We start from the raw sequence: 72,089 nt of genomic DNA, 5'->3' as shown, positions 1-72,089 counted from the left end.
ATTTAGGAAAGACAACAATCTGTTTTTAAGATAGAGACAAATCTCATTCTGCTTTAGTCACGTTGTTCATTTTGACCGTTGCAATGTACTGTCAAAAGATGGCTCTCTGGCGAGGAATATCTAACTGATTAAAAGATTCATATCAAAATCGTTTTACTGTGGATTTTTCAAGGTGATTCATGTTTTTCTGCTACATTAAACAATCCAGTTTCTAGGGTGTTGACAAAATAACCTGTCAATACAATGTTTTCATTGAGATTCTCTATATAACTTTAAATTACAGCAGTGCTTGAAGTGGAATGAAATAAATGTGGGTACTTATTTTAGCTGCAGATACCCATTTTACAGTACGGGTGTTCATATTTTAGAGCCAGTATTCTTTAACAGATGAGTACTGGCTCAACTCATGCACTAAATAGCAGCAGTTTGAATTTAAATTGCTCTCAGGCCTACACAAATATTGGCAAAAGAACAGATACACTGCTAAGTAGAACCATATAGTTTTTTTTGGTTTGTTCCCATAGGGAAACTTTTGAGGGCTAGGTCTTTGTATATGTAAGGTTCTTCATAGAACCTCCTGTACATGGTTCTACCTACAACCATTGTCCTCACTAAAGTGTGCGCGGTTGTGCAGTAACCTGAGACTGCCTTGCAGCTCCCCAGGACAGCAGTGCAGAATAAATATCAGCCCACAGAGAGAAGCACAATATTGAACTTCACTCAACTTTCTAGAGCAGTGGTCAACAACCGGTCGATCACATTCCTAGTCGACATTTCTGTAAAAAACCCAACGATAAAGCCTTTTTTTTGTTATTCGTCTTGGTGGTACAGTAGGTGCACCCGATTCAGCTGCCGTTTTGAACCGTTTCATGTGTCTGAAGGTACAAACTCTGGAGAGTGCACAATAGCCCTACCACTGGCCAAAGCTACGGCAAAATGTATACTTTTTGTAACATGTGCGCTGGGAAGCAAGTTCAGGGAGTGAATCATATAATAAATAAATGAAAACATACTACAAAACAAGAACAACACACAGACAACAAACAGAAACAATAACGCCCGGGGAAAGAACCAAAGCGAGTGACATAAATAAGGCAGGTAATCAAGGAGGTGATGGAGTCCAGGTGAGTGTCATTATGCGCTGATGCATGTAACGATGGTGGCAGGTGTGCGCCATAACGAGCAGCCTGCTGAGCTAGAGGCCGGAGAGGGAGCACGAGTGACACTTTTTAAAACCATGACTAGAGAGAAACTGTCAACGAGTGAGTTCATGTTCTTACTCAGCACTGTCAACACTTTGTATTCAATGCTTTTATAAGCCATAACGTTTTTCCTATTTCCACTCAGCGCTACAACAAGCACTGCAGCAGTAATGAATGAGTAGGATAGTATATCGATAGGCTTGCGATGTTATTATTAGCGGCATATGTCTTTTTTAATATCGAGGAATATTTACATTCTCTGTTCATATTAGTAACAACATGAATTTGTGCATGAGGCAGAAATTGCGGTGTGACAAGAGTTTCACCATCAACTGGAAGACGGTGTCCCTTTTTGTTCAGTGTCAGTGAAGGAAATGGAGAACAGAGGGATGTTGAGAGGCGGACCCTCAGTCTGCTGCTCTCTCCCTCCGCTGAAACTGACCATCAGACACAGCCACCATCATCACAGGAAAATAAAAAGCAAATGATTTAAATGTATGCTCACTCAGCTGTGACTCATAAGTAATACAACAACGGATCTATTACTGGTGTGATCAAATAGCCTAACTCAAATGTTGAAATATAATTTCAAAAAATTGCCCAAACAACAATTAATTGGCAGGGCAATTCAAGCAAAGCCAATATGTGGTGATAATGTATTGGGACTATAGCTTACTGCACAAACCTCATTGCAACAGTACTACTTTTAATTGGTTAATTTTGCAAAGGCTTATGTTTTTAAGTTGTAAAAAGAGTCTGGGTAGATCTCGGCATTTTGACTCAGAAAATGATCTTCACTCAGAAAAGGCTGGTGATCACTGATCTAGGGTTTTCCGTTAACACTTTACTGAGGCAATTGTGATCGAATCAACGCAATATTAGCCACTTTCAATGCAACATACCGAAGCCAAACTAACTATGCAAGACATTTTGTTGTATGCTGAAAACATCAGAGTAGGATTCTATTGCATTGACACGCACAACTCAGCCCAAACGCTACACAGACCAGTGCGGCGTAAACAATCAGAGCTGTGTGTTGTATACTGAGACAGGCTTGATAAGCTAAGTAGCCAATAGGCAGAAGGTAGAAGGTAGCATCATTTGTCTGATTCTCTGTAATAATGGTATGGGAATAATTTATGCATTTTATTTTGTGAAGTGGTTTCTTGTATCAAACAACACAACATTTTCAGTCATCTTGTCTGAAGTACATCTTCCGATGGCATTGAGTACACTACATCAGTCACTGGCTTTATCAATAAGTGCATCGAGGACGTTGGTCCCACAGTTACTGTATGTACATACCCCAACCAGAAGCCATAGATTACAGACAACATTCGCACTGAGCAAAAGGGTAGAGCTGCCACTTTCAAGGAGCGGGACTCTAAACCGGAAGTTTCTAAGAAATAGCGGGATTTATAATAAACGGGCCACCCCCAGATGGTAAGGGTAGGTAACAACACATCCGCCACGCTGATCCTCCACACAGGGGCCCCTCAGGGGTGTGTGCTCAGCCCCATCCTGTACTCCCTGTTCACTCATGACTGCATGGCCAGGCACAACTCCAATACCATCATTAAGTTTACTGATGACACAACAGTGGAAGGCCTGATCACCGACAACGATGAGACAACCTATAGGGAAGAGGTCAGAGACCTGACCGTGTGATGTAAGGACAACAACCTCTCCCTTAACATGATAAAGACAAAGGAGATGACTGTGGACTACAGGAAAAGAAGGACCGAGCACGCCACCGTTCTCATCGACGGGGCTGTAGTGGAGCAGGTCGAGAGCTTCAAGTTCCTTTGTGTCCACATCAGCAACAAACTAACATGGTCCAAGCACACCAAGACAGTCGTGAAGAGGGCATGACAAAACCTATTCCCCCTCAGGAGACTGAAAAGATTTGGCATGGGTCCTCGGATCCTCAAAAGGTTTTACAGCTGCACCATCGAGAGCATCCTGACAGGTTGCATCACTGCCTGGTATGGCAACTGCTCGGCCTCCGACCGCAAGGCACTACAGAGGGTAATGCGTACGGTCCAGTACATCACTGGGGCCAAGCTTCCTGCCATCCAGGACCTCTATACCAGGCGGTTTCAGAGGAAGGCTCTAAAAATTGTCGAAGACTCCAGTCACCCTAGTAATAGACTGTTCTCTCTGCTATCGCACGGCAAGCGTTACCGGAGCGCCAAGTCTAGGTCCAAGAGGCTCCTGAATAGCTTCTACCCCCAAGCCATAAGACTCCTGAACAGCTAATCTGTCTACCCAGACTATTTGCATTAGGTGCCATTCGCACATTGACATTGACTCTGTACCGGTACCCCCTGTACCGGTACCCCCTGTATATAGCCCCACTATTGTTATTTACTGCTGCTCTTTAATTATTTGTTAAACTGCATTATTAGTTAATGGTAAGCATTTCACTGTTAGGTCTACACCTGTTGTATTCTGCGCATGTGACAAATATAATTTGATTCGATGTAGATAAACAGGTTATTGTCAAGCCCTGCATGTTTTTTTTTAAATTCTCATGGAATGTTGGCCTACATTGAACATCACACATTGACTGCTACTGTAGGCTGAATGACAGAACAGCTACATTATGCCTACATTATGATCAAATAGCCGCAGTAGTGAAAGGGGGATACCTAGTCAGTTGTACAACTGAATGCATTCAACTGAAATGTGTCTTCTGCATTTAACCCAACCCCGCTGAATCAGTCCATACACCCCTCCCTGCCCTCAGGACAGCCTTCAGTTAATCGGGGTATGGGCTCTACAAGGTGTCGAAAACGTTCCACAAGGATGCTGGGCCCTCTTGATTCCAATGCTTCCCAAAGTTTGGCCTAGTTGGCTGGATGTCTTTTGAGTGGTGGACCATTCTTGAGACACACAGGAAACTGTTGAGTGTGAAAAACCCAGCAGCATTGCAGTTCTTGACACAAACCGCTCTCAATGTCTCAATTGTCTCAAAGCTTAAAAATCTTTATTTGATCTGTCTCCTCCCCTTCATCTACACTGATTGAAGTGGATTTAACAAGTGACATCAATAAGGGAGCATAGCTTTCATCTGGATTCACCTGGTCAGTCTATGTTATGGAAAGAGCAGGTGTCCTTAATGCTTTGTTCACTCAGTGTATAAGAAAGCTAAGGAAAACAAAACTACCTCCATACTTCCATACATTTTTTAAACCAGTACTGGTTATATTCAGATGAGTATTGTGACACTTGTGGGGGTCGGAAAATACCATTGTGTCCGTGAGAGTCTCACCTTTCCATAGAGTGGTCATGTTAGTTCGTAGGAAAAACCGTTTGACACCCTCAGACATTTTCGTGAGAAAACCCATTTTCGGGATGTCTCATTGTCTGACAAACACCGCTGTACCTCGGCCACCTTCCACCACAGATGCAGAAGGCTGACATAGGTGGATGCAGTGGATTGAGACACAGCCTATGTATGATACTGTATCTCTAGCTTAAACTCACAGATTTTGATGGGAAAATTGCTTCTGTTTCAGTCACAAAAACACAACACATAAAAATTGTCTGACTTATGCCAACAACCATGTGAGCTAAGGTCATGAAGTTTCGGCTGCGGTCGACTTAAACTTTCTGCAGTTTCTCCTCATGAGCTGCAACTCGCATCTGTTGACTGCATTGTGGGAGGCACTATTTGTTAACCAATCAGGTTGGTTACAATGCAGTCAACAGATGCGAGTTGCAGCTCATGAGGAGAAACTGCAGAAAGTTTAAGTCGACCGCAGCCGAAACTTCATGACCTTAGCTCACATGGTTGTTGGCATAAGTCAGACAATTTTTATCCCCATAATGCAACACACTTTGAATGTCGGTGACCAACGATGGTCACCGAAATGACAAAACATAATCGCTCATTGGTTTCGGGAGATGACAAAAAGGCAATGCTTCAGGAAGCTTAATTTCCCCATCACTAAGGGAAAGTGTTTACACATTACAGCATATGAATTAATATTTGGTGTTTTATATCATTTGCACTTCTAGAGGCCTTAAAGGGTAGGAATCATCTGTTTTACTCACCAAAGTAACAACACAGTATGGTCAAATACTTAATTAATTAGTAGTCATGATCTACCTATAATTACAAACATAGTTATGTTTTGGTGTTTTTACATATTCACCTATTTCCAGATATCTTTGGAACTACCCGCAATGTACTATTTCTCAACGTCATATGGAGGATCTACTCTGTGCTAATGAGTTTGTTTGCTTGCTCAGTAGCGAGCTCAAGCTGCCTAACGTTAGCCACACCTCATGCGCTTCAGAAACTTTTGTGGCTGTGTTATCTACTGGGAACCCTTTAGCACTGCAGGCTCTGGTGCCTTCTTACCATGGTACCTCGTCTGTTCTCCTTTTTGTTTTGTCAATGTTTCGGAATGTTCTCTGAAGTAGGCTATGGGAGTTTTGTACCTTTTTCCACCTTGGCTTAGAGCTAGTGCTTTAGCTGACGGACATCTGGAATCTATCTATTTTGGACTTTTCTCGCTATATTTATTGGATTTTCCCTGACCCTTACCATTGGATGGGCCGCAGCCGTCAATCTGTAAGTCTCTGCTCCTTTGATCTGCGGTTATGTTTTAGTTATGTTGTGTTAGTTGTGTTCTAACTGATCTCCAGTAGTTGGGCTCTAGCATGTCGACCGTATTCATACTGGTAGGCTGGGCTTGCTAGGCTAATAGCTAACATTATTTGGCTAAATAATTAACGTTAGCTGGCTGGCTAGCTTGCTGGCTAAGATAACTGCATAAAGCTAACATTCTTCGATATTTAGTTAGATGGCAAATACGTTGATTTAGTTTAATGTAGCTGTAAGCTAAGTATTGATAGCAGCTGACTCATTCAGTGCTAATGTAACGTTAGCAGGCTAATTGGCAGGAAACCTTGCAAGTTGATTTGTAACAATCAATTCATAAAGTATTTGCTTATAAGTTGGCTGAAAATTCAATTGAAACTATTGGTCACGAGTCCAAACGATTTGGTTTAATATGAAGTTATAAATTTAAAATTATTTCTATTTGAGTTTACATTATAGGTTATTATAGGCTGTCTTGTTGGGTCCTCCATATTACATTCCACTCCGTAAAAACATTTTCCAACATGATTTCGGCATTCTTCAGAATTCTGATCAGTTTTATGTACTAACTACAAAAATAGAAAAGTGAGGTGTAACTTTGCACTGGGAGTTTTGATGTGTATATTAATGCAAATCCATATGTTACATGTCATTATGTTTATGCTACCTACCCTTTAAGTACCAGAGAAGTAGACAAAGATTTTGGTCTAACTTGTTGAAATGGCACACATTTTGAAGTGTTTTTTGGGTTTGTCTCTTAAAAGGTGTGAATGGCAGTGTTTTCAAAAATATCATATTTTGGTCACCATAGACCTCCATGTTAAAATTAGTATTTTTTTCAAGTTAGACCTCTCTGCAGGTTATAAAGTGAAAATTGTATGTTTTGCATAAATACTATGGGAGGAGTAGAGGTGGGAATAATAATAAGTAATTGAAGTATGACGAATAACAGTAATGTGTTGCTTCACAATCACACGAATAAGTCAGAAGTATGTTAAAAAGGTAAAGTGAGGATTTGAAATGCTTCGCAAGCCCCACTAATAAGAAAAATGTATAATATTTAAAGTGGGAACTCTTGCATAAAATGTTATGTTTCCTGTAAATACAACCCTTTTTTTTAAAATCTTGCTCCAAGTTTATTTTTCACTTTAGAACTTCCTATCCAAATTACTTCAACTGGGTTACAAGCAATTACATCAATTCCATGTCAATCAAAATAATAGGTTAAATGCAATATAATATTTCCTGTAAATACAACCCATTCTTATCTTGCGCCAAGTAGATGTTTAACTTTGGAATTACCTAGAATTTACAGTGCTTCAATGACATGAAACATTCACTCCAAACTGATTTTCACTTAACGTTTTCACATTTATAGGTCACAATAAAGCCAAATGGTGATTTCTCAATGGCAGCCTTGACCTGGTTTCTAAGTAACACATGCACTTATGCTAGTGATGGGTCGTTCGAGAACGAGTCGGCTCTAAGAGCCGGCTCTTGTAGGTGAACGTTGGGAGCCGGCTTGCATATCAGAAGAGCCGAATCTATTTATAAAAATATAAACAAATTAAGATATGAATATAATTAACTAATTCAAAGAATGAAAAAAAAGAATAAGAATATAGGCCTAAATGCTCAAGCGCACACACATTTGTTCTGACTGTCTGCTCAGACTAACAGCCTCGCCTGTTGTTCCTGTCAATCAGACACACAGTGTCAACCAATGAACCAAAGATGCGTGAGGGAGGGCCGAGCCAACTCACAGTTACACACTTAGCAGCCGAGGAGAGAGAGGAAGGGCAGCTGTGAGAACAACAGCTGGAAAATTAGTCGGAAGCACAGTAGCATTTGGATGCATTTTAATAATGTAGACAATGTTAGAGCACAGTGTAGAATTTGCCAAACAAAATCTCATATAAAGCCGGTTCTACGCACAACCTACACCAGCATATGCGAACTATGCACCCAACTGTGAAGCTAGCTGTAGCGAAGATTCGAGAAACTAGCGGGCCTGTTAGTGATAGTGGTGGAGCCAGCACCTCCACACGTGGAGATGTATCCACTCAGTTAAGTAGGCCTACTCCGCGACCCACAGCAACGCAGTCTTCTATGGACCAGTTTATGCCAAAGTCTATGTCTGTAGAAAAACTAGGCCAAATTGATATTGCATTGGCTAAAATGATTGTCACCGATTTCCAGACATTTTCGATCGTGGAGGACAGAGGTTTTAGAAATCATAGCAATAGTCTAAATCCAATGTACACAATTCCAGGCAGGAAAACCCTTTCAAAATCACTTATTCCACAACTGTACGAGAGCACACAGGTTTCAGTGCGGGAAGAGTCCAAAAAGCTACTGCAGTTTGCCTTACCACTGACTGCTGGACATCAAGGGTAACCACTTCTTCCATGTCGGTTACATGTCACTTAATTGAAGATTTTTCGATGTCTAGCTGTCTTCTGGACTGCTTTGAGTTCAGCGACAGACACACCTCAGAAAACTTGGCAGAGTAACAGTTGAGAGTGGCCAGAGAATGGCAAGTAGATGGAAAAGTGGTCTGTTGTGTTAGCGACAATACAGCATGAAAATGTTAAAATGGACCCATCATCCATGTCTTGCCCACACAATCAACCTGATTGTAAACGATGCTCTGAAGGTGATGAAGCCCACTGTGGACAAAGTGAAAGCAGCTGTGGAATACTTCCACAGGAGCACAATAGGTGCTGAAAAACTAAAGTCTACACAACGCCAGATAGGGATGCCTGAGCTAAGGCCTAAACAAGACTGCACTACAAGGTGGAATTCAAAATGTTATATGTTGAAGCGGTTTCTTGAGTCAAAGGATGCCATCATCTCTACCCTGGCCATTGTCAATGCACCTGTTGATGCTCTGACCCAAGAGGAATGGGAGGTGGTGGAGGAGGTGTGCAGAGTCCTGGAACCCTTTGAGCAGGTCACTGTGGAGATCAGTGGAGAGAGGTACAGTAAGCAGTTATTACTACATCATTATTTAATCCAGTATTATATATGTATATGAGCAGTAGATGAGAAAGTAGTATCAGTAGACAAAACATGAACCTGGACTAATAAGTTACTGTTCTCTCTTTTCAGCTATGTGACAGCCTCAAATTATACTCCTGTGTAAGGGTCTGCAGCAAATCACAGCCAGCCGCCAGAGAAAAGCAAATGTAACCACAGGACATGTGACAGAGTTGATGGACACCCTATGTTCATCAATGGACAGAAAGTTCCACAGAATGGAATATAATCACGTGCAATCAGAAACCGCTGCACTTGATCCCAGGTTTAAGAAGTTAGCCTTCAGTGATGCCAGAGCGATTGATGAGGCTCTTCAAAGAATAACCTCAGCAGCAGGGAGGGACAGCCCCAGCAGTCAGCTGGCTCAGGCACCAGGGCAACAGGAAGAAGAGGGATCAGATGGAACAGAAGCACCAGCAGGACTGCCACAAACGTCTGCTGTTAGGATGCTGTTTGTCGAGAGAGCAACTGGGGATGCAGCACGAAGGAATACCTCAGCAGATGCCATAACGGAGGTCCGATCCTATTTGGAGGAGTCCCTCTTCCAAAGATCTGCAGATCCTCTGAGCTGGTGGAAGAATAAGGCCTCTGTCTACCCATGGCTTACTAAAGTCATGACAGGGAGACTCTGCATAGTGGCCACATTTACTCTCTGAGAGGGTCTTCTCAAAAACGGGACAAATAATTACTGAGAGAAGAAACCGCATCAGCCCCTCGAAAGTGAGGCAGCTTGCATTTCTGAATGCAAATCTCTCATAAAAGCAAAATATGGTTAGCATTGCTGTGCGCTGCTGGTTATAACATGGCAATTAAGAAGAGAGAGAAAAGAGGGACCAGTTTAATGTTTTAAGTGGGATGCTGCAGTTTTGCACATTGTTATTTATTTAACTTTGGTATGGTGCAATATTCTATTATTATGTTGTTTAGATTGTATTCGTTTTGAATTGTTACCTTTATATGCACTTTGTTTACATACATTAAAAAAGTTATACTTTAAATGCACATGTGTAATAGCATCCTGCTTTTTTACATTTATTTCAATTTGTGGGATGCTGCAGTTTTGCAATTTGTTGTTAATTTTTCTTTATGGTGCAATATTCTATTATGCTGTTCAGATTGTATTTGATTTGAATGGTTAGATTTATATGCACTTTGTTTATATACATAAAACATTTTTAAAGTTAAAGTTAAATGCAAATGTTTAATAGCATTATTTTTCATAACAAACCAATGCATTTTTAAATACATCGTGGTTAAGGTAGAGTATGATTTCATTTAATAATTTAATTAGAATTGTTTTAACACCAATCATAGTCAAACTATCGCAAACTGTTTAATTTGATTATTATTTTTTATTTTTTTTAAAGAGCCGTTTTAGAGCCAAAAGAGCCGGCTTTTTTTGGTGAGCTGAGGCTCACTGAAAAGAGCCGGAATGCCCATCACTAGCTTATGCAAGTATCATTAGAGATTCAGTGTGTGTAGTATACAAGTAAGAGTCTATGACAAGAATACCACAGAACAGATTCATTTGAATGACATTCACTCTGATTGGGTGACTAAAAATAACAAGCCCAAATAAGCCACACCTCCTTTTCTGATAGGCTGCCGGTGCTACACTGCCCTCACCACTATGCAATGCGCATTTACTTGAGGTGTTGAAAGCAATTTAGAAACTTCAATTCAGTTAAAAAACACATTGATCTATCAACTTAGAATAGGTTGAACAAACCAAAGCCTCTACAAGTCAGTAAAAACACTTCAGATGAAGAACAGTGCCAACGCGCATTTACACTTTGTCACATATGTTTATGCAAGTATTGAGCAAGTGCAGATACTGGCGGTGTATAAGGTTACGTTTAAATGTTGACAACAATAGAACAAATGAACTAGAATGACGTTCAGTCTGTCGAGTGGGCAAAAAAACAACAACCTGGAAGCCACGTCCCCAATAAGCCACGCCTCCAACTCTTATGATAGGCTGCCGCCGCTACATCGCACCCACTGATATTGCGTATGCGCATGAGGTGTCTAAAGCAATTTAGAAGTTTTAATTAAATTTTAAAACTGACATTGATCTGTCTAATTTGTCATTTGATTTCAGACAAATTAACTAGAAAAGGTTTAACCGACCAAAGCGTACTTTTCAATCATTCCAATCAGTAAAATCACTTCAGATGAACAACAGCGTCATCCCACTTTTTACAGTGTAATACAGGTCCTCTTTTCCAATAACCCTTATTTTTCAACCACAGTGTCACGATAGGTTCCCCTTTCCTGCACTTTTGGATCAGCAGAAGAAGCCACTGGCAACCTTTCTAATGGTCTTTCTAATGGTTTGTGAAGTGAGCATGCGACAGTAGTATTTACCAGAAACCAGCATAGCACTTCCTTTCAAGATTCAAGCCATGTCGCACTGCATCATCTAAATGTATAATATTGGTAAGCACAGCCTGGGCCACACACACAAACGCAAAAGCATCATTATGAAAGCAAAATTCTGTCTCTGCAAAAATAGGTCATACATCACTGTATCTCAAAGAATGTACCTCTGTATGTATAGTCATAATGACACTGTTTGTGTGTGCTTGCGCGTGCGTTACCACTAAATTCTGATGTTACGCCAGTTTTGCTTTTTACCTAGAGTAAAGGTCAATTTAGGGGCCAGGGCGAACTGGTTCTAGGCCTGCGCTTACCCAACCCCAAACATCCAACTTAATATATTTAGGTGACATCTCAGTTTGGATAACACACCCACAACAGCAAACCACTGCCAGCCGGTGTGGAGACAAAACCAATGCCTCTCACAGAGCAAGATGAGAGAAAAACAGTCTTACCGGCAGATCACAGAATAAACTAATCTGCTCTTTGTTATTTCTCCTATATTTATACTGACAGTTCAGAACATTTAGCATAATTGGCTGATAGGAAATAAGCCTTTGAGAGTTAACTTTGATGGTGTTAATGCTCAGTTAGCCTCAGACGCCGGTACTCTGGAAACACCTGTTGTCAGCAATATGAAAATGCACTCTTAGAAAAAAGGGTTCCAAAAAGGTTATTTGCAGAGGGGTAGGGTTCTACCAAGAAGCATTTTCTTCTAAGAACCGTTTTTGAAAGAAAGGGTTCTTAGATTATTCTTTGGAAGGCAAGAAGGATTCTTTCGAAGGCAAGAAGGAATCTGGATAAATATTTTTCTTTTAAATAGTGCCTTGAGCATTAGTGTTTACCTCAGTGTTTAAAATTTAGCGCGCACACACACGCATGAAGATGTCATGCTCAGTTTAAAAAGATAGGTATGAGAATATTTTAACTGTACCTGTATGATACTATTTGTACCCAGCAAATTGTCCAGTGTTACCTAGTGTTGGTTTTTCAGTGTAACAAAGAGGTAAATTAACACTCAGCTGGTCAGGTGTTCAGCAGGCGTTTAAGACACTGGGTACTAGCTAGCTAAGACTCCTCTACACCGCAGGCGAGCTAGGTAGCTATGTAGCTAACGATAGCTAGGATACCGGTAGACAGTCTGGCACTGTTTTCCCTCAGTTCTCTTAACGACGGCGAGGGCAGGTGTTCGGCAGGCGTTTAGGACACTGGGTGCTAGCTAGCTAAGGCTTTGGTACATAGCAGGCGGGCTAGGTAGCTAGCTAGCTAACAATAGCTAGGACACCGGTAGACAGTGTACTTCACCCCTGCCTGTCGGGCACTGCTTTCCCACAGTTCTCTTAACGACAGCGACGGCAGGCAGGAGCGAAGGACACTGTGTGCTAGCTAGCTAGGAGGACTCTACCAGTACACAGCAGGCGGGAGGTGGAGGAGTCAATACTTCGGAAAGTATTCAGACCCCTTGACTTTTTCCACATTTTATTACATTACAGTCTTATTCTAAAATGTATTAAATCGTTTTTCCCCCCTCATCAATCTACACACAATACCCCATAATGACAAGGCAAAAACAGTGATTTGGAAAATTGTGCTAAAAAATCCCAACAACAACTGAAATATAAAATTTACATAAGAATTCAGACGGTTTACTCAGTTCTTTGTTGAAGCACCTTTGGCAACGATTACAGCCGCGAGTCTTCTTGGGTATGATGATACAAGCTTGGCACAACTGTATTTGGGGAGTTTTTCCCATTCTTCTCTGCAGGTCCTGTCAAGCTCTGTCAGGTTAAATAGGGAGGGTAGCTGCACAGCTGTTTTCAGGTCTCTCCAGAGATGTTTGATTGGGTTCAAGTCCGGGGTCTGGCTGGGCCACTCAAGGACATTCAGAGACTTGTCCCGAAGCCACTCCTGTGTTGTCTTGGCTGTGTACTTAGGGTTGTTGTCTTTTTGGAAGGTAAACCTTCGCCTCAGTCTGAGGTCCTGAGTGCTCTGGAGCAGGTTTTCATCAAGGATCTCTCTGTACTTTGATCCGTTCATCTTTCCCTCGATCCTGACTAGTCTCCCAGTCGCTGCCTCTGAAAAACATCCCCAGAGCATGAGGCTGTCACCACCATGCTTCACCGTAAAAATGGTGCCAGGTTTTCTCCAGATGTGACACTTGGCATTCAAGCCAGTTTCATCTTGGTTTCATCAGATCAGGGAATCGTGTGTCTCATGGTCTGAGAGTCTTTAGGTGCCTTTTGGCAAACTCCAAGCGGGCTGTCATGTGCCTTTTACTGAGGAGTGGCTTCCGTCTGGCCACTCTACCATAAAGGCCTGATAAAGGCCCTGACCTGTTCACCGGACGTGCTACCTGTCCCAGACCTGCTGTTTTCAACTCTCTAGAGACAGCAGGAGCGGTAGAGATACTCTGAATGATCGGCTATGAAAAGCCAACTGACATGTACTCCTGAGGTGCTGACCTGTTGCACCCTCGACAACTACTGTGATTATTAATATTTGACCCTGCTGGTCATCTATAAACATGTGAACATCTTGGCCATGTTCTGTTATAATCTCCACCCGTCACAGTCAGAAGAGGACTGGCCACCCCTCATAGCCTGGTTCCTCTCTAGGTTTCTTCCTAGGTTCTGGCCTTTCTAGGGAGTTTTTCCTAGCCACCGTGCTTCTACACCTGCATTGCTTGCTGTTTGGAGTTTTAGGCTGGGTTTCTGTACAGCACTTTGAGATATCAGCTGATGTAAGAAGGGCTATATAAATACATTTGATTTGATTTGATTGGTGGAGTGCTGCAGAGATGGTTGTCCTTCTGGAAGATTCTCCCATTTCCACACAGGAACTGTGGAGCTCTGTCAGAGTGACCATTGCATTCTTGATCACCTCCCTGACCAAGGCCCTTCTCCCCCGATTGCTCAGTTTGGCCGGACGGACAGCTCTAGGAATAGTCTTCGGGTTTCCAAACTTCTTCATTTAAGAATGATGGAGGCCACTGTGTTCTTGGGGACCTTCAATGCTGCAGAAATGTTTTGGTACCCTTCCCCATATCTGTGCCTTGACACAATCCTGTTTCGGCGCTCTACGGACAATTCCTTTGACCTCATGACTTGGTTTTTGCTCTGACATACACTGTCAACTGTGCAACCTTATATAGACAGATGTGTGCCTTTCCAAATCATGTCCATTCTATTGAATTTACCACAGGTAGACTCCAATCAAGTTGTAGAAACATCTGAAGGATGATCAATGGAAACAGGATGCACCTGAGCTCAATTTTGAGTCTCATAGCAAAGGGTCTGACTACTTATGTAAATAAGGTATTTCTGTTTTTTATTTTTAGTTAATTTGCTAAAATCTCCTAAAATCTATTGTGTGTAGATTGATGTGGGGAAATAAATATTTTATCAATTTTAGAATAAGGCTTTAACTTCTTTGGGACTGGGGGGCAGTATTGAGTAGCTTGGATAAAAAGGTGCCCAGAGTAAACTGCCTGCTACTCAGTCCTAAAAGCTAGAATATGCATATAATTAGATTTGAATAGAAAACACTCTGAAGTTTCTAAAACTGTTTGAATAACAGAACTCATATGGCAGGCAAAAACCTGAGAAAAAATCCAACCCGGAAGTGGGAAATCTGAGGTTTGTAGTTTTTCAAGTCATTGCCTATCGAATATACAGTGTCTATGGGGTCATATTGCACTTCCTAAGGCTTCCACTAGATGTCAACAGTCTTTAGAACCTTGGTTGATGCTTCTACTGTGAAGGAGGGGGGAATGAGAGCTGTTTGAGTCAGGGGTCTGGCAGAGTGCCACGAGCTCAGTCTCGCGGGCTCCCGTGAGAGTTAGCTGCGTTCCATTGCATTTCTACAGACAAAGGAATTCTCTGGTTGAAACAGTATTGAAGATTTATGATAAAAACATCCTAAAGATTGATTCTATACTTCGTTTGACATGTTTCTACGAACTGTAATATGACTTTTCTTCTGAACTTTCGCCTGGACTTGCCCGCGCCTCCTGAGTTTGGATTTGTGTACTGAACGTGCGAACAAAAATGTGGTATTTGGACATAAATTATGGACTTTATCGAACAAAACAAACATTTATTGTGGAACTGGGATTACTGGGAGTGCATTCTGATGAAGATCATCAAAGTTAAGTGAATATTTATAATGCTATTTCTGACTTCTGTTGACTTCGCAACATAGCGGGTATCTGTATGGCTTGTTTTTGTGTCTGAGCTCCGTACTCAGATTATTGCATGGTGTGCTTTTTCTGAAAAGTTTTTTTGAAATCTGACACAGCGGTTGCATTAAGGAGAAGTGGATCTATAATTCCATGCATAACAATTGTATCTTTTAGCAATGTTTATTATGAGTATTTCTGTAAATTGATGTGGCTCTCTGCAAAATCACCGGATGTTTTGGAACTACTGAAATTAACGTGCCAATGTAAACTGAGATTTTTGGATATAAATATGAACTTTATCGAACAAAACATACATGTATTGTGTAACATGAAGTCCTATGAATGTCATCTGATGAAGATCATCAAAGGTTAGTGATTAATTTTATCTCTATTTCTGCTTTTTGTGACTCCTCTCTTTGGCTGGAAAAATGGCTGTGTTTTTCTGTGACTAGGTGCTGACCTAACATAATCGTTTGGTGTGCTTTCGTCGTAAAGCCTTTTTGAAATCGGACACTGTGGCTGGATTTACAACAAGTGTATCTTTAAAATGGTGTAAAATACTTGCATGTTTGAGGAATTTTAATTATGGGATTTCTGTTGTTTTGAATTTGGCGCCCTGCAATGTCACTGGCTGTTGGCGAGGTGGGACGCTACCGTCCCGAATATCCCAGAGAGGTTAACGTAACTGTCACGATCGTTGTAAGGAGTAGACCAAGATGCAGCGTGGTATGTTTCCATCCTTTATTTTGGAATAGAAAACTAAAAAGAACAAAAGAACAAAACGAACAAATGAAACGTGAAGCTAAATAATAATGCTCACAGGCAAATATACATAGACAAGATCCCACAAAGCACAAAGGGGAAATGGCTACCTAAATATGATCCCCAATCAGAGACAACGATAAACAGCTGCCTCTGATTGGGAACCATACTTGGCCAACATAGAAATATAATACACCTAGATGACCCACCCTTAATCACACCCCGACCTAACCAACATAGAGAATAATAGCTCTCTATAGTCAGGGCGTGACAGTAACAAAATGTGGAAAAAGTCAAGGGGTTTGAATACTTTCAAAATTCACTGTCATATACAGCATTGCTTTAAAAAGTAAGGTAAAACGTGTTAAACTTCTTCCACTACCACAAAAATATTTTTAAAGACCTAAAGTAAGCCCCACAACTTCATGTAAAGTTACCATCTAGTTCAACTTAATATTTCGATTTACATGTAATTGATGTAATTGCTTGTAACCCAGTTGAGGTCATTTGGATAGGTATTTTCAAAGTAAAAAATATAATTGGAGCAAGGGAAAAAAAAGTTGTGTTCTCAGGAAATATTTGTTTGTATTTGTTAATCATTAGAAAGGAAAATTAAGTTAATAAGTGTTGGGAGAAATCGGTTGCACCAACTGGAAATAATATTATAGGTTCTGTAATAATCCAATAAAACAGCTGGCATTGAGTCCTATGTTTGGTTTCAACAAATGTAGTATTTTCCCTTGAGAAAACCTAACTAATTTACTTGTAACCAGATGTAATTATAGGTTGATCCAAAGACACATTTTTACAGTGTAGGGTATATTTCATAATATGCCAAAAAGGGTTCAAAGGCTGGCTTAAGGCTCCCATATTGTTCTCAAAAACCCTGATATGTTTAACGACCGTGTGATGCAATAATGACAACGTTTTGTGTTGTGATAACACGTATTTCTCATGACTGCTCTGAGGATGCGGGAGAAATGGAATGAGCTATTTAAATGAGGCCGGGCCAGAGAGAAGGGGGAGAAAAGTGTCACAAAAATCAGGGGGACGACTACACAACCCCCATGGCGCATTATGGCAGCAGTCAAGTGAAGGTGAAAACAAGAGAACGCTTTGCCGACTATTGTTAATGCTGCATTCAAGCAGTGGAAGATCTGTGTCTCTGTATTACCCACGCTCTATTTCCCTCCATACCTTGAGTTCTGCTGCCTCCACTCTAGAGAGAGAGAGAGACTGGAATATGCCGGATGCATCATCTCAAGTGGAAAGTCAAGCTATAGGACAGGGGTAGGCAACCCTGGTCCTGGAGTGCCACAGGCAGGGGTGCAACTATGGTTTTAGAAGTAGGGGACATAATTATTATTGTTATATATATTTTATTTTATCCAGTCAGATAAACACTCCAAACAGCCTATCCAACTGCTCGGAGGCGTCCGCATGGTCTTAAAGCACACCGTTGCCTCGTTTGTTTCACATTCCAATGATAAAACTGGGGGTAACAGAGGGCCCCCTGAGCGGCGCTGCGGTCTAAGGCACTGCATCACAGTGCTAGAGGCGTCACTACAGACCTGGGTTCAGTCCCAGGCTGTATCACAACCGGCCGTGATTGGGAGTCCCATAGGGCGGTCCATAATTGGCCCAGCAATGTCCGGGTTAGAGGAGGGTTTGGCCGGGGGGGACTTTACTTGGCTCATCGCACTCTAGCGACTCCTTGTGGTAGGACAGGCGCCTGCAGGCGGACCTCGGTCGTCAGTTGAACAATGTTTCCTCTGACACATTGGTGCGGCTGGCTTCCAGGTTAAGAAGCGGGGGTTAAGAAGCATAGTTTGGCAGGTCGTGTTTTGGAGGATGCATGACCTTCGACCTTCGCCTCCAGAGCCCATTGGGGAGTTGGCGCAATGAGACAAGATTGAAAAAGGGGGTAAAAAAATGCTACTTCAGAATGTGGGGGGATATGCCCCCCATGTCCCCAGTGAAAGTTGTGCCTCTGGCTGCAGGCACTTCAACTGGAAGAGCAGTTGTGTTGAATTTAGGCAATCAGTTGGAACAAAATCCTGCAGAACCTGCGCTACTCCAGGAACAGGGTTCTCTGCCCCAGCCATAGGATATCAAATCTGCCTGAAATTTAAAAAAATAACAACAAAGAAAAGAGGATAGCATAAATCAATACAGTATTGTGCTGCAGCATATGAGGTTTGTATCCAAAACATTACATATACATTTTCAGAAATGTTGTAAAGTAGCTTTTATTGTTTAAATAACTTATGAAAGAGATTGTGTTTGTTCACTATGAAATCAAGGCATGTGGTTATTCAATGACAGACATGTACGGTATTTCTTTTGCACCGTCAAAAATATATTTTTACCCCCCTTTTTCGTGAGATCCAATTGCAATCGATTACGATCTTGTCTCATCGCTGCAACTTCCCAACAGGCTTGGGAGAGGCGAAAGTCGAGTCATGCGTCCTCCGAAACATGACATGCAAAACCGTACCTCTTATTAACCCGGAATCCAGCCCCACCAATGTGTCGGAGGAAACGCTGTTTAACTGACAACGGAAGTCAGCCTGCAGGCGCCACAATGAGTCGCTAGAGCACGATGAGCCAAGTAAAGGACCCCCTGCCAAACCCTTCCCTAAACCAGACGACGCTGGGCCAATTGTGCCCCGCCCTATGGGACTCCCAGTCATGGACGGTTGTGACACAGCCTGGAGTCGAACCCAGGTCTGTGGTGACACCAAAAGGACTGTGATGCAGTGCCTTAGACCACTGCACCACTCAGGAGGCCAAGTTGAACACTTTAAGAGTTGAATGGGGAACATTGAAATAGAGTAAAATCTTTAACACTTAAGTGTTATTTTAACACCAGTTCAGTGGGACTCATATGTTCACTGGAAATAGTGTACATTTAACACTTTCTAAATTAAATTTACACCATTAATTTTGCTGTGCTGTAACAAACATAGAAGCTACACTTTAGTTTAAACAATATCGAATAAAAAAACAGTAGCATTTTATGGTAAGCTATAACAGTGTTAAACACTGTTAAGGGTAAATCGATTAATAATTGTATAGTCTAATTTTCACATGTCAGATTAACTATTAATAATTATAATGCAAAATTCCACACAGCAAATTCTCCAGTGTTGAATCCAAACTGACCGTTTTAAATTGAACACTGGTCCAGTGTCTATATTGGCAGGGTTTTACCCTAATACAGTGGCCTAAAACTCACAGGCCACATTAGGCCTGCCAGTCACATTATGCTGGCTTGCGAAGTGATGTGTAATTGCTATTGGAATCTAGCTAGAGTTAAAGGTCCTGAACAGTCATTCTGTAAGGTACTTTTTCTCTCATGGCTAACTACCAGGAAGTTTGAAAAGAGCCTGAGTGGGCGGGGAGCTTATATTCATGAGCTCGCCTTGACTGACAGCTCTTTGAGACGCCCATGTCAAGCAACTTGGATGCAGTGAGGAGAAAAATCATCTGAGGCAAATGTGGTGATACATCAAGCAAATTAAACATTGGAATTGTATCAATGATATAATTTGGTATGTCTCTTGCAATGCAGATCACAGCAGCACTGACATGTGCTGACTTTACAACTGCGTCAGAGTTTTGAACGACCCCCCCCCAAAAAAAATAGACATGAAAAACAATCCTTCAAAAATCGACCTGCAGTAGAGCATGCTGGGAAATATTTTAATGATGGGCATGGTTTGATGGGAATGTTTTACTCTCCACAGAGTAAAACGGACAATCACTCTCACGCTCAACACTGGTTGTTAACACCAACAGTGGGGTTCTTTAACACCACTGCGTGTTAATATCACTCTTAAAGCGCTTACGCACGGGCTGCGGTAAACAGCAACTGAACAGCAAGAGAATCTGTTTACCGTGTGTAGAGACCAGCGGTCCTGGTTATTGTCAGCTAATTTCATATTTTGCTGCTTTGAATGCTGAAGCTGCTCACAGGAGCGAACACCCAGAACTGCGGGACTTGCAAAACTGTTCGCGTTTTGCTGCCTGCCACCCTACTCCCATTTAAGTCTATGAGACCTTTGCAGCTTATCTGTCTGTAAGTGCCTTTACATAGTTAATTTAACTCCTGAATCAACACTAGAATTGTTATACTGAACAAAATCTCTACTAGGTAACACTGGCCAATTTGAGGTGTACATTTGTGTTGGCCTATTTAATCTATCGTGCTTTTGTCTTTCTCTGAGATGACTTGTTTCTCAAAATTAATAGTAGCATAATATTGGACTGCTATTTGTCATTCCATTATTTCAGCAATGTGTTACTTTTCCTCTGCTGGAAATTGTGAACACTGCACACATTAAGTGCTATTCGGGGACGTCTCTTCCCTAAACCCTTGCCTTAACTCCTACCCTTACACTAACCATAACCCTTACCTTTAAACCATTTAAAAGTCAATGGGAGTATGTATGTCCCAAGGATACCAGATAGCAGATACCCACTGCACAATGCACACACATTCTTGCACACAGACCAACCTCGTGCAGGAGGCGCCTCTCAGTTCTCGTGTTAGTCCAATGGAACAAAGACCAGCCTTATCAATTTATGCTTGCCTAGCCAATAGCGCGAGTCCTCATAGCTCACATGATGGCTTTCTCTCATGCCTTTCCACACAGTGTACAATCGCGGGATTGTGGCATCACTGAAGATCTGAAACTGGCCGGGTAGGACGTCAACAACAGCCAGCAAATTATTAGAAATTAAGACAATTTGTAAAATGAAGTTTTTCAGGTTCCTGGACCACATATATGCTGATGTATTTTCGAGCGGACTTTCTCTGACTGTTGACCGCGGAAATCCGTGAACGGTAGGTGACTATGCATCATCTTAAAATACTAAAGTGAACCGTAAATATTGTTGTTACTTAATTCAGATGGATTTTTTTTTTTAATCAGATGCGCGTTTATCAATGGTGGTCTTTTTTTTCTCTCCACACCTTGCATCACACGTCCTGTATTTGCACGCTGTGAGTTAAAATGTCTTTATCAAATGTTATTATTGAGGCTTGTACTTGTGAGTTTCACGCATATAGGCGTAGGTCTACCTCCCCTTGGATTTGTTATCAACTGTTGGTAAAAGGTAGCCAATATTCTGTTTTTGATTGGATATAGCGTATGTGATGTGCAGGGCATGACATACAGCCTAAATAAAGGCACTGCAAACTCGCTGACCCTAAGTGTGTGCAGACACGGCTGGGTGAGGGCAGTTAACCCAACAAGAGGGCTGGAACACTTGAGGTGCAAACCTCTGCAACATGGATGGGGGGGGGGGGGGGGTGGATCATCCATCCTCCCATCTCATTTATTTCATTTCCATGCAAAACGTGTCTCAATTATAAGAAAATACGACTGAAGTCAGCAATAGGCTAGCCTACAAGAAAGTCTCTCACCTCCCAATTAATTTGACAGACACTGTATGAGGTCATGTCATTCTATCCACCCTATATTGATTACCACAATCATTTTTTTTGCGTCACATTAAAAGGGCCGCTTTTCTTGATTTTAAGCGGCAATCAGAAAATAACTGGTCCCGGCTGATTGACGTTTTGAAAGGCTGCACATGGTTTTAATTAGGACCTATAAAAATCTTTCTGTCCATTTCTCTGGAAGAAAAAAAAAAGAAAATGGGGGGGGAGAGCAAAAACAAAAAACAACCCAACACAGAAAGTCTTTTTTTATTACCCCCATTTTTTTTCTCCCTGTTTGATTCCGGTGGTGTGCTCTTTTTTTTCTTTGTCTGACTCCTCTGTTATCTAAACCTCCCCCAACTGGCGCTGGCTGCCGCCCTAGACACCTGAAGGCTAGACATAATGATCAACAGAGTTCCAGTCAGTTTGGAGCACAGCCCGTTGCTTTGTTGTATTCTCCCCCTGCTTCTACCTGCCTGCCTGCCTCTCCTTCCTCCATCCACAATCAAGGAGCCAGCATGCTATGTTTGCATGGGGCCAGTTCCGCTGCCGCTATGTATAGATATGGAGTCTGACACACACACACACACACACACACACACACACACACACACACACACACACACACACACACACACACACACACACACACACACACACACACACACACACACACACACACACACACAGGAGGAAGGAAACATGAAAGACAACACTGTTCCTGTCGAGTGCGTGCAGGTTTGTGTGTGTGTGTGTTTTCTGCCATGCTATTTTAGCAAGGCTCTGAAAAATTGTTAAATAGCACCTAGTGTTTTTCGTCCAAACAGAGCGAGTGCTTATTCACACACGGTATGGCTCATTTTGAAAGCCAGAAGTTTTTTGTTGGACTTGGATTATTAGCCTGCACATTCGCTTTTATTTATTCTACAGCACCAAAGTCTGGCATTATTTACCTTTCCGCCTCATGCGGTTGCCTCGGTGAATTGATCATGTTGTTTTAATCGGAACCTGCCCCTGTTTCAGCACTACATTGGTGGTAATGTTCGGGCCTTTGAAGATTGTCTACCCCGTTTCGCCACATACTGCTATAGTGAATGTCTATCACCTTGGGCTGAAAGCTAGAGCGTGCAGGTTTCTAATGCGAGACATGAACAAAAACGCTGACTTACCCAGGTCTCATTAGGACTAGCGAGTTAATGAAAACGCTTCAATAATAAAGATTGTCTTTGGGTGAAAGCAGCTTTTGTGGAGCGAGCCTCAAATACAGAATTTTCTTACAAATTCAATTCATCCTGGTTTAATGTGATAATAACAAGCCTTTATCTATAATATAACATATTTTTTCCCCTCATGGTCAAGTCTTCCTTCTTGGGTCTCCTCAATGCCTTTATTGAGCTGTTTGCAAATTGTTCCTTATAAAATGAGGTATGTGAGGTACAATCTTTAGAATTTTTTTTATTTAACCTTTATGTAACTAGGCAAGGCATTTTAAGAACAAATTCTTATTTACAATGATGGCCTACCCCGGCCAAACCCTTACACGGACGACACTGGGCCAATTGTACGCCAATTGTACGGACTCCCAATCACAGCCGGTTGTGATACAGCCTGGAGTCGAACCAGGGTCTGTAGTGACGCCTCTAGCACTGAGATGCAGTGCCTTAGACTGCTGCGCCACTTGGGAGCCCCTTACATTGATCAAATTGACACTTTATATGATTTATTCATAATACAACCAAGTTCCATATTCAAACATTTAGCTGATGTATAATTTACATGTGAATTATGTTGATGTGTGTTCATCAAATTGTCAAATTAATGAACATGTCTGATGCATGTAAAATGTGAAGGCAGCTCTTGATGAAAACAACTTGTTAGTTATTTCAGAGCCTACTTTGAGTATCATGATATTTAAGGACACACCTAGATCTTTCCTTGGATGCTTCCCAAATGACACCCTAGCCCCCATATATTGCACTACTTTTGACCAGATTCCTATGGGCCCTGGTCAAAAGCAGTGCACTATATAGGGAATAGGGTGCAATTTGAGATGTAATCATCCTTTGAATGTGGCCATAAAATACTGAATGGAAGCCACAAGCTGTTTTTTCCCTCCTGCACTTTGAAGCATTCTACCTGGAGATGAATAGGAGGCCCTCTAAAAAGAAGGAGAGAGAAAAGCATTTATTGAAGGCTAAAGAGGGGGATGCTACATGGCGTATAGTCATATTATACTCACAGACTAGATAGTTTTGGTGCAACCAGTAGGCAATGTACCATGTGTGGTAGGTAAGCTATTGAGCTATCGTTCTGTTTGCGCTTACTGTCGAGGACAAAACATTGATTTGCTGTATTAGATGATCAGTTTATTTGAATTACCTCGGTTGAATTTAGCAAAATGGCAATGAGTAGTGATTTTAATTTTTTTTTTTTTTACAAATGTATGTTGCACTGGATTTATTTGCCTCACCTTTTTCATTTAGCATTCGTCTTAACACAAAATTGCATTAGGGTTAAGTTGTAAAATGTTACATTAATATTTTTGCCTATAGTTATTTCGGAATTATATGAAACGTTTTTTATGTCTATCAATAGTCCATAAATCTGTACTGAAATAAATTGCTATCTTAATTGCACGATAATATAAAACACATGCTGCAAATGTCATTGGACAATCACAGAGCAACAGTTTAGGATTTTTTGTAGCAAGATTTATGTGGACTGAAGTCACGGTCAGGAATGTAAATGTAGGATTCGTTCAGTTACCAATGTGTTATTTCCTGGGAAAACTCTGCGGCCATGAAGAGGTTAATTGTTTTAGAATTTCCATCCAGGGGGAGAAAATGTGCGAAGGGGAGGATAATTGAGCTGCCGGTTGTTGAGTGCGTTATGGATTACTGCGCTTCTCCAAAGGAGAAAAGAAGAAGGAAGGGGGGATCAAGCGAGAGAAAAAAAAGCCCATGTATGCAATGCCGCCACAGGGGTTTTCTGGCCTTCTCAGGAGAGTGAGCAAGTCCTTTTTTAGCCCCCTGACCTCTTGCATGCTCCTCCCTGCTCCAGGTGCAAGCCCTCTCCGCCGGAGCTCACACACACCATTTAGTCTTCACACAGACTGGAGAACCTGGGGGAAACGCTGTGTGAAAACACGGATCCTTTTCACATTGCTTTTCTCCCCTTTGTGCCGTTGTTTTGTCTTGGGGTAAAGATTCAAAGCAGAGAGGGGGGAAGCAAAACTCAGATGGTATGACATGGTGTAATAATCACGAGCATAAAATAAAAGGCTTGTCATGTATAATTATTACACTGTTTGGTAATGCCAGGGCAAATCAGCCCTGGGCCATATTGAAGGCTTCCTGATGCTATTAATGTGCTTTATCATAGAACACTAAAGCCCTGATGGACTGAACCATCTACAGTGCACCGCCAAGTGGTTGTGCTGTAAGGTTAATGATTCAATTTACATACATTCTACTTACATCTGGATGGAGGGGCTAGACAGATCCTCTGCACTATTTCATCGAATTCCGGGAGTTGACAGGGAGGGAGTTGATCATGTAGATCAATCAGACTTTTGGCTTCGTTAAGGTGAAATGTTTTCGATAAATGAACTTTTGAAATCAACCGTCTTGCAGTTGTCGCTCGCTAGGCGTTGATCTACCGTAGGTCATTTTGAACCGTCAAACCCATCGTTGCTGGGATTTAAATTGCAAGTCAATGGCATGTGCCATTGTTCTTTGTGAAGGCACCACTTAAGTGTGGATTACGCCAAAACCTTTCCAAACGGAGGGGTCTGCTTACCCTTGGGCTATCTGAAACTCAACAGAACCAATGCATCAAAGAAATTCACCACAGAGAGAGAAAAATAAGAATTAGTGTCCAGTCCACTTATGTGTCGACCCTCATCTTGGAGCTCACGTTACAAATAGATCATTCCCCGTGTTCCTAGTGCGAGGATAGACAAAGTGAAGCCTGCCGGCGATCAATAAGGGGAGCGCAGAGCAGAGGGGTGTGCTTTAAGAATCAAAGAGGGTGGGCTATTGGCATGGCCAGTATTTATCCCCGTCTGCTGGAATCAGATAACGCAGCCGGGGCCTTGCAGAAAGGTCCTCCGTGGCCTCGGGCAGCACTATCAGACGGATATCCTTCCGACCGGCAGTATTAGAAGATTGGATCTGCGAGATGGGCAACCCAACACGTGTTGGGGTTCGGGGGCCCTACTGTGCTCTGTTTTAGACGTGGCAGACCTGAACGAGTCTTGATACAGGCGGATGGATGGAGGGGTAGATGGAAGGATCGGGGAGTGAAGGTGGGGTAATCAATGGTGATAGGCCTACAGAAAAAAGCCCCACTGTGTGCATCGAGAGGATGCGTGGGGTTCGATATCCCACCCTCCCTATGAGGGCCCTGTTCCCTCGCTCTCCTCTTTTACTTGCTAAAAAAAAAATCGCCCTGTTTTGAACTTGACACCGTTTCAGTTGGCACGAGTGTTTGTCTCAGATTAGCTCCCTGTGCTGTGAAGAGAGGGGGGTAAGAAAATGCAACAGTGCCACCACGATCTGAGATGAAAGAAAATGATTTGCACAATTTTATATGAAAGTGGTATTTGTCCTGTTGGGTGGCTCTATCAAAGCAGAACAGCTACCGAGGTACATGATTTAAATGCCGGTTAATTCTTAACTGAACGCTTTCCAGGTAAATGCTGATCATGGCCACTCGACTTCCTCTCTTTTCAAACAAGTGTAATTTCTACAAACGTCTCCGGTCTATAACCCCATCTGCTAAAGTTACTTTTCTCCAAATGCAGCGTGTATCACCTTAAGTGGCAAAGATTAAAGTTGTGTGGCTGTTACTGTAGTTGAGTGTTGTTCAAATTCAACCTTGAAAGACAGAAAAGGAACCATGGATTTGTTCTTCGTTTGGCCTCTCCGACACAGTCATTGACAGATGACTTTGACCTCCTGCAGCGAAAAGAGAGATGATTTTTGTCACATTGTGTCACATTTCCCGTAGTGCTGGGCGATACCTACACTAGACCCATGTTCAACTTTTCACGCCTTGTCAAAAGAGACACAGCAGAGTTTGTGAAGGAAAACACTGCCACACCACAGAAGAAAGGAAAGGTGGAGAGGCGAAGAGGAAGTTGGGAAAAGTATGGATTGGTGAAGACATGAGAAAATTCAAGGAAGAGGTGCCCGGGTGAGTTCCACACCTGCTGATTTACAGCCCAAAATGGGTAATACATTCCACATCACACCCATGGGGGAAGACATTCCACACAGTGTACCGCTTAGACATAATTTTATCACCTGAAATCTAACACTTTTTCACTTTCACCCCTCCCTTCCTCAAACCCTCACTGTTTGCACGTGTTACAGTGGCAATGTAATAAAACGGTTGTGTCTTCTATCAAGCATTGAGAAGAGCCATTGCGTGTAATGAAGTCGGGATTCTCAGTGGGACTTCGCCAGACTCGTGATTAGAAACGTTTGTCTCGGCATCTCGCCTTAGCTGCCTAACTCTCTTAATTGCAAATCGTATAATGGGACGATGGAGCCGTTTCGGGCCGTTCCATGCTGCTTTATGGTACTTGGTGACGCAGTATAACGTAACGTGCCCCGTCTATTACGGCGAAGAGATCAGCACGGCCTCTTGTGTGAGTACGGCTGCTTGTTCAATTTTGAGGAGAGGACGGACAATTAAACTACAGCTCCCAGGAGGCCGTTCATTTGGTTAGTGGCCCCCTCTTAAGCGCCCCTGGATGTGTCGAGTTGGCTAGGGAGGGAGGGATCTCTGAAGAGTTGTGTGGGCTGATTAGAAGTGTTGAGAGGGGGGAACGGGGCGCGTGGGGGGGGACTCCCTCGGTGCTCGCCCCAGTCACCTCTCTAATGCGTTCTGAATAAGTCCCCCTCCAAATACATTTGTTCTCGAAGATTACATCTGGCCTCGTTTAAGTTGCGTTTGTCATTTATCCCCCCGGAAACCCATGCCGCCCCCTTTGTCTTTGTCTGAGCCGTATGGGTTTGTAGCATGTCAGCACAATGTGCCCATGCAATCAGGGCATCTCGGCTCGGGAATTTACATATCTATTAACTTCTTGAGATTTGAGGGGTATACTACAATTTGAAGCTAGATTTATTCAGGATTTTCTAAAGCTAGCCAGCTTCAGTTAACTTCACATTCCAGCTCAGGCCTCATCCGTACTCTGACGGTGGATATTGCTCGTCTGCCTGCCGCTAACTCTAGCAGGCTTGTAACTGCACGTGCGTGTCGCTTGTGGCTAGTCGAACACCAAACTCTTCATTGAGACAATGCTAAACCATCAATCAATGGGCGAGTCAATGCCACATTTTCATTTGTGCCGAAATCAAAATGAAAGAAAAGAAAATGGGAAATTCAGCAGGCTATGGTGTGAAATAGGCTTGTTGATGTGCCGTCTTTATTTTATTACTTTTCGTTAATATGCCATCTTTGGTGTGCTTATCAATGCACAAGCACCTTTTTCCCCCACTTCTATCGATAAAATAATTGTATTAAGTCATGCAAGTTTTACTGTGCATGAAGATTCAAATGCATTCTGTTATTGCTAAATGTGTAATGTGATAGGTATTTTAACATTTATATATATATATATATATATATATATATATATATATATATATATATTCATTAATAAAATATTTAATCAGTCCTCTTCCTCAAATGAAGGGGATGATGATGCAATCTTTGCAAGAGGGAGGGAATCTGATTTCATTCATCGGTCCTCAACCCGGCGGCTCAGACACTTCATTCAGGATAAATGGTGTTTAACGTTGCATTAGCCTGCGTGGGAGCAGGTTAGTTCTGAAGGATTCATTGCCATAAATATGTACCTGGCTCAAAGGTGAGCCACTTTCGAGTTAAGTTGGCCAAAGTTACCTAACTAAATCCTCAAACCCTGTAGGTAGTATAGGGCTCTGGTGACGCAAACACTATAGAACGTCTATGTTGGGTTGTTTATTCTCACCTCTGAACATTTCTGAACTGGCAATATCGTTTGTAAATATGATGGTGATGATTGGCTCGTTCACTGGACACACAGTCATGTGAAGTCATGTTTAGTAGAAGACTAGGGACCCTCAAGTTTGAAAGAAAGATACTTTTCCATTGCATGATATTACGAACAAAAATAACATTAAGCACATTGATAAATGTTACCAACTAAATTATGCACTTTTTAAACACGCATATAGAAATGAGTAGTCCCCAACTCGGATGTATACGAGTTCTAAAAGGTGACTACTGAATATTTGGCCTCTGTGCTGTTGCATCGATTCATGTGGAAGTTGGAATACCAGGAAGTGACATACATTCTGTTTGAAATTACAATAAAATCAAATTCAAGCTGTGGTAGCGAGATCAGTCATAGGAGATAAGGGAGCGCACTGTTTCTGCTGCTGAGAAAATCCTTTCAAAAAAAATATTAACTGGAAATGAAATTGAGACAGCCATTATGAGACAGCCATTATGAGACAGCAATTTTTTCAAACAACACACTGTAGTCGACCTACTGGAATGAATGGTCCTGCACATCTCAACGAAATGCTAATAAAACTATTTCTACAAGAAAAAGTATAATGTTATAAATAACTTGTGTCTAGAATAGATATTACTCAAGTTTTTCAGATAGTTTAAGTCATTTTAAAGATACACATCAGTAATGTTTTCAAGCTCACATTTCACAATATAATGCTTGGTTACGCCAAGCTCCCTAAGGGGATTACCTTCTGCATACACAGATGAGCAAATATGACAGTCAGATGAGTAATTGTTTTGATGAATCACTTCCGGACGCTTCTTTGTTCTCGGAACAACGTGGCAGTTGAGTCAGGAGAACCCAATACTCCTCCCCCTTCACACAACGACTCCCTGTTCTGAGATTGACAGTTTGAGGAATCTCAGGCGTTCATGGGGGACGCCTCCGAATCACCTGTGTACACATTGGCTCGGGTCCTGATCACTAGTCTCTGTCAGAGATGTGGTGTGAGCCTATAAAGAGTAACATGTTACCGACTGAGCAGTCTTAATTTGCTCTCTACCCCTTCCCTGCCCCAGTGGCGATTTTAGCATGTAAAACTTGCACTATAATGGTGACAAACAGTGCCCACAAACTGTTAGGGTCCACATAAAGCTGCCCCAACAGCAGAGTCCCAACAGCAGTCTCAACACCTTACCACTGCTCCACCTGGCTATCAGCGGAGCCATGTCTGGCAGCGAAACAGCTAATTCAGCCTCATTTACTGCCTTTAAAAAAAACATAGCTGATATGTACCATATCATATGATATGATCCGTACCTTCAGGCTCTGATCAGGCCCTACACCCAAACAAGGGCACTGCGTTCATCCACCTCTGGCCTGCTCGCCTCCCTACCTCTGAGGAAGTACAGTTCCCGCTCAGCCCAGTCAAAACTGTTCGCTGCTCTGGCACCCCAATGGTGGAACAAACTCCCTCACGACGCCAGGTCAGCGGAGTCAATCACCACCTTCCGGAGACACCTGAAACCCCACCTCTTTAAGGAATACCTAGGATAGGATAAAGTAATCCTTCTAACCCCCCCCCTTAAAAGAGTTAGATGCACTATTGTAAAGTGGTTGTTCCACTGGATATCATAAGGTGAATGCACCAATTTGTAAGTCGCTCTGGATAAGAGCGTCTGCTAAATGACTTAAATGTAAATGTAAATATGTCTGACTTGTTTATTAAACAAATGTGGTTTCTACTGAGATGTACAAACTATGGCATAAGGGAAAGACGAGCAGATAAGGGGCAATACGTAATTTCGATTAAGACATTAATGAGCGATCTAGGACAGACGATGTCAATATAATTATTTGTTCTGCACTTTTGAAATTCAGAACATGGGCCGTTCTTACAGTATTCTCCCTGTACACCAAGTCAGAACCTTAGGATAAATAATGAGGCCATATAAGCAGACAATGACAGCTCTTACAATATTTGATGATTACATTTCTCTAAAACAGGCTATAGGCTACATGTGCACCACCAAGTCAGAACAGTAGGCAAAAGAGGGGGAAAGGGACCAAATTATTTGTGTGAGGCACATGGGTTACTATCAGCTTACTACACAACATACACTTAGTATTACTTTCTTAGCTGCAGTATACATATCTCCCTGGCATATTACATCATTTATGCAGCAGCATACAGTACATTTTTGGACTCACCTTGTTCGTGCTGTGCTCACTTCCTTCCAAACCACTCATTGTTGAATTTGTGATTTCCAACTTGTTGTGTAATTTTTATGGCCGATGAGCAGTTGTTTCAGAGTCCCGCAATAAGAGCTAAGACGCTAATGTTCTCTGAATGTCACTGAGTAGACTGATAGCATGATCTATTCAATTATGGCATAATTCTACTGTTTGTATTCATTAGCATCACTGTCAATTACATTCTTTCATTTTGAAGGCTAACCGCAAAGTCCACTATTGTGGCTAATCCTTATTGTGGCTAGTTTCACAGATTCACATTCACATAGACCACCATTAATCAAATAAGAATTACCTTATAAATTAGGGCTATTTTAGATGATGGCACCAAGCTATATAGTTAGCTAGCCAACTTTAGCTACTGGAACAGATTGTCGTTTTGCTATGTTTTTGGGGAAGACCATTGTTTGCATCCATGAGCTGGCTAGCTTTTTTTATGACCAGCACTGTAGGTGCGCACAACAACTTTACCAGCATCATAGCATACGTATCGATGAATCGTTCTGACATATGAATTACGAGTGATAGTGTAATAACTACATTAAAAAAAATATGATTGTGTTAAATTATTATGTGACGTGCAGTCATATTCAGATCCTGATTGCTTATTTGACACGCAAAGACCGAAACGGCGTTCCATAGAAATCCTGGTCTAGAATGAAATGACTGAACAACGAAACAGCACAGCAAGTAAGTGAAAGGAATAGATTTTGATTATGTTTTAATGGTAACGGGGACATACGTAAATGCCAAACGAAGTAACTTTTTGGTCAGTGTGTGTGTGTAACCTTTATTTAACTAGGCAAGTCAGTTATAAACAAATTCTTATTTACAATGACGGCTTACCCCGGCCAATCCCGGAGGACGCTGTGCCAATTGTGCGCCGCCCTATGGGACTCCCAGTCACCACTGTAGTGACGCCTCTCACACTGAGATGCAGTGCCTTAGACCGCTGTGTCCATGTGTGTGTTAACTATTTAACTGTACTAGAATGATTAATAGGCCGCTAAAATGTTTAATATTGGTTATCGGTATCGTTTTTTTGGCAAGGAAAATATTGGATATCGGTATCGGCCAAAAAATGTCATATCGGTGCATCACTAGTACTCAGTAATGTATTGGATTTGCCCCAAACATAACACTTTCTGTTTAGTTAAAAAAGTGTATTGCCTTGCGACATTTTTTGCAGTATTACTTCAGTGCCTTTTTTGCAAACAGGATGGATGTTTTGAAATATTTTTTATTCTGTATAGGCTCCATTATTTTCACTCTGTCAATTAGGTTCGTATTGTGGAGTAACTACAATGTTGTTGATCCATCCTCGGGTTTCTCTTATTACTGTATATCCGTTCAACTCTAACTGTTTTAAAGTTGGCCTCATGGTGAAATCCCTGAGCAGTTTCCTTCCTCTCCGGCAACTGAGTTAGGAAGGACCTCGGTGTCTTTGTAGTGACTGGGTGTATTGATACACCATCCAAAGTGTAATTAATAAATTCACCATGCTCAAAGGGATATTCAATGTCTGATAAACACATGTTTTTTCCCATCTACCAATAGGTGCCCTTCTTTGCGAAGCGTTGGAAAACCTCCCTGGTCTTTGTGGTTGAATCTGTGTTTGAAATTCAATGCTCAACTGAGGAACCTTACAGATAATTGTATGTGTGGGGAACAACACACAATTATATTAAACACTATTATTGCACACAGAGTGAGTCCATGCAACTTATTGTGACTTTAGCATATTTTTACTCTTGATCTTATTTAGGCTTGACATAACAAAGGGATTATGGCAAGCCATAATTATTGACTCAAGACATTTCAGCTTTTCATTTTTTATAAACTTGTAAAAAAATTAAAAATACATAAATTCCACTTTGACATTATGGTGTATTGTGTGTAGGCTGGTGACACATCTAAATGTTATCAATTTTAAATTCAGGTTTTAACACAACAAAATGTGGAAAAAGTCAAAGGGTGTGACTATACAAATGCGTGTGCACACACTCGCATGTGTACACTCCATCTCACACACACACATAGTCAGTCTCGCACGCTCATATCTTCCAAGCGAATTAGAAAGGCGCTTTGGCTGTACACAGGGCGTAAGCCTGGGAAAGCGTTTTTCTAAACATAATGTTTGTAGATTAGCCGAGGTTAATGATCCGATTGCTTGGGAGGCGGCTGCCTGGGAGGCTAGGCGGCTCTTTAATGTGAGGTGGGGGAAAACAAGTTGTGCTTGGCTGTCCCGTCTCCCTTATTGCCACCAGACACATACAGTACTGCAGGCAATACATAACATAGAAATAGAATAACAAAACCTTGACTTGAATGGAAATATTCATTCTAGAAATTGTGTTTCTATGATGGCAACACTATTTACGCTATGCAGGCACCATACGGCATAGGCATTATATTACAGAATGTCAACTTGAATGGGAATGACTGTTCCAGTAATTCTTTATTTATACTATCTAGGAATCGGTTTGCTAACCCTTTTAAGAGTTGCTAGGAAAATGAACAGTCTAAAATTGACCTCAATGGGCAGACTATTTTCTTTGCGTAAAGGAGAAATTACAAGACGGCACGGAATATCACGCCACATTATTTCTGTAAAAATAAAACATTTTAAGGTAAACGCCAAAAGTAGAAACACTTGTTGTTTTTCTTTTTCAGCCACAGAGCCTCTAAGTCTACTTGTGGAGTCGCTGTTTATTGTTCTCCCGCTCTCTCCTCATTGTTTAGTTAGAGTTTCTTTATGTTCATCTATAAAGTCTTTTGAAGAAATAGGGCCCATCTATGGGGTCTGGGTGGCTGGTGATCCTCAGTGGTTAGTTCATCGAGGTCGGACGCCCTACCGCTGCCCCCCTCTCTCAAGATAAGTGGAGGAATGGGGGAGAGAGAGACTGAAAAATTATTGTGAGACCCCTCCTCGCCCCTCTTCTGCCTCCCTGGTTCCCCCTCCCTGTGCCTGTCGAGGCATGCCTTCCCTCGCAACTGACGTGAACACAGACAGAGGGCAAGAGGAGAGGTGGGCGAACAAAGAGGTACTGTCACTGTCTCACCGGGGTTTTTGGGGAGGGTTGGCTGGACTGGCGGGGTGGGAGAGGGAGGGTAGTGGGGTGGGGGGGGGGGGGGTAGAATAGAGATTAAAATATGGAGAGGGGGGACTATTGAGCGAGATAAAGACTACAAGCGGTGAGAGTTTCTCTCACACACACAAAACAGTAAGGCTCTCTTGCCCGTGTCTCCCGAAGTGAGGCGTGAGGAGTGGAAGGTCCGCTCTGTTTACTCTTCATTGTGCAGTATTTGCTTAACCCTCTTTCCTTTATCTGTGCAGCTGTATGTTTGAAAAAAGGCCGGGGAGGGGATCTAGCTGGCTGAATGGGAGCACAGCTGTTAGTGATTTCTTGAGTACAATTATAACAGCCGTGGATTCCTCTCTAGCTGAATCTCCTCCCCCCCCCCTCCCTCTCCACACAAGTTCTCCTTGAGGTATGCGTTGCTGTTTGGCCCAAGCTCAGTTAAGTATTCTGGCGTTGCTGCTTTGTTCACTTTTGAAAACTATGCCTTTTGGGCTTTTAGACACCATCTTGCCTCTGGAGTAGAAATAGGTGACACTGAAAATATGCTCTCATCCACTGTGGTATTCTTTTACAGGACTTCCTATTACTGTATATCTACATTTTGAAAGATAACCAAATCGCTGATGTTATGGAGTGGAGCCAGCAACCTGGGCACGTCTCTCTCTCTCTCTCGCTCTCGACTAATTTCGTTTTAAATGGAATGTTCCCTGCCCTCCGCTTTTCCTTGTGAAGACGACTCCGTATACCGGAACAGTTTCTTTATCGTTTTGCCTCTGTCCTTTTACATTTCAGAGGTTATCAGAAAGCTGCGATAAGAGAGGAAAACGGAGAGGAAGAGAAGCAGCCCGACGCGGTGTGAAGGAATGGAATAAACCCCAGAGCAGAACCAGAGGAAGGAGGGATGACTGCCGTGAGATGAGAGGGATAGAGGTAAGAGCCCTGAGGTCAAACGGCGCCTCGTGGTAGAGGGATGGGGGAGGGTGAGGTGTCTTCATTTAAGTCCCACCTGGATGCCTGAGTCACCTGCACACGGGGTGGGGTGTGTGTGTGTGTGTGTGAGAGAGAGTCCTCCTGAGCCCTCTTGTAGTGGAGTGGGTCGAGAGCTTCAAGTTCCTCGGTGTCCACATTGCTAAGGAATTAACATGGTCCACACACACCATCACAGTCGTGAAGAAGGCACGATAATGCCTATTCCCCCTCGGGAGGCTGATAAGATTTGGAATGGGCCCTCAGATCCTCAAAGTTCTACAGCTGCAGCATTGAGAGCATCTTGACCGGCTGCATCACCACCTGGTATGACAACTTCATCCACATCCGACTGCAAGGCGTCAGAGGAAGGCCCTAAAAATTGTCAGATTCCAGCCACCCAAGTCCGACTGTTTTCTCTGCTATCGCTCGGTAAGCGGTACCGATGCACCAAGTCTGGAACCAACAGGATAGAGGCCTTCAAGGGCAGGAATTTTAAGCTTGAGCCCTGCCCATGCCCGCGACGATCAGGCCCAACATCCCGAAATCAGAAATAACTTTCTCCGTTAGTAAATCCATGAATTTCTACTCTCTCTCTCTGTCACTCGCTCCCTGCACACGGCTTGCTCTGCTCATCGCGGCTCTGAGACTGTGAGTATCCATAGTTTCGCTCGGGCTGCTCTGCTCAATGAAGAGACACGAGAGAGCAGTTACCTGTTAGCTACTTTTCGTCAGATATAAACTCGGACAAAACTCAAAACATTATTTTCTGTGAAATAATCTCTCCTGTTTTATGTTTGATGAGGTTGAAGCACTTCTGACACCTTGTTATGCTCTGTCACATATGACTGTACTGCGCAGCAGAGCACGAGCAAATGGCTCCGCTTCAAAATGTTAGTGATCAATTTAGTGATACCCAAGACCTGCCTGTACCCTAGTTATTGATGAAAAAACAGGCCCTACCCGGCCCTAATCCGATGTATGATGTTGGGGCCCGTCGGGCTTGGGCCGGGTAGCAGAGCTCTACAACAGGACCCTGAACAGCTTCTACCCCCAAGCCATAAGACTGCTAAGTATTCCAGATAGCTATTTGGTTCTTTATTTCCCCCCCCTTTTCACTAACTATTTTGACTCATCACATACACTGCTTCTACTGCTTATTATCTATCCTGTTGCCTAGTCCTTTTACGCGGTCCTATATATTCATATCTACCTCAATTACCTCATACCCCTGCACATCGACTCGGTACTAGTGCCGTTTGTATATAGCCAAGTTATCGTAACTCGTGTATTTGTGTTATTATCTTTCTATTATTATTACATTTTTCTCTGCATTGTTGGGAAGGGCCCATAAGTAAGCATTTCTACACGTGTTGTTTACGAAGCATATGACACATACGATTTGATTTGTGCGTTCTGAATATGTGTCTTTTTGCAAGTGTGTGTTTGTGTGTCCTCTGAATGTGTTTTTGTGTGTACGGGCGTGACAGGCACTGAGCCATACGAGGCCAGGTGAGGAACCCTGCGTTCTGTCTCTCCCAGCACCTGCCTCATCCCTGACTCCTGAACTCCTCCTTTATCTCCCGCTCTAATCTCCCGTTCTTTCCCTCTCTCATCTCTCTATCCCTGATTGAGTTAAAAGTCCAGAGTTAATCTGTCCTTCACGTGTTAATTAAGAGGTGTTTCACGTGAAATGCTTTTTTTCTCTCGACTCCAGCCATCAATTGGGCTCAAAGTATCATCCTTTTTTTGCCTTTTAAGTCCAGTTTTACCCATTAAAAAAAAATATGTATTTGAATCCTAAGATCTGTTATCACATACACAGTCAACATTTTGGACGCCTACTCATTCAAGGGTTTTCTTTACTTTGACTATTTTATACATGTATGTTTTCATACATTTTTTTTTACAAATGAATTAAAAATGAAAAGCTAAAATGTCTCGAGTAAATAAGTGTTCAACCCCTTTGTTATGGCAAGCCTAAATAGACCAGGAGTAAAAATCTGCTTAACAAGTTACATAATAAGTTGCATGGAATCTGTGTGCAATACTAGTGTTTAACATGATTTTTTTATTGGCTACCTGATCTCTGTACCAAACAAATACATTTATCTGTAAGGTCCCTCAGTCAAGCAGTGCATTTAAAACAGATTCAACCACAAAGACCAGGGAGGTTTTCCAAGAAGTATTGGTAGATTGTGTAAAAAAAGAACGAAAAAGAAGCAGACATTGTTATTAATTACACTTTGGATGGCGTATCAATACACCCCGTCACTACGAATATACAGGTGTCCTGCCTAACTCAGTTGCCGGAGAGGAAGGAAACCACTCAGGGATTTCACCATGAGGCGAGTGGTGACATTTAAACAGTTGCAAAGTTTAATGGCTGTGATAGGAGAAAACTGACGATGGATCCACAACGTTGCAGTTACTCCACAATACTAACCTAATTGACTGAGTGAAAACTATGAAGCCTGTACAGAATAAAAAATATTCAGTAACATGCATCCTGTTTGCAACAAGACAGTGAAGTAATACTGCAATTAACTTTTTGTCCTGAATAAAAGTGTTGTTTGGGGCAAATCCAATAGAACACATTACTGAGTACCACTCTCCATATGTTCAAGTATAGTGGTAGCTGCTTGGAATCGTTAAGCACTGGAGTTTTACAGGATAAAGAAAGTAACGGAATGGAAGCACAGGCAAAATCCTAGAGGAAAACCTGGTTCAGTCTGCTTTCCACCAGACACTGGGAGATAAATTCACATTTTAGCATGGCAATAACCTAAAACACAATGCCAAATCTACACGAGAGTTGCTTACCAAGAAGACAGTGAATGTTCCTGACTGTCCGAGTTACGGATTTGACTTAAATCTGTTTGAAAATGGTTGCCTAGCAATGATAAACAACCAATTTGACAGATCTTGAAACATTTTGAAAATAATTATAGGCAATTGTTGCACAATCCAGGTGTGGAAAGCTCTTAGAGACTTACCCAGAAAGACTCACAGCTGTAATTGCTGCCAAAGCTAATTCTAACATGTATTGACTCAGGGGGTGTCACGATCTTTCAAGATCGAACCCAGAAGCAGACCAGGACAAGGAGCGTAGGAAGAAGGTGAGTATTTATTTACAATTAAATGTGAAAAAGGTAGATATATCCAGATGGCGTAGCGGGCAGCGGTGGTGAATAGATGAGGGGAAATAGGTGAATCCAATGTAGTAGTAGAATCCTCTGTCAACCAGGCGGGAATGGAGTGAATGATCCAGGTGAGTAACTGAAGGCAAAACAAACGGAGGTAAGTTCAAGGCAAGCAATACGTAAATGAAAACAACAAAACAAATACTATCCAACTGGAGTCTGGTACTCAGGCACAACCTACTGTTCATGGCTAACGATCCGGCAGGGAATGGAAGTCAGGTCAGAGCTTTTGAAGGGAAGAGATGATGATCAGGACAGGTGTGCAGATTACTGATGGGAAACAGGTGCGGGTGAACATCAATCTCCCAACGAGCTAATTCGCCCGGCAACCAGACAGGGTGCGTTCCAGGACACCTGAAACACACTCCAGGACAGACACACAGGCAAACCCAGACTCAGGAAGCGGGATTCGTGACAGGGGGTTGAAAACGTATCTAATCAAGATACATTTAGTGTTTTAATTTAACATATTTATTTTTATTTATTTATTTTTTTACAAATGTTCGAATTTTTCTTCTACTTTGACATTAGAGTATTTTGTGTAGATCGTTGACAAAAAATGACAATTCAATCCATTTGAATCCCGCTTTGTCATACAACAAAATGTGGACAAATTCAAGGGGTGTGAATATTTTCTGACGGCACCGTATGTGGAAGGGTCATTGTCAGGGCAAAAAGACAAAACACACAGAGAACAAACCGATACTGCAATGTGTTGCTGTGTTTTAGTGTTCCCAAGCCAATGTCTGAGCCACTTAGTCTAAGAGCATTCTGTCTTTCCCTCTCCTGGGCTAAAAGCTACAGTAAATCAAATGCTAGTCTGTAGCGTGGTCAGACTGACTGGGGCTCTAAGATTATAGGTTACGCCAAGATATAAAGAGAATGCCGGAAAGCTGTAATTTCTTCCCTCTCTTCTTCTCTTTGCCTGTCTTCTACCACTCTGAGAGAGAGAGAGAGAGAGAGAGAGAGAGAGAGAGAGAGAGAGAGGGAAATCTCAAAAGGTGGTAGGAGGTTGAAAAGGTTGGCGCTCTAGCTTCCAGCTAGCTGTTGTGGTAGCTTAGTTGCTGTAGCCTTCTTCTGGGAAATCATTTTTCCTAGTCCCTCCCTACCCACACTCACATTAGTGTTCCCCTTGTCTCACTCACTCACTCACTCACTCACTCACTCACACACATATCCCTCTCTTTCATCCTACCAGTCCAACAAAGGCCTCTTGTTTTAAAGGCAGGTGGCGATTAAAAAGTTTAAGGGGATATAGAGAGTAGCTCCTTGTTTTTTAAATGTTTTAATTGTTTTTTTTACATCAGGAAACCTGTGAGTGTTTCCAAGCAAACAGCCCCACTTTGCTTTTCCTCCTATTCATTAGGTTAAAACATTTTTTCAACTGAAAACAAAACCAAGTTTATTCGACAAGCTCAGGTGTTGTCTTCTGTCTCAAAGCCTGGTTTCAAAGCCAGGATGTCACCTGACTGTTCTTACAATATGACTCGCTGTGATGCCCCCTTGAATAAGGAGCTCATGCTGACAGCACAGTGCATTTCAGCTCTTTTGGTATCATTTTAGGACTGCAGAACTACCGATAACTGTCCTGCGTTAGCATGAGGATAGCACTTTACATTCCGGCTCGGTGGTAACAAGATGGTAATATCTTTGTATTTATTTATTCTTTATTGAAGTACAATAAAGTGTAAAGTAAAACACCCTGGTGTTGTTTTATTTTAGCTAACTAAATAGCAAAAAATTGTGTTTTTACGCAATACCTTGTCATTACCTCTAGTTCGCTAGCTAATATCACAACAACATTAGCGAAGGCTTGATGAAATGTTCTTGGAAATTAGTGTTCTATTTTTTTTAACATTATAGCTATCTTGCTAAGTACCTGTTCACAGAAAGCATTCAAAACAGCAGACTGAAGAGACTGGTAGAGAGCGCATGTTCTGTTCATCTGACATTCCTGTCGACCAAATCAATCCATCACAGCGCAATTGTCAACCACAAAAGCCAATGCAGACATGAAAAATAACAAAGAGCAACGGAAAGGGAATTTTGGTGAACTTTGAGAGGGGTGAATACAACAAATATAATAATATTGTGCTATTGTATTTCACCAAAATCCCTTTTCGATGCTCTTTGTTATTTTTCATGTCTGTTGCTCTGTGATTATGTCAAATGTGTGCATGCACTCTCCACTCTTTCTCCACTGCAACAAAGATTATCTAGACAAGATAGTCGAGTGACCACTCGAACAATAGAAATATACAGTGCATTCGGAAAGCATTCAGACCCCTTCACTTTTTATACATTTTGTTACAGTACAGTCTTATTCTAAAATGTATTAAATAATTTTTTTCCATCATCGATCTACACACAATACCCCATAATGACAAAGCAAAAACAGGTTTTTTTATTTTTTGCAAATGTATCAAATATTTAAAACAGAAACAACACATTTTCATAAGTATTCAGACCCTTTACTCAGTACTTTGTTGAAGCACCTTTGGCAGCGATTACAGCCTCGAGTCTTCTTTTGTTTGACGCTATAAGCTTGGCAGACATGTATTTGGGGAGTTTCTCCCAGTATTCTCTGCAGATCCTCTCAAGCTCTGTCAGGTTGGATGGGGAGCGTCGCTGCACAGCTATTTTCTGGTCTCCCCAGAGATGTTCGATCGGGTTAAAGTCTGGGCCCCGGTTGGGCCACCCAAGGACATTCAGAGACTTGTCCCGAAGCTACTCCTGCGTTGTCTTGGCAGTGTGCTTAGGGTCGTTGTCCTGTTGGAAGGTGAAGCTTCGCCCCAGTCTGAGGTCCTGAGTGCTCTGGAGCAGGTTTTCATCAAGGATCTCTATGTACTTTACTCCGTTCATCTTTCCCTCGATCTTGACGAGTCTCCCAGTACTTGCCGCTGAAAAACATCCCCACAGCATGACGCCATGCTTCACCATAGGGAACCTGGTGCCAGGTTTCCTCCAGATTCTCATGGTCTTTAGGTGCCTTTTGGCAAACTCCAAGTGGGCTGTCATGTGACTTTTACTGAGGAGTGTCTTCCGTCTGGAAGGTTCTCCCATCTCCACAGAGTCACCTCCCTGACCAAGGCCCTTCTCATCCGATTGCTCAGGAAGAGTCTTGGTGGTTCCAAACCTCTTCCATTTAAGAATGATGGAGGCCACTGGGTTGCTGGGGACCTTCAATGCTGCAGACATGTTTTGGTACCCTTCCCCAAATCTGTCCCTCGACACAATCCTGTCTCGGAGCTCTACGGACAATTCCTTCGACCTAATGGCTTGGTTTTTGCTCTGACATACACTGTCAACTTTGGGACCTTATATAGACAGGGGTGTGTTCCTTTCCAACTCATGTCCAACCAATTGCATTTACCACAGGTGGACTCCAATGAAGTTGTAAAAACATCTCAAGGATGATCAATGGAAGCAGAATGCATCTGAGCAATTTTTTTTTGTCTCAAAGAAATTTCGAGTCTCATAGCAAAGAGTCTGATTTACATAAGTATTAAGATAATTTTTTAAATATATTTTTTTAAATTGTAGAGATTTATGAAACATGTTTTCGCTTTGTAATTATGGGGTATTGAGTGTAGATTGATGAGAAAAATGAAATCAATTTTAGAATAAGGCTGTAATGTCACAAAATGTGGAAAAAGTGAAGGGGTCTGAGTATTTTCCGAATGTACTGTTTGTCCTCAAAGATGGAAGGCAGGCGGGAGGATGCGAGATCAGGTGGGATGTTTTAGCTAAACTCAGCAAAAAAAGAAATGTCCCTTTTTCAGGACCCTGTCTTTCAAAGATAATTCGTAAAAATCCAAATAACTTCACAGATCTTCATTGTAAAGGGTTTAAACACTGTTTCCCGTGCTTGTTCAATGAACCATAAAAAAGTAATGAACATGCACCTGTGGAGCGGTTGTTAAGATACTAACAGCTTACAGACCGTAGGCAATTAAGGTCACAGTTATGAAAACTTAGGACACTAAAGAGGCCTTTCTACGGACACTGAAAAACACCAAAAGAAAGATGCCCAGGGTCACTGCTCTTCTGCGTGACCGTGCCTTAGGCATGTTGCAAGGAGGCATGAGGACCGCAAATGTGGCGAGGGCAATCATTTGCAATGTCCGTACTGTGAGTTGCCTAAGACAGCGCAACAGGGAGACAGGACATACAGCTGATCGTCCTTGCAGTGGCAGACCAACGCCTGCACAGGAACGGTACATCTGAACATCACACCTGCGGGACAGGTACAGGATGGCAACAACAACTGCCTGAGTTACACCAGGAATGCATAATCCCTCCATCAGTGCTCAGACTGTCCACAATAGGCTGAGAGAGGCTGGACTGAGTGCGTGTAGGCCTGTTGTAAGGCAGGTCCTCACCAGATATCACCGGCAACAACATTGCCTATGCGCACAAACCCACCGTCGCTGGACCAGACAGGACTGGCAAGAAGTGCTCTTCACTGACGAGTTGCGGTTTTGTCTCACCAGGTGTGATGGTTGGATTCGCATTTATCGTCAAAGGAATGATCGTTACACCGAGGCCTGTACTCTGGAGCGGATCGATTTGGAGGTGGAGGGTCCGTCATGGTCTGGGGCGGTGTGTCACAGCTTGTTGTCATTGCAGGCAATCTCAACGCTGTGCGTTACAGGGAAGACATCCTCCTCCCTCATGTGGTACCCTTCCTGCAGGCTTATCCTGACATGACCCTCCAGCATGACAATGCCACCAGCCACACTGCTCGTTCTGTGCGTGATTTCCTGCAAGACAGGAATGTCAGTGTTCTGCCATGGCCAGCGAAGAGCCCGGATCTCAATCCCATTGACCACGTCTGGGACCTGTTGGATCGGAGGATGAGGGCTAAGGCCATTCCCCCCAGAAATGTCTGGGAACTTGCAGGTGCCTTGGTGTAAGAGTGGGGTAACATCTCACAGCAAGAACTGGCAAATCTGGTGCAGTCCATGAGGAGGAGATGCACTGCAGTACTTAATACAGCTGGTGGCCACACCAGATACTGACTGTTAATTTAGATTTTGACCCCCCCTTTGTTCAGGGACACATTAGTCAATTTCTGTTAGTCACATGTCTGTGGAACTTGTTCAGTTTATGTCTCAGTTGTTGATTCTTATGTTCATACAAATATTTACACATGTTAAGTTTGCTGAAAATTAACACAGTTGACAGTGAGAGGACGTTTCCTTTTTTTGCTGAGTTTATTGAGGGGGCAGAAAGTCTTTTTTTCCTTAATTTAACCTTTAGGCAAGTCAGTTAAGTACAAATTCTGATTTACAATGACGGCCTAACTCGGACGACGCTGGGCCAATTGTGCGCCGCCCTATGGGACTCCCAATCGCGGCCGGTTGTGATACAACCTGGAATCGAACCAGGGTCTGTAGTGACGCTTTTAGCATTGAGACGCAGTGCCTTAGACTGCTGTGCCACTCGGGAGTCCATAAAAGTAGTACACAATGTTCTTCTTCATTGGCTGATTGCTCCCAATTCATAGGAATCCCCACCTAGTTGACTACTTTAAAATGGTGGAACCCATTAAACAACATTATAACTACTAATTGTAATTAATGGTGACTACTTGCTAATTACCTAGTAAGTACATAGTTATTACCATCTTTTTACCAGGTTATTACCCAGCTTGAATGTAAAGTGGTACAAGCACAACTTCTTTAGGGCTAATGGTTGCCTTTGGCCTTTTACCCTTTGGCTAAAGACAGACGGATATCCATCAGCCACGGTTTTGAGCTGAAACTCATTATGGTTGGGAGCCCATGGGGTCTTGTTCTGGAGCGAGAGAGCAAGGCAAAAATATACAAAGAGAGAGGGAGGAGCTGTGGGCAAGGTCTGTCTTTATATAAGGTCGTAAAGTTGTGCGTTTCCTGGCCTTTCTCTACTTGTAGTGTGTGTGCTTGTGCGTGGTATAATAATGCATTCATGTTTGAATGGTCTTCAATAATCATTGAGTAGGCTATATCTGTGCCCAGATTATCTAGCGCACAGGTTAATACAAGGCAATGAGCAGGTCAAGTCAGAGCCATGAATAAATAATTAGGCCTAGGCTACACTTTGTTGTATAGAGTATTTGGACAGTAAACAAAATGACACCAGGTAGACAGCGGTCTACAAAATAAGCAGCAGACACATGCACATACATTTAATATTGCTTTCTGTAGTCAAGCACAAGGAACTGAATCCCATGTGCCTATTAGGCTATAGTTCAACCTAATAATCTAATATAGAACAGACTACTTTCGCTTTGATGCCATTTCAAAACAAGTTACAGGGAAGAACACTACGGTAAGCTAATACTCACCAAACAGATGTGTCATGTTGTGGGGTAAAAGTGATACGTAACACAGTGTAAAATATTATTTTCTACTTTGTGTTATACATTTTATACTCTTACTATAAAACAAGTGTGTCTTCACTGTGATAAGGGCAGGGGAATATAACAGTGTGTTTTCTGCTAAATCAACAAACAATGCTATGCCATTGCAATTGCATATAGCCATAATCACCAGCAGCCAACCAGCAGCACAGCGCCAGTCCCACGCAAGGGGGCCCCTGAATGGGCTATAGCAACAGACACAGCTGTACATTGCTTTATAAAATAAGCAGCACCAGCTCAGATGTGTGTGTGTGTGTGTGTGTGTGTGTGTGTGTGTGTGTGTGTGTGTGTGTGTGTGTGTGTGTGTTGAAGTCGGAAGTTTACACACACTTAGGTTGGAGTCATTAAAACTTGTTTTTCAACCACTCCAAAAATTTCTTGTTAACAAACTATATTTTTGGCAAATCGGTTAGGACATCTACTTTGTGCATGACACAAGTAATTTTTCCAACAATTGTTTACAGACAGATTATTTCACTTATAATTCACTGTATCACAATTCCAGTGGGTCAGAAGTTTACATACACTTAGTTGACTGTGCCTTTAAACAGCTTGGAAAATTCCAGAAAATGATGTCATGGCTTTAGAAGCTTCTGATAGGCTAATTGACATCATTTGAGTCAATTGGAGGTGTACCTGTGGATGTATTTAAAGGCCTACCTTCAAACTCAGTGCGTCTTTGCTTGAGGAATGGGGGAAAAAAAGAAATCAGCCAAGTCCTCAGAAAAAAAAATCTCTCCTAGAGATGAATGTACTTTGGTGCGAAAAGTGCAAATCAATCCCAAAACAACAGCAAAGGACCTTGTGAAGATGCTGGAGGAACCGGTACAAAAGTATCTATGTCCACAGTAAAACGAGTCCTATATCGACATAACCTGAAAGACCACTCAGAAAGGAAGAAGCCACTGCTCCAAAACCGCCATAAAAAGCCAGACTACTGTTTGCAACTGCACATGGGGACTAAGATCGTACTTTTTGGAGAAATGTCCTCTGGTCTGACGAAACAAAAATAGAACTGTTTGGCCATAATGACCATCGTTATGTTTGGAGGAAAAAGTGGGAGGCTTGCAATCCGAGGAAGAACACCATCCTAACCGTGAAGCACAGGGGTGGCAACATCTTGTGGGGGTGCTTTGCTGCAGGAGGGACTGGTGCACTTCACAAAATAGATGGCATCATGAGGAGGGACAATTATGTGGATATATTGAAGCAACATCTCAAGACATCAGTCAGGAAGTTAAAGCTTGGTCGCAAATGGGTCTTCCAGATGGACAATGACTCCAAGCATACTTCCAAAGTTGGGGCAAAATGGCTTAAGGACAACAAAGTCAAGGTATTGGAGTGGCCATCGCAAAGCCCAGACCTCAAACCCATAGAAAATTTGTGGGCATATCTGAAAAAGCGTGTGCGAGCAAGGAGGCCTACAAACCTGACTCTGTTACAACATCTCTGTCAGGAGGAATGGGCCAAAATTCACCCAACTTATTGTGGGAAGCTTGTGGAAGGCTACCCAAAACATTTGACCCAAATAAACAATTTAAAGGCAATGCTATCAAATACTAATTGAGTGTATGTACACTTCTGAACCCCCTTGGAATGTGATGAAAGAAATAAAAGCTGAAAGAAATAATTCTTTCTACTATTATTCTGACATTTCACATTCTTAAAATAAAGTGGTTATCCTAACTGACCAAATACAGGACATTTTTACTCGGATTAAATGTCAGGAATTTTGAAAAACTGAGTTTAAATGTTTTTGGCTAAGGTGTATGTAAACTTCCGACTTCACCTGTGTGTGTGTGTGTGTGTGTGTGTGTGTGTGTGTGTGTGTGTGTGTGTGTGTGTGTGTGTGTGTGTGTGTGTGTGTGTGTGTATATATATATAATCACACACACATACAGTCTGAGCTGGTGTTGCTTATTTAGAAATGTCCTTGTTTTTAAAGAAAAGCAAATTTTTGGTCGATTTTTAAAATAAAATCAAATTGATCAGAAATACAGTGTAGACATTGTTAATGTTGTAAATGACTATTGTTGCTGGAAAGAGCAGATTTTTTAAATGGAATATCTACATAGGTGTACAGAGGCCCATTATCAGCAACCATCACTCCTGTGTTCCAATGGCACGTTGTGTTAGCAAATCCAAGTGTATTATTTTAAAAGGCTAATGGATCATTAAAAAACCCTTTTGCAGTAATGTTAGCACAGCTGAAAACTGTTGTGCTGAGTAAAGAATAAACTATCAAAATAGAGAGTCGCACACTCCATATATAAACTCCCAGCAATTTAATGGGTATTTACCAACGTTTCGGCATCACTGTGCCTTCCTCAGGGTAATGTCATGAATACTTGAACCAGATTATGTAGACAAACAGTGCAATTAGTGCAACCAATGACAATGGTGAGGGGTGTGTCATAATGATTAAGTGAATTACAATGAATTAGTAAAACTGTTAAAGAATAGTGTATGGCATATTAAATATATTAGGCTTTTTTTTATTATATAGAAACATAATTGAATATTGTGCATAATATTAGCATCAACATATATTATTGTTTAATTCAATTTCACATATTTAATTGTTTCGTATTTCATTTCATATTTGTTACATGTAATCCTTTGGTTCAACCTTAATGCATAATAAGCAACATCAACAGGGCGAACATATTAGGTTTACGCTAATAAGCTGTAGAAAGAATATATCAATTTATAAGACTTGTTCATAAAAGAAAGAATTGTTCATAAGGGTCTGAGATCAATGTCAATATTCAGACCACTAGGGGTCAATGTTTTTAGATAGGATATCCAGTACGCCTCCCTTTTGTAGAAGTAGGATCTCAATGTTACCTCCTCTCCTTGGTAGAGCAACATGCTCAATGCCTGTGTATTTGAGGGAGGAGATTGGATGGTTAGCTTCAACAAAGTGGGCTGCTACGGGATAGTCAATGTTCTTACACCTGATTGAGCTGAGGTGTTCAGCTATGCGTTGTTTTAAGTGTCTTTTCATTTGTCCTACATAGGCCTTTCCACATGAACCAGCTCAAAATGGCCAGAAACAAAAAACTTTCTTCTGAAACTCATCAGTTCATTCATCTTCTGAGAAATGAAAGCCATTCCATGCGAGAAATTGCCAAGAAACTGAAGATCTTGTACAACGCTGTGTAATACTCTCTTCACAGAACAGCGCAAACTGGCCCTAACCAGAATAGAAAGGGGAGTGGGAGGCCCCAGTGCACAACTGAGCAAGAGGACAAGTACAGTAGTGTCTAGTTTGAGAAACAGACGCCTCACAAGTCCTCAACTGGTAGCTTCATTAAATAGTACCCGCAAAACACCTGTCTCAATGTCAACAGTGAAGATGCGACTCCGGGATGCTGGCCCTCTAGGCAGAGTTCCTCTGTAGAGTGTCTGTGTTCTTTTGCCCATTTTAATATTTTATTTTTATTGGCCAGTCTGAGACATGGCTTTGTCTTTGCAACTCTGCCTAGAAGGCCAGCATCTTCACTGTTGACGTTGAGACTGGTGTTTTCCAGGTACTATTTAATGAAGCTGCCAGTTGAGGTCTTGTGAGGCGTATGGAATCATGTAGTAACCAAAAAATACATTTTAGATTTGCCATTCTTTAAAGTAGCCACCCTTTGCCTTGATGACAGCTTTGCACACTCTTGGCATTCTCTCAATGCATTTCAATTAACAGGTGTGCCTTCTTAAAAGTTAATTTGTGGAATTTCTTTCCTTCTTAATGTGTTTGAGCTAATCAGTTGTGTTGTGACAAGGTGGGGGGTACAGAATATAGCCCTATTTGGTAAAAGACAAAGTCCATATTAGTGCAAGAACAGCTCAAATAAGTAAAGAGAAACAACAGTATTTTCTTCAAGTGTAGTCGCAAAAACCATCAAGTGCTATGATGAAATTGGCTCTCATGAGGACCGCCACAGGAAAGGAAGACCCCAGAGTTACCTTCGCTGCAGATGATACGTTCATTAGAGTTAACTGCACCTCAGATTGCAGCCCAAATAAATGCTTCACAGAGTTCAAGTATCAGACACATCTCAACATCAACTGTTCAGAGGAGACTGTATGAATCAGGCCTTCATGGCCGAGTTGCTGCAAAGAAACTACTAAATGACACCAATAAGAAGAAGAGACTTGCTTGGGCCAAGAAACAATGGGCATTAGAAGCAATGGGCATTAGACCGGTGGAAATCCGTCCTTTGGTCTGATGAGTCCAAATTTAGAAATTTTTGTTCCAACCACAGTCTTTGTGAGACGCACAGTAGGTGAACAGATGATCTCTGCATATGTGGTTCCCACCGTGAAGCATGGAGGAGGTGGTGTGGGGGTGCTTTGCTGGTGGCACTGTCTGTGATTTATTTAGAATTCAAGGCACACTTAAACAGCATGGCTACCACAGCATTCTTCAGCGATACGCCATCCCATCTGGTTTGCGCTTAGTGGGACTATCAACGTTTTTTTCAACAGGACAATGACCCAGATCACACGTTGTTTGGGTCAGTCTCACAGAAAAGGGTCTGAATACGGTATTTCTGTTTACATTTTTTTAAATAAATTTGAAAACATTTCTGCTTTGTCATTATGGGGTATTGTGTGAAGAATGAGGATTTATTTTTCTTTGATCAATTTTAGAATAAGACTGTAACGTAACAAAATGTAGAAAAAGTGAAGGGGTCTGAATACTTTCCGAATGCAACTGATTATTGAAAGTATATCCATTTGTAAAATGCTTTTTTAGAGGGCTGTACCACTTTAGCCTGTGTAATGAAAGCAATAATGTTATCATTAGAATAGAGCATTTCCAGTCACAAACGGCTTTTTAGAGCAGTAAATTGAACATAAATAAACGCAACATCTAACAATTTCAAAGATTTTACTGAGTTACAGTTCATATAAGGACATCTGTATTTGAAATAAATGCATTAGGCCCTGTTCTATGGATTTCACATGACTGGGAATGCATCGGTTGGTCACAGATACCATTTTTTTTTAAAGTAGGGGCGGTGATTAGAAACCCAGTCAGTATCTGGTGTGACCACCATTTTCCTCATGCAGTGCGATACATCTCCTTCGAATAGAGTATCAGGCTGATAATTGTGGCCTGTGGAAGGTTGTCCCACTCCTCTTCAATGGCTGTGCGAAGTTGCTGGACATTGGCTGGAACTGGAATATGCTGCCGTACACGTCGATCCAGAGCATCTCAAACATCCCAAGCTGTCCAAATGTGCTCAATGAGTGATGTGTCTGGTGAGTATGCAGGCCATGGAAGAACTGGGACATTTACAACTTCCAGGTATTGTGTACAGATCCTTGCCACTTGCCGTGGGTGAATGGCACAACGATGGGCCTCAGGATCTCGTCACGGTGTCTCTGTGCATTCAAATTGACGTCGATAAATTGCAATTGTGTTCATTGTCTGCAGCTTATGCCTGCCCATACCATAACCCCACTGCCACCATCAGCAAACCCGCTCGCCCATACAACACCATACACACTGTCTGCTATCTGCCTGGTACAGTTGAAACTGTGATTCATCCGGGAAGAGCATACTTCTCCAGTGTGCCAGTGGCCATCGAAGGTGAGCATTTGCCCACTGATGTTGGTTATGACGCTTAATTGCAGTCAGGTCAAGACGACGAGCATGCAGATGAGCTTCCCTCAGACGTTTTCTGACAGTTTGTGCAGAAATTCTTCGGTTGTGCAAACAGTTTCATCAGCTGTCCGGGTGGCTGGTCTCCGATGATCCCACAGGTGAAGAAGCCTGATGTGAAGGTCCTGGGCTGGCATGGTTACACATGGTCTGCGGTTATGAGGCCGGTTGGACGTACTACCAAATTCTCTAAGACAACGTTGGAAGCGGTTTATGGTAGAGAAATTTAATATTAAATTCCCTGGCAACAGCTCTGGTGGACATTTCTGCAGTCAGCATGCCAATTGCACGCACTCTCAACTTGAGACGTCTGTGGCATTGTTGTGTTGACAACTTCACATTTTAGAATGGGCTTTTATTGTCCCCAGCACGAGGTGCACATGTGTAATGATCGTGCTGTTTAATCAGTGTCTTGATATGCCACACCTGTAAGGTGGATGGTTTATCTTGACAAAGGAGACATGTTCACTAACAGAGATGTAAACAAATGTGTGCACCAAATTTGTGAGAAATAAGGTTTTTGTGTGCATTGAAAATATCTGGGACCGTTTGTTTCAGCTCACGAAACATGGGACTAACACTTTACATGTTGCGTTCATATGTAACATATTTGTTCAGTGTATAATAAGACTACGAAATATGCTCCCGAAAGTCTCTTTAGACCCTTGTTTACAATTAGCACCTTTTTGTGAGACTATTTATATATTTTTCATAGAAGCAATACTCCATATTTTTTCTTTGGCTCATGAACTTCCTCAGCTTTCAAAGAGCTACAGTGCTTGGAGTTGACATTGAATGGTGGCTCAACCTCTTCATTGACATGTCCCAATAATCTCTCCTATGCACTTATTCCCCCCCTTGGATTTGAAAGGAAATTACAGATATATGGGAACTCTTTCCAGCCAATGCCTATACCAATCCAATAATTTTACATTTGTGGGGAGAATTGAACATGTGCACAGTTCAGGAAGAATGAGAGATTATTGGGACTGAATGTAGTTGTGAGATTTTTGTTATGAGGTTTTGCGTATCAGCTGGTAAATTAAAGGAAGGCCTTAAGGTCTCCATAATGCCCAAGACTGGAGACAAAGGCTTGTGTTCACTGCTGGGTGTCAGAGGTAGCATTATGCTGCCCTTGGAAGCATTACCTCCCCACACACACACACACACACGCGCATACACATTCAGTTCACTGAAACTGAAATGGCCATCTCTGGGAATGAATTTTTTGTCCAATAAGAAACGCTTATTTTCATTTTCCATTGCAGAACGTTTTGCTACTGTGTGCTCTAATGAACCTGGAACTAACTGGATGATGTAGCCCCCTCCCACCAGGAATGTATTAGGTTACTTACCTTCTCTTTCCCCCCGGCCTGGGAACTGCTAGCATTGGTTAGGGGTCATTAGCCATGCTGCCTAGAATAAACAGCCTTTGTTAGCATCGGCGCTAACCTCTGACAGAAACAGATTAATACCTCAGGGTTGGAGGATTTGGAACATTTTGGTGCCGAGGAGAAGGAGAGGAGGGAGGGGAACTTCTCTCTCTTATGCTCTCTTGGTTTTCTTTTCTGCTCCTTCTCTTCACAAAAAGGTGCTACTTAAGACCATAAAGGGTTCTTATGCTGTCCCCTATTGGTTATTGGTTCCAACTTCCAAAGGGCTTTTGGGGGTTATTCATTGAGTGGAAGGGTTCTACCGAGAACCAAAAGGGTTCTACCTAGAACCAAAAGGGTTCTACCTTGAACCAAAAAAGGTTATCATACAGGGACAGCCGAAGAACCCTTTTTCCAAAGTGTTCTTTTGTTTTCCCCAGAGCCTTTCGGGCACTGTTTAGCGCATCGGAATGTCACCGTACTTTAGCAAAGCATCCAAAATATTTGTTTAGAAACTAAACATTCTGAGCGAGGTGGGCAGATGATCAAAGGGTTTTGGCAGAGAGGCATTGCTACGGGTCCTGCCTACCCCTTGACTCGGCTGCCCCTGATATTACCGTCGTAAAATGACAGACCTCTGGAAGGAAATCTAGCAGTATATTCACCCGCTGTCTGGCACGGCTTGATATAGAGGTATTTTTTAAGTCGCGTCTTTGAAGTCAAACGGATTCGCCAGCAATGTGTTTTCTCAAGTCTGACTACCTCTGTACACCGAGCGGTTAAACTCCGGCGGAGGTTCTATCTTAACGTTGTTGTCAGTAGGTAACGTTTACAAGACTTGTTGTTTAGGAGACAGTCTTATACAGTGCAATTTTAAATGGATAATTACTGCGTGCAAAGCTGCATCAATAAGCATGCATAAGAACAGATTTCTTACTATAATTGGGGACTTGATTTTTTTCCTTGCCATATGAATTGACCAGGGAAAACTCTTTGTACTATTTTAGGCATAAATATATATATTGCTTAAAGCCCTAAAATTCTGCCATGGCTGATGTTTTGTTTGAGGATTGCTGTGGGGCTAGTTTTAGTTTAGATGTGTTGGAAGTAGAAATGCCCAACCAGAGGATGGAGACGATTAGGACTTGTGAGAGGAGGGGGGATTGTTTGGATGACTGCTCTGGGTGGTCTACAGCTAGACAGACATGTCTCTACTGGTTGTTTTACTACACACGCTGCGGTAAAACCATGTCTCTACTGGTTGTTTTACTACACACGCTACGGTAAAACCATGTCTCTACTGGTTGTTTTACTACACACGCTACGGTAAAACCATGTCTACTGGTTGTTTTACTACACACGCTGCGGTAAAACCATGTCTCTACTGGTTGTTTTACTACACACGCTATGGTAAAACCATGTCTCTACTGGTTGTTTTACTACACACGCTACGGTAAAACCATGTCTCTACTGGTTGTTTTACTACACACGCTGCGGTAAAACCATGTCTCTACTGGTTGCTTTACTGCACACGCTACGGTAAAACCATGTCTCTACTGGTTGCTTTACTGCAGACGCTGCGGTAAAACCATGTCTCTACTGGTTGTTTTACTACACACGCTACGGTAAAACCATGTCTCTACTGGTTGCTTTACTGCAGACGCTGCAGTAAAACCATGTCTCTACTGGTTGCTTTACTGCAGACGCTGTGGTAAAACCATGCATAGACATTTCTATACACACCCTACGGTAAAACCATGCAGAGGGGTTATGGTATGGGATGGCATAAGCTACGGACAACGAATACAATTGCATTTTATCGATGGCAATTTGAATGCACAGCAATACCGTGATGATCCTGAGGCCCATTTTTTTTTAAAGGTATCTGTGACCAATAGATACAGTAATACCAGTCGTGTGAAATCCATAGATTAGGGTCTAATGAATGTATTTCAATTGACTGATTTCCTCATATAAACTGTACCTCAGGAAAATCTTCTTCTTCTTTATTTTATTTTCAATACATTTGCAAACATTTCTAAAAACATGTTTTCACTTTGTCATTATGGGGTATTGTTTGTAGATAGGTGAGATATTAGAATTGTTTCATCCATTTTGAATTGAGCCTGTAACACAACAAAATGTGGAATAAGTCAAGGGGTGTGAATGCATTCTGAAGGCACTGTGTATTACACAAAAGGTGCGTTTCCTTGAATGCCCCCCCCCCGTTTTTATTTGTGTGAATTCCCTCGTTTAGTCACCAGAGAGCAGCTCTTTATTGTGAGTAGTTGTTTGAGAGGGCATAAACGTGTGGGTGGTCCCCATGTTTTCTACTGTAGTGAGCAGCACGTATATCTGCTAATGAAGGAATAAATTGGCGAGTCGTGCCATATCTGTCCTAATGAAGAATGCCCTTCTTGGTTTTAGCAAGAGAGAGAGAGAGAGATTCAGTCACTGGAATAAAGGCCTAATTTTTCTTCCCGCTCTCAGCTACAGCAGCACTGCCAACCGCAATCCCAGTAATATTTAACATCAAATCCAGGTATTAACAATCGAGGCCAATCATTGTTCCTTCTCTGTGAATGTAGGTCCATTTAAATAGTTCAGGTGCTGTATTTCACCATCAAATCCATATTTAGCACATCACTTTTGGGATGGACAATTTTAGTCCTTCCGTTTTGTACATTTTTTTTTTTTTTTTTAACAATTGAAAGAAATGTTTTGCGGATTTTTTCCACCACGTCTATATTGGATATGGCATAGTTATTCAATAGGCTGTTCCTTACCCTCTATGGTCTACATTAAGGAGGAAAGACATTCTACAGTTAGTGTTATAACCAGCACAGGGGAAATCTAGTGACTGGGGTGCATTAAAAAGTACATCTGGATATTTAACCAGGGGGAAAATCTCAGGGGCCACGGCGGTGACCGGTTGCCCTGGCTGGTATTCGCGCTATGGCAGGCACGTGGACATCTCACAGGAAGGGACTGAGTGCTCCCAGCTGCAGCTGGGATCTATTCAGCAAGCCTAGAAATGTCATGAATAGAGCTGACACAGTTCCTTATGAATAGAGCTGACACGATTCCCTATTCTACATGACAGACAATCATATCCATTCTACACAATACATTTCTATCTGAACAGGCTGAAAAGGCCCCTGGGTTCTACTGTGGGCCGACTGGCAAGAGGAATCTCAGTATTTACTATGTACAATAATGACAGATATGACTCCTTTGCAATGAGACATACCCAATAGTTCGTAAATCATGTTTATTTTTTTTGATTCCTCATTGTCTAACTCTAACAACGGTGTCTGTGTGTCTGTGTCTGTTTGTATCTGTGTGTGTGACTAGTTAGTGACACTGTGTACAGTGGAATTGAGTTTATCTCCTTGTTTCAGGTGCTTATTGCTTAGCAAGTTTTCTTCACAAGAGACAAACATTGGCTCATTCTGTTCAGAACAACCCAGGATATCTTCTTGTAACTGTACATCAAACATAGTGATCTTTAACGTTGTCGCTGAATATGACATGAGTTTTATGATAGGGGATTGTGAAGTGCACATTTTGGACTCACGGGTGTTTGGCTTGCTTGTATGTACGACATCAAAGCGGTGTTTATTATAAGCCTCAACGTCTCATCTTTCAAAATACATAGAGTCCTCTTAATTTACAGAATGTCTTTCTCTCGCTCACAAAACAAACAATTTGCAAATGTTGCCCAATTAGTGGGTGGAATGAGGGTAACTTCTCGTGGCGTGCGGTGCTGAAGTTCAGAATGGCTGTCAGTCAAAACCCATACGGCGCTGTGAATCGCAGAGCCTGAGCTCTGATGTCATTTAGAACATGTTACTGTACAGCCACCGCGTTCCATTTTAGGCGCTTATCAGTGCCCAAATCTGCAATTTTCCACCCATATACGGGTACGAGTATAAAGGGCTACTGTTGCATATTAGTGAATGCAGTAAGAACTTTGTGTGTGTTGCTCCCCTCGTACTGGCCTTTGCATCCTCTCTGTCTGACTCTATCGAAACCCTAAGACCCTGATGGCCTTTTCCACACACACACACAGAGAGAGAGAGAGAGAGAGAGAGAGAGAGAGAGAGAGAGAGAGAGAGAGAGAGAGAGAGAGAGAGAGAGAGAGAGAGAGAGAGAGAGAGAGAGAGAGAGAGAGAGAGAGAGAGAGAGAGAGAGAGAGAGAGAGAGAGAGAGAGAGAGAGAGAGAGAGAGAGAGAGAGAGAGAGAGAGAGAGAGAGAGAGAGAGAGAGAGAGAGAGAGAGAGAGAGAGAGAGAGAGAGAGAGAGAGAGAGAGAGAGAGAGAGAGAGAGAGAGAGAGAGAGAGAGAGAGAGAGAGAGAGAGAGAGAGAGTAGTATATATATATATATATATATATATACATTTACCCACTATGGAAACATCCCTACTCCACTTACCAACAAGACCAAACACCGGAGCGCCGGGATCAAGGAATGCCACCCTAGGCCTAGTTACTATGGGAAAGCATCTCTCTTTCTGCCCCCCCCCCCCCCCCATCCCTTCTCCTCTTTATCCCTCTCCAGGGGTCTCGATATCTGGTTCCCATTTGAGTCCCAGTCGGGGATCTTTGTTTTATGTGCATCAACATTCGCCAGGTTAATTCACATCTGCAATTGCACTGTCCAATTAGGGAGAGTATACCTTTTGTCATAGGTCTGCTGCGGGATAATTAGGGGTGGTTTCAGTCTTAAAGTGTGTGTGTGTCCGTGTTTCATGTCATGTGCACAAGTACAGGGAAATGTTTTTCTTATTTTTCTAATGAACCTTTTTAACTAGGCAAGTCAACTAAGTGAATTTGTGTGTGTGATTATTTTATACCCAGAGCCCATGGTTTGGTTAAGTACTGACTCTGTGGTAGTAGGCTCATGCTGATCATTCTGGGTGTATGTGTGAGATGCTGTGTCTTGGACTGCTCTGGGGTGATGTTTCCTATAGGTACAGTTCTAGGATCAGCTTTCCCTCCCCGAATACTAACCTTAACCATCAGTGGGGAAAATGCCAAACTGACCCATGATCAGCGTTTGGGAGAAACGTCATTCTACACCGGCCTAGGCTCCCTTCAACCAGCTGCTAGCATCACTGTACAATTGCATTTCTAATGGAAAATACTAAAAGATACTTATAAACTCAGCATCCTCTTACTGTCAACTGCGTTTATTTTCAGAAAACTTAACGTGTAAATATTTGTATGAACATAACAAGATTCAACAACTGAGACATAAACTGAACAAGTTCCACAGACATGTGACTAACAGAAATTGAATAATGTGTCCCTGAACAAAGGTGGGGTCAAAATCAAAATTAACAGTCAGTATCTGGTGTGGCCACCAGCTGCATTAGGTACCGCAGGGCATCTCCTCCTCATGGATTGCACCATATTTGCCAGTTGTTGCTGTGAGATGTTACCCCACTCTTCCACCAAGGCACCTGCAAGTTCCAGGACATTTCTGGGGGGAATGGCCCTAGCCCTCACCCTCCGATCCAACCGGTCCCAGATGTGCTCAATAGGATTGAGATCCGGGCTCTTCGCTGGCCATGGCAGAACACTGACATTCATGTCTTGCAGGAAATCACGCACAGAATGAGCAGTATGGCTGGTGGCATTGTCATGCTGGAGGGTCATGTCAGGATGAGCCTGCAGGAAGGGTGCCACGTGAGGGAGGAGGATGTCTTCCCTGTAACGCACAGCATTGAGATTGCCTGCAATGACAACAAGCTCAGTCCGATGATGCTGTGACACACCGCCCTAGACCATGACAGACCCTCCACTTCCAAATCGATCCTGCTCCAGAGTACAGGTCTCGGTGTAACGCTCATTCCTTTGACGATAAACTCGAATCGGACCATCACCCTTTGTGAGACAAAACCGCAACTCGTCAGTGAAGAGCACTTTTTGCCTGTCCTGTCTGGTCCAGCGACAGTGGGTTTGTGCACGTAGGCGACGTTGTTGCTGGTGATATCTGGTGAGGACCTGCCTTACAACAGGCCTACAAGCCCTCAGTCCAGCCTCTCTCAGCCTATTGCGGACAGTCTGAGCACTGATAGAGGGATTGTGCATTCCTGGTGTATCTCGGGCAGTTGTTGTTGCCATCCTGTACCTGTCCTGCATGTGTGATGTTCGGATGTACCGATCCTGTGCAGGTGTAATTACACGTGGTCTGCCACTGCGAGGACGATCAGCTGTCCTTCCTGTCTCCCTGTAGCACTGTCTTAGGCATCTCTCAGTACGGACATTGCAAATGATTGCCCTGGCCACATCTGCAGTCCTCATGCCTCCTTGTAGCATGCCTAAGGCACGGTCACGCAGATTTCTTTTGGTGTTTTTCAGAGTCAGTAGAAAGGCCTCTTTAGTGTCCTAAGTTTTCATAACTGTGATCTTAATTGCCTACTGTCTGTAAGCTGTTAGTGTCTTAATGACCATTCCACAGGTGCATGTTCATTAATTGTTTATGGTTCATTGAACAAGCATGGGAAACCGTGTTTAAACCCTTTACAATGAAGATCTGTGAAGTTATTTCGATTTTTACGAATTATCTTTGAAAGACAGGGTCCTGAAAAAGGGACGTTTCTTTTTTTTGCTGTGTTTAGCTTCAACATGACTATGAAAAGCTTGAACTGTTTATGTCTCCTATACGTCTTGTTGCAGATTCAGAAATCACAGGATTTTTGTGTATGGACCCTGTTAGCTGGTTAAATGAGCATGGTGTGAACACATACAGACACACACACACAAACACTGTCGCTATTAAGACCTTCAGAATGAGAGCAGAGAGAGAGAGGACGGCACGGCTAATGGATGACTATTGATGTTTTCATCAGCCAATGTAAGGGATACTGGAGTGATTGTGGTTATTATTCACTATTTAACTCTCCATCTATCTTTCTTTCTCTCTCTGTCTCTGGCGTTCTCTTCATTTCTATCTTAGTCTCTCTCTTCTCTCTCTGGATTTCTGTGTCATCCATCTGTCTCTTTCTCTCGGTTTCTGTCTCTGGCTTTGTATCTCTTTCAGGTTTTCCATCTCTGCTCTCTCTCTCTTTCTGTCATCTCTCTCTAACACACACACACAGTGGAGGCTGGTGGGAGGAGCTATAGGAGGACAGGCTCATTGTAATGGCAGGAGTGGAATAAATGGAATGGTATCAAACTCCATTCCATTCATTCCAACCATTACAATGAGCCCGTCCTCCTATAGCTCCTCCTACCAGCCTCCACTGACACACACACACACACACACAAACACTTGGCCTGTCCTGTAGAGTCAGGTGGGACCCAAATGTACTACCTCATGGTTGTATTCATTAGGCACCTTATGAAGAAAAAAAAAACTGACTGAATTAAGGAGGAATTACCTCGACTTGCCCATTTTCGGTTGCATGCCCTAAAGAGCGCAACACAGATCTCTCTCACTGACATGCACGTCAGTGGGCTGACCAGGAATGGAGATGTTCCCTAGCTGGCCTGACATGTTCTTCTCACCTGTGGTCAATCTAATGACTGGCTCCAACATCCACCCAGTCCCACATAACCAAAGGATCAGTGTGCATAGTTGTTATGTAGAGAAACATCATGTGGTTTAGAAAGAACAGAACACTGCCCTATTATCCGAACTTCTGTGTGGAACACTAAACATTTTGTCATATTTTATATTGGCTTTTGTCAAAGAATGAATGGATTATGTGAATAGGTCTGTAACAAAGGATTAATAAGTAGGGGGCAATAGACGAGGGAATAAGGGCAACCACTACTAACTTTTGAGTTGAGCAGGCCAATTCCTTATTGTAGGGATGAATAAGGGACTATGAACGTTTGTGTGACCACTACGCTCAGAACAGGTGTGTCAACCAAAATGTAATAGAATTCCCAAAATTGTGTAGCTGGTCCATACTCAAAAAAGGAGATTCAAGGTTTATTTTTGTATTTTATTTTTACTATATATTTCATTCAGCGGTAGGTAGATCGACAAAGGCTTCGGCCGAAGCCTTCTTCGGTGTCATGACAATTTAGGAGTGAATAAGGGAACACTTGTTCGCCACGGTCTTGGTTGCACGTTGCAAAGTGTAGTGCCTTTTGAACAATGGATGAGCAATGGCTTGAATGTGTAGATGGCTAAATGTGTAGCCATAAAGGCACTCTATGAAATACATGGTATGAGATACATAATATAGGCATTTGTGAACCTCTTCTTCTCAGTTACCACAGTGAGACTAACTGCCTGAGCCACTCCCCCATCCCCCAGCTTAACTGTGTGTGTGTGTGTGTGTGTGTGTGTGTGTTTATTTGTGTGAGCTCACCCGTGTTTTGAGAGAGCCCAGCCCAGTCCTGTCAGCTGTGATCAGGCTGTGTGATAAATATGCATACAGTCTGCTAGGCTACAGGTCTGCCGGTCTTTCTAGTTAGCAGTAGCGGCAGATTAGCAGCCCAGAGCCCAAATGGAGGATTGCTTTCTTTGTGTGCTATTCACACGAGGCCTGATGCTGGGAAACTGCTTCCATTTTGGTTTTGCCTGAGTAGGGCTTTGGTTTGAGCGAGTCTGTGGTTTGTTCAGTTTTCAGCGGCTGGGCGTCAATACGGGTGTCACAGGCTGTCCTCTCGCGTGTGTGTGTCCTCACCACTCCATAATGGCCTTCCTGCCACAGGATCCCCCCACGCACACACACACACAATTACTGTAATCAACCCCATCAAACACAGCCTGTCACATGGAGGGTGTGTGAGTGCAGCGAGAGGGAGTGTGTGTGCGTGTGTGGCTTTGTTGTAGTATATTTTGCCTGTGCTCTTATAATTGTTCTTCAAATGTCTAAGTATTTTTATGGGATTTTTATGCAAACTTTTTTATTGTTAATACTTTTTGTGATGGAAAAATGCTTTCAGTTTAAACTTAAATGACTAAAAACGGATATAAAGTATGTAGAAAAGATAATGGACCTATTTCTTTTATTATTTAATCTTTGAGAACTAACAATCACCAAAATAAAAGCTAGACCGTCAGGGAGAATAAAAAATAAATAAAAAAATGATTTTATTCATATTGATTTTGTTATGTTTAAGCAGAAGAATACTGCATTAGCCATGGCACAATTCATAGAATGGCAGGAAGTTAGCTCTTAAACTGCAACATCATGCTCCATAGAGAAATGTGCAGAATTGCAGGAAATTGGCCTAAAATGTTTTACATTTCTCTACACCGCCAGGATGAGGGCCTCTATAATTTCCTTGAAAATTCTGCTGCGCCAACGGGCAAGGCACGCCCACCACCTAAGCCCCTTTTTTTGATCCAGAAAAAAACCTGTTTTTCAAATGTCAAAATAGTAACAGTGTATTTTCTCTCTTTTTCTCTCTCTGTGTGTGTGTGTGTGTGTCCGTGTCCGTGCGCGCATGACAGCAGGTCACAGAACAACTCGAGCGACCATTCAGCTGTGAAGAGACAGAAGAAGCCAGAAGATCACACAAACACACCCAAAGGTGAGATGCAGGTGAGCATTAAGATGGAGGTAAACAGATCACATAGTGTGTGTGAGAGAGCTGCAGACGGGCTGAGCTAACCAGTCTGTACCTGCTGGCAGCTTGTAAATCTAACAAAAAAACTGGAATTTCCTCCTCAGATAGACAACCTGTCTGCAATACATTACTTTCCCCTAATGCCATTATGTAGATACAACATATAACTACTTTGGTAGCCAGAATGTAACTACTGCAGATAAGGTCTATGAAAATGTTTTATTGTAGTGTAGCCTAATAAAAAAATAAACTTACCAAATGCTCTGTTAAATTCCTTACTAGTGTAGTTACAATATAGTCACATGTAACTAATTACACCAAAAGATTACAAGTTCCCTACAGTGTATGAAGTGTGCCCAACCAGTCTCATATGTCAGTAACACCAAAGGGTCATGTTCATTGTGCACCAAATGGATGAAAACAGATGGATGAAAACAGCCTGAAACTGGGAGGGACTACCTGGACTTGTCCAATTAGAAACTCAAATTTTTGTTGTCCAATCGCTTCCCTAATGAACATGAACCAGTAGCCTGCTGCCCTGCGGGGAAACCGGTCTGTCCTGTATTGTAATTGTGTTGCCTGGCTGTCCCTAACAAGTTGTCACAAAATACTCCCTGTGCCATCGTTGCACCCCCTCATGTCTGAAAGGAGCTTTCGGAGTTGTAAAATAGTCTAAAGTTCACACACTGCTACGCTAGCAATGTGCAGACAGCTCCCATGGTTATTTTTACGTAATTTGATTGCGCCAAACGATTTGTCACTGGAGTTTGTTGTTTTTCGATAAGGGTCCCAATACATGTGGTTGTAATTTGGCTATCTCTTATGTCTTCTCTTTCTCATCCATCCAAAAATAGATAAAATCGTCTCCATTTCAGCGATGGAGACATTTGTAGAGAAGGTTATGTACAACCTTGTTCTGTATGCTTTGACTATAGGGGAAATCACTTCTAACACAAAACCTTTACATTGAGTCGCACATTCACAGTGGTCTCCAACCGACTGTCGTCTTACAACAATGAAGTGGTCAAATGTCAGAGCTGCTCATACCATTAAGACCAGCTTGTCTGAGTGAGAAAGACTACCCCCTCCCCCCCCCCCCCAGCCCCATATACTGTAGACTTCCTCCTTCCCCGGCCCGTCGGCGGTGATGCCCAGCCCCGTCACTCCGATTTGGGCTTGGACGTCAGCTCAGGGTCCATCTCTGTTTCTCGCTGACTCCTGGCCTAACCAGTCTGAGTCATGCTCGTCCTCTGGACATAGAAGACCTTGGAGTACACTGCCACTACCTCTGCTTATCTGCTTCTGTCATTTCGCACAATGTCAATCCAATGGCTTAATAAGGGGCCAGGGGTCAGGGAGTTTGATGTGGCCCTCGAGCGAGGACTCGCTGTACTTTTGGTCATGTTTCTGCAGCAAGCCAATAAAGGCCTGGTTAGGAATTAGTATATATATTTTTTGCAGTACTGAATAGACAAGAGAATTTAGCTAATGAAGAAGGGTCAACATATAGATATAGTCTCCTGTTCACTTTCAGTCCACCCGTGAGAAAAAAAAAGGCCTTGAAAGACAGTCACATTCTGTTCATTATTACATTTCGATTAAATTAAATGACTGAACACATTTTATTATTGCTCACATTAATTATTGAAAAAGCGCCACACACATTCCGTGAGAGTGCATTTTTTGGCGTGGTCACAAATGCAGATGACTGTCTTGCCTTTGAAAAGCCCCCACATCATAGTGAAACTTCAGATGCTATCAATTAGCATGACTCAGCAGGTTGTGTTGACGCTAAGGCCTCTCAGTTGAAGTAGCTAGCAACACATGCCGATAGACTACAACAGAAACCACCCCCTAGCACTCTCACGGTGCGCTGTTTACCAAGACTCAAATGAGTCAGGACTTTCAAGATGACTAAAAGATGACTAAAGCCTCAACCGCTACCGAGAGTGAAAACAAATGTGTTTTCCTGCTCCGTGTACAGTTTAACAAAAAATGAAGTACATGACCTTGCGTTAAATTTGTCTAAGACAAATAAGCAGCTGAACTGAAGGTTAAACTCAGAGCAAAACGATAATGTGTGAAGTGCTTTGAATAATTGTATTAGGATTAAAAATATTATATTAGAACATTGTATTATATTATAATACCCCCCACCCCCACTTTCCTTTTACCCTCAAAACAGCCTCAATTCGTTGGGGCATGGACTCTACAATGTGTCGAAAGCATTCCACAGGGATGCTGACCCATTCTGACTCCAATGCTTCCCACAGTTGTATCAAGTTGGCTGGATATCCCAGCAGCGTTGTAGTTCTTGACACAAACTGGTGCACCTGGCACCTACTTACCATACCCCGTTCAAAGGCACTTAAATCTTTTGTCTTGCCTATTCACCTTTCGAAATTGCACACACAAAATCCTTATCTCAATTGTCTCAAGGCTTAAAACAATCCTTCTTTAACCTGTCTCCTCCCCTTCATCTACACTGATTTACATTTACATTTACATTTAAGTCATTTAGCAGACGCTCTTATCCAGAGCGACTTACAAATTGGAAAGTTCATACATATTCATCCTGGTCCCCCCGTGGGGAATGAACCCACAACCCTGGCGTTGCAAGCGCCATGCTCTACCAACTGAGCCACACGGGACCTGATTTGAAGTGGATTTAACAAGTGACATCAATAAGGGATCAGCTTTCGCCTGTATTCACCTGGTCAGTCTGTGTCATGGAAAGGTGGAAGGTGTTCATAATGTTTTGTACACTATACAGAAAGGGGGTGCCACTCAGTATACAATTGGCAATCGGGACATTGAACGGTCTGTGAAACAAATGGGGCTTTATTGGAAATTGACGTGTTAATAAATTCAGGTTTATTAACCCAACCGAAGTGCACATTTTGAATTCGTAATGCCTCCCTTTCTTTCTCTCCCTTCTTGCTTTCTCAGCTATGCCAGAGGACGAGACCAAGAGTAAGCAGAGAAGATGTCTGCATTAATTTCCAAGCGTTTCAGTCACTCTACATACATGTCACGTGGGTGAGCAATATGAGGTGGTTTCAGTCATTTAAGTGTAATAAAACACTCAAAGATAAATAGCCACCCTCTTATAACAACAGGTAAATGGAGGCGTCTGAAAAGTGACTTAAGACATGAGGGACAACGGCCATGTCTTTGTGGTGTCCTTCTAGCTCTGAGAGAGGGAGAATAAGAGATGGACGGAGAGGGAGAATACAAGAGGGACGGAGAGGGAGAATAAGAGAGGGACGGAGAGGGAGAATAAGAGAGGGACGGAGAGGGACGGAGAGGGAGAATAAGAGAGGGACGGAGAGGGAGAATACAAGAGGGACGGAGAGGGAGAATAAGAGAGGGACGGAGAGGGAGAATAAGAGAGGGACGGAGAGGGACGGAGAGGGAGAATAAGAGAGGGACGGAGAGGGAGAATAAGAGAGGGACGGAGAGGGAGAATAAAAGAGGGACGGATAGGGAGAATAAAAAAGGGAAGAGAGAAAGAGAGAATAAAACAAGGATGAGAGCGGGAGAATAAAAGAGTGATGGAGAGTGAGAGAATACAAGAGGGATGGAGAGAGAATAGAGGGATGGAGAGAGAGAATAAAAGTGGGAGAGATAATAAAGGAGGGATGGAGAGAAAGAATAAATTAGGGATGAGAGAGAAAGAGGGAGAATAAAAGAGGGATGGAGAGGGAGCAATAGAGTGGCCCAGCTGCTCATTGCCATGGCCGGACTACCGCGTTTGGGCCCCGGGGTACCGACCTCCATGCGGGTCTGTTTTTGAGAAACTGCATTTCAACACATTTTGTGTTGAAGAAAAGGCAGTTTTGTAATACTATTCTACACATTTCTCTACACAAGAGAAAATGTTAGTTTTTCTGTTTTATAGCTCATCTCATGCTATTGTTCATATTTTGCCATGAGGCTGAGAGAAAGCTTTGCAGTTTTACACAATTCTACACATTTTGTCATATGCTATCTGGGGGGCCCCTGGCCTCCATTCGGTAATCCAGCCCTGCCTATTGCCCTGGCTATTCCTCATCTTTCCTCATCTCGAAGCAGCAAACTGTCAGCCCGACTCACCATCAGGCCCTGTTTTCCCCGGTGAACATTCAACGCTGTCGGTGAGTTTGAGCTAAATTGACAAAAACCATCGACCGTTGAGTGTACCCTGTGGCCAGCCCTTGTCGCTTGACGTACAATGCACACAGCTACTGACTCTCAATGTGACCAGAGGAAGATGGAAGATGAACACTACGGTCCTATCTGCCTCTCCACCCCTCTGCATCCACCCCCCTCCTAAACACAGACACACACGCAAACCAAACCTCCAGCCTCTAACCACAGCAAAGGTCACAATCAACATTCATTGCTGTCGGTGGGTTTAACTAAGTGGAAAAGCTCGCTGAACAATGAATGCTACTGTGTCCCAGATTTCCACGCCAACCAAACGTCAGAGGGGATATCGTCCGGATTTGCTGATTATTGTGTTTTTATGTATTATATTATGTATTTCCCTCACAGGCTTGTATGGAGAATGTAAGTAGACATAGCATCATATAAAATCTTGATCATGCTTGTTGGAGCTTTCTTATGTGGCTATGGGAGAAGGGGGAATAAAATTGATATATCCAACCATCCATATGATTCTGTGGGTAAATGTTTTTTGACTTGAGGGTCATAAGGATTTTGAAAGGCAGATATTATAGGTCTCTCTTGCTAAATATATATATTTTTAATCTCAATGAGACAAATAATAGCTAAATATACCATAGACAGTTATTACCAAGGTTTAAAGATGTGAATTTTCCTCAATAGTTTACATAACTTTAACGGAAAATTGGAAGACACGTTTTAGCCACTCACTCCTTCACGATATGGGTAACTGTCATATTTAGCTCACATGCGCCTACTGTAAAATGATTAGATTATAGCACTAAGTTTGTCTAGTTTGACAGATCATGTCCTGAAGGCAATAGCCCCTCTAATTGTCTTGGAGAAACAGTAAGTGCATCCCAACCCACCCTTAGTGATTACGGTATTTAGTAGGCATTATATAATAAATGTATACACTAAAATATACAGTGAAAGCAAAGGAGGAAGGCAGGTCGTAAGAATTCCAAATGGTTAATAGTGTGCCTGGAATTTGATTACTTGAAGTTCATTTTATACATTTGTGATTTGTTACAAAGTGTTCTCACACTTTATACATTTCTCTGGTCATTGCAGTATTTTCCATGAAAAAAACACTTGAATAATATAATCACAGAGGAATTTGTGACCCGTTATGCTGTTATTTATCGAAAGATAGATGACAAAAATAAGAACACATGACAAAAGTTTGAATGTTTCCACGTGCAGTAGTACCAGTGGAGGCTGCTGAACGAAGGGCGACTCATGATAATGGCTGGAATGGAGAGAATGGAATGGCATCAAACGCATAGAAACCATGTGTTTGATTTATTTGATACCATTCCAGTCATTTCGCTCCAGCCATTACCACGAGCCCGTCCTCCCCAATTAAGGTGAAACCAACCTCCTGTGAATAGTACAATAGATCACCCTCAATTGACTACGGTGGAAGGGTTTGTGCCAGTGTGCTGTCTGTTTCTGCCATAGAGGGCAGAGGGCTGCTATGGGCCAGATTCAATCCTCCTCTTTACCCGACATCTGCATAGCTGATGTTTTAACTGTCGGAGGTGGAACTGTGTTAAAGCTGTCAAATCCACAAGGCTCCTGGCATTTAACCTAACGTAGCAGGTGTTGAAAGACGCTTGAGCTGAGTTCCCACTTCCATTTTCCGGGGAGCTGAAGTTCTGTTGAAAATGCTGTACCCTGAAAACCAGATGTTTCCGGGGACTCCGCATAGGCTACCCGCCATTACACCTAAAGCGGACATTGCCATTGGCTGCACAGAGTCACATAAAGATAGCCCAATGGCCGGCAGATGGCAATATTCAGTTGTTTCATCTTACTGTCCAAAGGGAATCTATGCAGCTAGCTTAACACTTGTATCCTCCGTGGACCGGTTTGTACATTAAACATTCACCAGTCAGGCTGCAAAGGTGTCAATTTCTTCCTTAACTCGATTTAATGTCGGGAAGGTGGGAAGAAAACTGGGGAAAAATGCATACTTTCTTTTATGAAACACCTTTTCCACCACCACCAGTGGCTAATGCTAGTCCCGGATGTTGTGCATCACATTCAGCTAATCAGACCAGGGTTGAAAAAACATACTGCTGCAACCTGACTGGTGTTTCATAAAAATAGTATGCATATTTCCCGCGCTTTTTTTCTGCCTCCTCGCCATTAAATCGCAAAGAACAGCACCTATTTTGGATTTAAAAAAAGAAAAAGCATACACTGAATATCACTTTGAGTATGGTGAAGTTATTAATTATGCTTTGGGTGGTGTATCAATACACCCAATCACTACAAAGATACATGTGTCCTGAACTCAGTTGCCGGCGAGGAAGGGAAGTGCTCAGGGATTTCACCGTGAGGCTATTGGTGACTTTACAACAGTTACAGAATTGAATGGCTGTTATTGGCGCAAACAGGATGGATCAACAACATTGTAGTTACTCCACAAGACTAACTAAATGACGGAGTAAAATGTACAGAATATGCATCATGTTTGCAATAAGGCACTAAAGTTATACTAAAAAAAAAATGTAGCAAAGAAATTAACTTTTGCTCCAAAGCATTATGTTTGGTCAAAATCCAACACATCACTTAGTACCATTCTTCATATTTTCAAGCATTGTGGTGGCTGCATCATTATGGAAACGCTCGTCATCGGCAAGGACTATTTATATTTTGGGGTGGATAAAAATAAACTGAATAGAGCTAAGCATAGGCAAAATCCTAGAGGAAAACCTGGTTCAGTCTGCTTTCCAACACACTGGGAGACAAATTCACCTTTCAGCAGGACAATAACCTAAAACTCAAGGCCAAATATACACGGCTTACCAAGACAACATTGAATGTTCCCGAGTGGCCTAGTTGAAATTTTGACTTAAATCTGCTTAAAAATCTATGGCAAGACTTGAAAGTGGCTGTCTAGCAATGATCAACAACCTACTTGACAGAGCTTGAAAAGTAAAAAAATAAATAATATTGGGCAAATATTGTCCAATTTAGGTGTGCAAAGCTCTTAGACTTACCCAAACAGCTGTAACTGCTGCCAAAGGTGATTCTAACATGTATTGAATCAGGGGTTTGAATACTTATCTAATCAAGATGTGTTATTTTTCATTCATCTTTAAAAAATATATACAATTTCTTCCACATATTTACCCATATCTGGATGGCTTTGTGACATTTGTTTGGGGAAGTTAGACAAATGCCTGATAATAATAATAACAATTATGACTCGGGATGGAACAAAGGAAAAAAAATGTTACCGTTTACACTGCCATTTTTTCCATTAAAACGATGAGAACAATTCTTAAAATTCCACGTGCACAATGCAGAATATGGTCTTATTGGGTATGCCCACTAGGGGGCAATGAAGTTCCATCTACTGCAGTCATAGAATGAATCTCAAAAATGAAAACATTTAACCTTTACTGCAGTGGGCCTAAATCAGGGTCACACAGAGTGATTATTAGTAGTCTTAAACAAATCTACTTTGAAACAAATGTATACACCCCACACAGATATGGCCTTAAAAAAAGGATGACACCTGTACCATGCCAGATATAGAGTTGAAATATATAACATTTTGAGTTTGCATCCCAGTATTACACTTTATACACATCACAGAAGACTGAAATATAACAAAACTGTTTGACATAGAAACACCGGATTTTGGTCAGTAAATTTTTTTTTTAAATATAAATTCTGAAAAATATTAACATTCCACCCATGAGGCAATAGGGGGCGCTTTTGGTCATTGACTGCAGGAAAGGGCTACACATTCACACCCCTAATTACAACTATGATCATAAGAATTATTATTAGTTGTCAGAATCATTATTTTCATCCAAATCTAGCACACCCAGAACTAAAATATCAAATCAAATGTTACTGGTTACATACACATATTAACCAGATGTTATTGCGGGTGTAGTGAAATGCTTGTGTTCCTAGCTCCAACAGTGCAGTAGTATCTAACAATTCACAACAAGACACACAAATATCAAAGTAAAAGAATGCAATTAAGAAATATATAAATATTAGGATGAGCAATGACTAAAATACAGTATGTAAACATTAATAAAGTGACTAGTGTACATAGGGCAGCAGCCTCTAAGGGCTAGGGTTGAGTAACTGGGTGGCAGCCAGATGGGGATGGCTATTTAACAGTCTGATGGCCGGGTGAACAGGCCGTGGCTCGGGTGGTTGATGCCCTTGATGATCTTTTTGGCCTTCCAGTGACAAATATTGCATATTGCGCCAGATGCTCAATTAAGTTCTGGGGGAGACGTGTTTGAAAAGATACTAACTAGACTAGGAAAGTCCCCACAGCTCTAAACAGAAACTCTCAGCCAGTTTTGGGTAAGTTTATGGGCCAAATGTCCCCTCCCCTTCCTGAAATGTTAAAGATGCGAGCACCTGCGAAATCTTGATTTGTCCAAATGATGTGGCGAAAAATCTGCGTATCGGAAACAAAGTTCTTCGTTAGTCTTTGCATCCCAGTCTGTCGTCAGACACTACTACCATTTATGTTACGTGCGTCGGCCTAACAGAGATTATCATCATCCATATCATCGCCCAGTCGTGGAGGACAAACCCAGTGTGAGCAGACTTTTGTTCCAACCCAGCACTAACACACCTCATTAAACTCACACACAGTCTTCAATTTAGACACATTTTTGCATAAACCAGTGTATTAAAGCTGGACTGGAACAAAAGCCTGTCCAAACCCTCCCATAAAGCGACAGATTGTCAGCAGCATACCACTGCTGGCTTGCTTCTGAAGCTAAGCAGGGTTGATCTTGGTTAGTCCCTGGATGGGAGACCAGATGCTGCTCTAAGTGGTGTTGGAGGGCCAGTAGGAGGCACTCTTTTCTCTGGTCTAAAAAAATATCCCAATGCCCCAGGGCAGTGATTGGGCACCCTACACAGTGACACTGCCCTGTGTAGGGTGCTGTCTTTCGGATGGGATGTTAATTCGGGTGTCCTGACTCTCTGAGGTCATTAAAGATCCCATGGCACTTGTAAGAGTAGGGGTGTTAACCCCGGTGTCCTGGCTAAATTCCCAATCTGACCGTCACCTATTAATCCCCAGTTTACATTTGGCTCATTCATCCCCCTCCTCTCCCCAGGTTGTTGCTGTAAATGAGAACGTGTTCTCAGTCAACGTACCTGGAAAAATAAATAAAATTAGCTGACAGTGCCACCTCTCCATAGACATATTTAAAAATGAGTCTCTCCCTTCTTGTTTGTATGGTTGTGTTTACTAGTCACGAAACAAAACAATCCCAAACTAAATGAAACGGGGATGTGCTATCTTGACCTTGTCCAATAAGAACACATATTTGTCATTTTCTGTTGCATGTTTTGAGATGCAGTACCCAACTCTCACCTCTGGGGTTCACTACTGTCCTGCCCTGATATCAGGAGGCCTGAGCTGCCTTTCCCCCTCGGCCAGGATCTGCAAGGCCCTGTAGAGCAGGTGCACCTCCAGCCCCCCTTCCTCTTCACCTGCCACATGGTCATCACCCCGTACTTTCCTTTCACTTCTGGTTGGTCAGCGGCTTCAACCCTGCAATGAGACTCTTTGTTTTGTTAAAACTGTCCTTATTTCGTTTTAGTTCCTTTCTTTATAGGGGGGTCTTGATTTTGAGCCATGTGTTGGATTATGTTTCCCACTGATATTGGAAATGAAATGCGAGAATTTAATTAAAAAAACAGTTGATGATTAAAATACATCTAAATTAGATTTTTTTAAATGATAAATGAGAGATTAAACACTTAAATTGCAATGTACTTGGGATATTATCTGCATGCTTTTGGTGATTATCACAAGACATCTATCTTAAAACATGGAAGTACAACCAGGCTGCATCTCAGTAGTCTAAACTGGTTTCCTCTCCTTGTCTCCCTTTCTCCATCTGCACTGACAGTTAAGAACTACACATGTTAAATAATACTCCCGAAAGACATCCTTCCTATTAATTTGTTTGTGGGCTGTATTTTCATATCAGTAAAAATGAAGGCTAGGAGATAAGGAGAGAAAGCCACTTTAGACTATTGAAATGGACCCCAAATGTAATAAAATGGCCACTCACCTATGGCGTCCACATTTAAGTCATTTAGCAGACGCTCTTATCCAGAGCGACTTACAAATTGGTGCATTCACCTTATGATATCCAGTGGAACAACCACTTTACAATAGTGCATCTAACTCTTTTAAGGGGGGGGGGTTAGAAGGATTACTTTATCCTATCCTAGGTATTCCTTAAAGAGGTGGGGTTTCAGGTGTCTCCGGAAGGTGGTGATTGACTCCGCTGACCTGGCGTCGTGAGGGAGTTTGTTCCACCATTGGGGTGCCAGAGCAGCGAACAGTTTTGACTGGGCTGAGCGGGAACTGTACTTCCTCAGAGGTAGGGAGGCGAGCAGGCCAGAGGTGGATGAACGCAGTGCCCTTGTTTGGGTGTAGGGCCTGATCAGAGCCTGAAGGTACGGAGGTGCCGTTCCCCTCACAGCTCCGTAGGCAAGCACCATGGTCTTGTAGCGGATGCGAGCTTCAACTGGAAGCCAGTGGAGAGAGCGGAGGAGCGGGGTGACGTGAGAGAACTTGGGAAAGTTGAACACCAGACGGGCTGCGGCGTTCTGGATGAGTTGTAGGGGTTTAATGGCACAGGCAGGGAGCCCAGCCAACAGCGAGTTGCAGTAATCCAGACGGGAGATGACAAGTGCCTGGATTAGGACCTGCGCCGCTTCCTGCGTGAGGCAGGGTCGTACTCTGCGAATGTTGTAGAGCATGAACCTACAGGAACGGGTCACCGCC

General features: G+C 42.4%; 2 long non-coding RNA genes across 2 annotated transcripts; one reads left to right on the top strand and one right to left on the bottom strand.

Moving 5' to 3' along the window:
* Positions 1-20,857: 20,857 nt before the first annotated feature.
* On the top strand, positions 20,858-64,333 carry LOC139540676 (uncharacterized). The gene is made up of 4 exons (XR_011668252.1): positions 20,858-21,023; positions 34,764-34,901; positions 61,002-61,081; positions 64,067-64,333. It is a non-coding gene; the product is annotated as an uncharacterized lncRNA (long non-coding RNA).
* LOC139541761 (uncharacterized) lies at positions 38,050-38,515 on the bottom strand. The gene is made up of 2 exons (XR_011668396.1): positions 38,322-38,515; positions 38,050-38,216 (listed from the first exon to the last, which is right to left on the bottom strand). It is a non-coding gene; the product is annotated as an uncharacterized lncRNA (long non-coding RNA).
* Positions 64,334-72,089: the final 7,756 nt, after the last annotated feature.

This window comes from Salvelinus alpinus, chromosome 16 (assembly GCF_045679555.1).
Source record: "Salvelinus alpinus chromosome 16, SLU_Salpinus.1, whole genome shotgun sequence".
NCBI lineage: Eukaryota > Metazoa > Chordata > Actinopteri > Salmoniformes > Salmonidae > Salvelinus > Salvelinus alpinus.
Note: the sequence above shows the minus strand (reverse complement) of the source record. Positions and strands in the feature narration are given on the sequence as shown.